We start from the raw sequence: 54,929 nt of genomic DNA on the forward strand, positions 1-54,929 counted from the left end.
TGTTTTGGTAGCTGTTTGGAGGATTGAAAGGCTCGGATTGGTGTAAGAACTTAGAAAAATATTTTTTGAAAAATAGAACACCATCCACGCGTGCGCGCACCTAACGCGTATGCGCACCTGAGCATTTTTCGACCACCCACGCGGACGCGCACTGTACGCGTACGCGTGGATGCAAAATTTCACCTCCAGCCAAAAAACCCGAGAGTTAGGCCTACACTGTGCGAACATTGGGCCTAGGGCACAAGTCTATGCACGCGTGTGCGCACCTGGTGCGTACGCGCACATGATTTTAAATTGGCAATGCACGCGCACGCACACTGTGCGCGCGCGCGTCGATTGCACAATCTGCACTCTCGGTACTTTTACCCGAGAGTTGTGCCAGACTTGGGCCGACATTATGCCTCCGGCCTAACTCGATGCACGCGTGCGCGCACCTGGCGCGTACGCGTCCTTCAACCAATATGCACATCGACGCGTAAGCACGCATGACGCGCACGCGTCGGTAAAAAAAAAAGAGTTTTTTTCTCATCTTCCATTTTCTTTTGCTTATCACATTCGCATACTTCTACTCTTCCCATTTTCATTTAGTTTTTGTAGCATGTTTTCGTTTTTTTTAGTCGTTTTAATAATGGTGTTGCATCTTCCTACTCAATTGTTGAGGATTCATTGCATTACTTTGGTGCTTCTTGACTTGTTTCATATTGTTGGGTGATGTTTCTCTTCAAATCAATGCTCAATATTTTATGCACTTATGTTCTTTGTGCATTGATATGACCTTCTATTGTCTTTCATGGCCCACTCTCTCTTGTTCGAACTTGATGCTCATCATGCTCTTCATGCTTTGACCTTACTCTTGCATTAAGTTTCATTGATATGCCATTTTCTCTTATTGTTTCCTCCTCTACATGTTGTAGCTACCATGTAGTGTGAGAACCATACCTTTATTTGGCATTAGCCCCCGCCTATGTTCTAATTGCTTTGATGTCTTTGTTATAGGCTTAATTTTCTTTCTTTTTCTCTCCTTCTAGGTTGGCCACCAAGAAGGAAAGGAATGAGAAAGCTTCTAAATGGAGCAACAAACAAGTTCATCCGCACAACCCTTTGAAGAAACTCATCAATTGTAGCAACCCGTCCACCTTGCTCTTCTTTGCATGCACCGAGGACGGTGCAATATTCAAGTGTGGGGAGGTCGTCCGACCGATCTCCATGGGTAACAATTTCCTTTTTCAACATCAATGTTAGCTAGCTATTGCATTGCATGATAGGTTGCATGTTAGTTAGAATTTATACATATTTTTACCACTTCTTTCTTATTAGGACTACTTGGTTAGGGTGATGATTTCCTTTCCAAGAAACTGTTTTAGGGCACCCTACCAATTTGAAAAAGAAAATTTGTGGAACTTGCTTGAAAGAATTTATTTTGGAACATGATTTTTAAGCTAAGAACACAAGCAAGTGAGATTTGAGCCTAATAGTGTGGTTACATCTTATAACCACTTATTTTTCCTTCTTGTGTGTATTATTCTCTTCCTATGATTGTGATCTTTGCTTTGTTTGAGTCTATATGTCCATTATTCTTTGTATTCATGCATTTATATGATTGAGGCCATCATTTCATTAGCTCACTTACCCAAATAGCCTTACCTTTTATCTTCCTTTGTTAGCCAAATTTGAACCTATGATTAACCCACTTTGTTCTTAATTTAGCACATTACAAGCCTTAAAGCGAAAAACAATAAAAGTCCTTATTTGGATCTTTGATTGGCTTAGGCTAGTGAGTGTGAGTGTCATCCAAGAGTGGGAAGACTTTGGGACATTGGTTGGGATAAAAGGGTGTTTGTGTTTTGTATTTTTATATTGGGGAATTGGGTACATGCTCATGTATTGATTAAATGTATAGACCTTATGCATTGATGTTCTTGTATATAGTTTGAAAAAAAAAGAAATAAAAGTTAAAAAAAGAAAAAAAAAAGAAAAAGAAAAAGAAAAGAAAAGAAAATGTATATAGAAAAAGAAAGAAAAAGAAAAGCAATAAAGGGGACAAAATGCCCCAAAGTGAAGCTCAAACAATAAAGAATCAATGCATATGGAATGTGAATCAAAAAGGAAATGCATGAGTATGTGAAAAAGTGAGGAATGGGTAGTTAGTTTAGTACTTAATTGTATAGGTCATTATATAGGTTAGGTGGGAAAGTTCAAGCTAATCAAAGAACCAAATCCTAGTCCACTAGCCATATATGACCCTACCTTGACCCTAGCCCCATTACAACCTAAAGGAAAGACCTCATGATAATTGTATGCATGCATGAAATAATTGTTGATTGTTAGATGAAAAACAAATCTTGGAAAGCATGGTTAGGGGAGAATTGAGAGAATCAACCCCAAACACCGAGCGACTAGAGTGCAAACACTCCCGGTGAGGGTTCGATGCTCAATTCCTTGATTCCCGGCTTTCATGAGCGTTCTTCTTGCAAGTCTACTTGAACTTCATTTCATACTTAAATTGGTAGGATTCATGAATCGTCATATGACCTTAGCCCTACCCGTTTATACATGCTCTTGGAGGATTGATTTATTTTTAACCAAGTAGGTAAAACCATTTTGCATTTAGTTGCATATAGTTTAGGTTGCATATAGCTCATTTACATAGAATAGATGTTGATGCCCTTTGCTTTCTCTTGGCTTAAGCATGAGGACATGCTTGGTTTAAGTGTGGGGAGGTTGACAAACCCCAATTTGACGGTTTATCTTGTATTGAATTTAGGGGATTTTATCACCTTTTTCCCACATTTACCCAATGAATTAGCATGGTTTTGTATATTCTCCTTTAATTGTGCTTAAGAGTGAAAACATGCTTTTTAGGTCTTAAAATAGCTAAATTTAATTCACCTTGATTCTATTAGATGCCTTGATATGTTTGTTAAGTGATTTCAGATTTAGGAGGCAAATATTGGATCAAGGGAATGAAGAAAAAGCATGTAAAGTTGGAGAACTCATGAAGAAATGAAAGAACCGGAAAGCTGTCAAGCCGACCTCTTCGCACTTAATTGACCATAACTTGAGCTACAGAGGTCCAAATGATACGGTTCCAGTTGGGTTGGAAAGCTAACATCCGGGGCTTCGAAATGATATAAATTTTGCCATATGTTGCTTCGCGTTCAGGGGCGCGCACGCGCACTTTGCGCGCGCGCGCCGATTCTGTCCGTAGCCCACTTTAATGAAATCGTCCCCAGCGGTTTTAGGAGCCTTGTGGGTCCAATCCAACTCATTTCTGATGCTATTTAAGTCAAGTATTGAAGGGGAATCAGGGGACTTTAGATACTTTTGATCATTAGCTTAGTTTTAGGAGTTAGAGTTAGTTTTAGAGAGAGAAGCTCTCACTTCTCTCTAGGATTAGGAATTAGGGTTAGATTAGGATCTCATAGTTCTAGGTTTAATTCAAGTCTCCTTCTACTTCTACCTTCAATTGATGATTGCTACACTTTGGTTCTTCTTTCTATCCCTATCCTCTTGTTGTAATTTCTCCTATTTTGTTTCTAGGTTTTGTAATTGAGATATTCTTGTTTTTTTGTTTTCTTTTAATAATGCAATTTGAGATAATTCATGTGATTGTGATGTTGTTGATTGTTGTTTTGTTAATTCTTTGTAATTGTTGGTTGTTGATTCCTTTTATTCTTACAAATAAAAATGCTTTCTTTCATTACCCTCCAAGTGTTTGATGAAATGCTTGAGAGGATGTTAGAGTAGGATTTTATGTTCTTGGCTTGAGAAGGTAACTTAGGATTTCTTGAGTCACTAGTGTCCAATTGATTGCTAGTTGATAGCCATTAACTCTAGCCTTCATTAATCCAATTAGTGGAAAGCTAGGAGTTATGGACTAGGATTGATATAACTCACTTGACTTTCCTTTGTTAATTGATTTAAGGATGACTAAGTGGGATTAATCCTTGCAACTACCATACTTGTGGCTAGTGATAATGATGAAGACCCTTGACAACCAAATCTTGCCAAGACCATTTTGTTAATAAAGTTTTCTTACCATTTACTATTCATTTTTCTCATCTAAAACCCCAAAATAACTCACAACCAATAACAAGACACTTTATTGTAAATCCTAGGGAGAACGACCCGAGGTTTAAATACTTCGGTTTATAGATTTTAGGGGTTTGTACTTGTGACAAACAAATTTTTGTATGAGAGGATTATTGTTGGTTTAGAGACTATACTTCGACGAGATTTCATTTGTAAAATTCTAAACCGTCAAAAATCCAATCATCAAGCATCAGAGTGGAAACTTTGCTTCTGACTTCTCTATCTTGACCGAAAGCCATAAATTAGTAACCACAAGAGTCTTCCAATGGTCAACCAATTTCGAGCCATTGAGACGCTACTTGGTCCCCAAGAATCACTTGTGACCGTAGATGCACAGCAGATTAGGACAGAAAATAACTTTCCTTTGTATGCCATTTTCGGGCTTGTAGAGAGTTGAGAAGAAGAGAAGAGGATCTAATGCATGCAAGAGGAAATGGGTTACCTTTAACCTAAGCTTGATTTGGTTTGAACTTGGTGATTTGACAACTGCCTTTTAAGCTTTATCTTTCTCTTTCTTGCTTCTTTGACAATTAGCTTAGTGAAAAAGCTCTCTCTCTTTCTCTATCTCACTTTTTTGAGTCTCTGACCAAGGTGCAGAAGTGAACGTTGCTTTTGGTAAGGCAAAAGAGAGGGATTTGCTTGCTGAATTCGACTCGGGCTTGGATCGGGTAGTGATTTGCTTAGCCCGTTTGATTCGTTAGCTTTGTTTCCTTTTGGACTTTTTTTATTTCATTAACCCATCAGCTTGATGACATGTTTTTCTATGCTTTTTTATACAAGAAATTGATGATTTGTGCTCAAATATTGCATTCTTTTGTGATTAATTGGTATATTTCTTTGACCTTTTAATTTTATAAATCTTGTAGGAAATAAAAAGAAAAAGAAGCAAAGAAGCACAAAATAAGCTAAAAAGGATAAAAAAGAGCTTTGGGGCACACTTTGAAGTTGGAGCACACTTTGGAGCCTTAGGCCACGCTTTTAAAAGCGTGGCCCATGACCAAATCAAGGGAAGAGAAGCGTGACCCAAGGGAAGAAAAGCATGGCTGAATTCAAGGAACAAGAGCACAAAGCTCTTGCCAAGAGCCTAGAGCTCTTGTGGAGAGCTTTACTTCAAAAAAATCAAAGGCCAAGCTCTTGCCAAGAGCTTCACCAAGTGCTACAAGGAAGAAGGGAGCAAGGCAAACTCAAAGCAAGGCTCTTGCCAAAAGCTTTCTCCAAGAGCTTTTTCGGGCTTCTTCAAAGAAAAATCAAGGGAAAAAGAGCTCAATAATGCACTCACCAAGGCTTGAACCCAAGACCAAGGGGGACGGGGGCAGCGCTACCTCACAAGAAAAACAAGCCAAAATTGGCTTGTTTTTCACTCCATGGGATTCGAACCAAGGACATCCAAGGAGCAAAGCCTTAGGCACCACTTTGTTGCCAAGAAGAAAAGCCAGCTCCTGCACTTCCCAAGGATCGAACCGGGCACCTTAAGGAAGGAAGACATTGGGCGCTACTCTTGTGCCAAGGAAAATGACCAGCAAGTGCTCCACCCAAGGATCGAACCATGGACCTCAAGGGACAAGCAAAGCTCTTGCCAAGAGCTTAGAGCTCTTGCAAAGAGCTTTATCACAATGAAGAAGCGTGCAACACATTGGAAGGCCAAGATCACCAAAGCTCTTGCCCAAAGCTCTTGCCAAGAGCCGAGCTTTGCCCTGGGAGAAACACCCATGGTCCAAATTCAACCAAAAAATCCAATTTAATTCAATTCTTCACCAAATTAAAAAGCCAACCGGATCCACTCTTTCTCAAACTCAAATCATGCAAAGCCCAATCAACATGAATCAAAGGCACAAGAAATAATTAGGTTAGGAATTTATTTTTAATTGTAATTTGTTTAGAATTTCATTTTTCATTTTCATTTTCATTTTGTGAAAAGCCTATAAAAAGGCATCTGCTTCATTTCAAAAAAAGGAGGCTAGCTCCACTAGGGAGTATTAGGAGTAGGAGTAAAGAGCTCTCTCTCTTTTAGTTTTCCTTTTCTAAGTTTTGAATTCTGGATCAAGAATTGAAGGAATTCTGTTTCACTTGATTTGAAATTCTTTTTTGCTCTTCTTCTGCATAATTGAGAATTGGATTTACATTTCACTTGCTGTTTGATTTACTTCTCTTCTGCAATTTGTTTTCTACTTTGATCAAGGAAGGAATTGAGATCTAGACTTATTTTCTAGTCTCTTTGATCCCCTGATATCTTCACTTGTCATTTTAGATTTCATAATTGAATTGAGTTTTCTTGATTATTTACATTTCTACTACAATTTTCTTCTCTGCAATTTTTACTTTCTGTTGTATTGCTTTCAATTTACATTTCCTGCACATTTACATTCTACACTTTACCTTTGAGCTTGCTGTAAATCTGAATTTACTTTTTCTTGCCTTGGATCTATTGCTTTCTTTAAATTTCCTGCACCCAATCCCCTCTATATTTGATGCAATTTACATTTCTTGTCATTTAAGATTCTGTCAATTTACTTTTCTTGCTCTTTAAGTTTTATGCCCATTTATATTCTGCATCTTTAAATTCACTGCAATTTCTTTTCTGTTGGCTATATTTCACACAATTCACTCAATGTTAGCTTGACTAAACTAATCACCCACTAAAGTTGCTTGATCCATCAATCCCTGTGGGATCGACCTCACTCTTGTGAGTTATTACTACTTGATGCGACCCGGTGCACTTGCCGGTTAGATTTGTGTGTTTGGAATTCGTTTTCCACAAAAACACCATCACAGCCTTGTTTTATTTTTCATTCCATTTGGGCTATAATTCAGATTTTGGCCTGCAACAATAAATAATTAGTAATATGCTCTTATAATTAATCAACACTAATTATTTATTTTGCCCAAAAATAATATTTGTCATCACTAATTAATTTAGTTAATTTCTTAACTCAACATCTTAATTGGCAACTTACCTTTCCTGTGGCACATGTCAAACACCTTCCTCTTCTCAAGTCGGATCACTCCCCTTTATGTCTCAACCTTGTTGTGCGTCAGATCTGAATAGAGGGAGAAGGCCATTTAGGTTTCTTGCAGCTTGGATTTCGCATCCTGATTTCAATAATCTGATTCATCAATCTTGGCGTATGGAGAGTTCTTGGTCAGAAGGCCTGGCAAATTTCAAGAACTCCCTGAAGAACTGGAACTATAATATTTTTGGTGACATTTGAAAACGTAAAAGTAGAATTCATCGGAGACTTTAGGGAATCACAAATAGCTTAAGGCAGGGCAGCAACTCTTTCCTTAAGGATCTTCAAGTGCAACTTTGGAAGGAATACGAGGAAGTGTTGACACAAGAAGAAATTCTTTGGTACCAGAAATCAAGATGCAAATGGGTCGAGTTTGGTGATAGGAATACCAGGTACTTTCATGGTTCAACTATGGTGAGGAGACGGAAAAATAAAATCCACTCTTTGCAGGACTCTGGAGGTAATCTAGTTACTGATAAAAATGTACTCGAAAGTATGGCTCTCTCTTTCTACTCAGACCTCTATACAGACTCTCTACATGTTGTTCCTTTTTTTCTTAATAATGCTTTTCCCTGTTTAAGTATGGTTGACCGCAACATAATAGGGGGAAGTATCTCTGTTCAGGAGATAAAAGAGGTCGTTTTTGCTATGGGGAGTTTCAAAGCTCCTGGAAGAGATGGATTACAAGCAGTTTTCTATCAAAATCAGTGGGATAGAATTGGGACTGATTTTTGCAACCTTATTCAATGCATCTGCGCAGAACCTCAGAGAATTTATGAGATTAACGAGACTCTTATCACCCTTATTCCTAAAGTGGAACTTATCACAAGCTTCAAGCAGATGAGACCGATAAGTTTGTGTAACGTCTCATATAAAGTTGTTACTAAAGTGTTAGTGAATCGTATTAGAAATCTTATGGAAAAGCTGGTGGAGCCTACGCAATGCAGTTTTGTTCCTGGTAGGCATAGCTCGGATAATATTAATATTGCTCAGAAAGTCATACATTCCATGAGAACTAAGAAAGGACCGAAAGGTTGGATGGCTATTAAAATTGATTTAGAAAAGGCATATGATAGAGTGAAGTGGAGTTTTGTGCAAGAGACTTTTGAAGATATTGGGTTCCCTGATCAGGTTACCAACCTTATCATGGCATGCATTTCTACAGCTAGGATGCGAGTCTTGTGGAACGGGGAGGAGTTGGATGAATTTAAGCCGTCCAGAGGCATCCGTCAAGGAGACCCTATCTCACCATACATTTTCGTTTTGTTCATTGAGCGTCTCTCACAGCTTATCAGTGTTGCAGTTGACCATGGCTTCTAGAAACCTATCAAACTGAATAGAAATGGTCCTAGTCTTTCTCATTTGTGCGGACGATCTTATTCTTTTTGCTGACATCATCAAGAGACGTCTCAAGGCATTTTGTGACAGTTCTGGGCAAAAAGTTAATAATGAGAAGACTCGGGTCTATTTGTCCAAAAATGTGGGTAACCAAGTCAGAACTGAAATCAGTGAAACCCTCTAGTTTGCAAGGATGGATAACCTTGGGAAGTACCTAAGAGTTCCTCTTTTGCATTTCAAAGTATCTAAGCACACTTATGACGATATTATCAACAAGTTTAACTCCAGACTCAACTCTTAGAAAGCTTCTTCCTTGTCGTTAGCTGGGAGAACAACTCTGGTGAAATCTGTCCTTTCTTCTATTCCTCTTTATACTATGCAAACTGCACTGTTACCTGTGTCTACTTGTAATGCCATTGACCGTAAATGCAGGAGCTTTCTTTGGGGTGATACAGAATAATCAAAGAAAATTCATCTCATAGACTAGCGCAGAGTCTGCCTTCCCAAAAAAGCGGGTGAACTTGGCATTAGGCATGCAAGTTTGATGAACCATGCATTTCTGATGAAAGCTGGATGGGGCCTGGTGGAGAAGAGAAACTCCTTATGAGCTAGAGTGCTTCGTTCTAAGTATAAAGCCGGGAACGATATTATTCCTATCATGGATAGAAAACCAAAGAGCTCTAACATTTGGAAGGGAGTTTGTAAGGCATGGCCCGATATCTCGCAAAACCATATTTGGAGGATAGGAGATGGCACTGAGATCATTTTTTGGAAGCATAATTGGGTCCCTAATTTGGGCAAGCTGGAAAAATATGTTACACAGGTAAATAACTCTCCTTTAGATACATCTAGCTCTCTTATGAATTTTCTTGATGTTTCAGGAAACTGGGATGTGAACAAGCTAAATGGTTGGCTTCCAGAAGATGTTGTAAAGAAGATTTTGGCCATCTCCCCGCCTTCCCCTTGGAAAATGCCAGACCAAGTGGCATGTAACCTGTCATCGGATGGTTCTTTCAACCTCAAACTATCATACCAAGCCCTTTGTACTAATCAGCCTCCTCTCAATGACATATTCGATCTTGTTTGGTGTTGGAGAGGACCCAAACCTATCAGGTATTTCCTGTGGTTAGTTGCTAATAATGCAATCCTAACTAATGCGGAGAGACAGCGTCGTCACTTATCAAACTCCCCCCTCTATCCAAGATGTAGTAATCACAGTGAAACTACACTTTATGTACTAAGAGATTGTGCTTTTGCGTCTAGCATCTAGGATGCCCTTTTACCCCCAATGTGGAAACAAGGTTTCTTTAATTCAAGCCTGCATGATTGGATTAAAGCTAACCTCTCCGCACACAGCAACTGGCAATGCATTTTTGGTGTTGCTACCTCCTCAATCTGGTTCTTCCGCAACAAGCTAATTTTTTAAGGTAAAGACAGTCCTGCACCTTCAGTCCTAGCTTAAATTCGAACCCGAAGTGATGAATTCAGCCGGTTCACAAGAAATATGACTCATTTAAGCACCTATAGTGCTAAGCATGATCGTCCAATATGCTGGACTCCCCCTAGCGAAGCTGTTGTGAAACTGAATGTTGATGGCTCTCTTTTTGCGCATATAAATAATGCGGCGTGTGGTGGAATTGTTAGGAACCATCTTGGAGGCTTTGTGAAAGGCTTCTCTTGTAACCTTGGAAGTTGCTCAATTATGCATGCTGAGCTTTGGGGTATAATCCATGGTCTTAATATTGCCTCTAATCTTACTCAATCTATTGTTATCGTGGAATCTGATTCGGCTGCTGCTCTAAAATTTATCTCTCATGGATGTCCTGCGGGCCACCCGTGCTCTTCCCTTGTTGAAGAGATTAAGCTCCATGCCAATCGAATCCCTCAAGTGTATTGGAGTCATGTTCTCAGGGAAGCAAACTTTGCTACTAATCATTTAGCAAAGAAAGGACAACACCTCCCTTTTGGATTGCATACTTTTGATTCGGCCCTGCTGAGATTACACACATTTTTATCACTGATATAGCTGCTATTTTCCTCTTTAGAGGACTGATCTAATTGTTTTTCTTTGTTCTGTTTGGGGTCTTTGAACCTCCCTCTCTCACAAAAAAAAATTTAAGTAATTTTATTTATTTCATTATTTGTATTTATCTTAATTCTTAAATCAAATAAGACACTGAGACATAATTTAATCTTATACACTTTATACCAAACTCAATACAGAGACTTAATTTAGTTTATGTCTCTGAATTTTCGTCTCTCAATCTCAATCTCTCTTCTAAATACAGGCAAAAAATTCTCATAATTTTTAAAATATTATGAATGCTGGAAGAAAATGTAATATAAATCATAACCATAATAAGTATCAGAAAAAAATATAACCATAACTCTTTAGAATCTTTCAATATCTATTAAGAATTTATTATTCTTCAAAATATTATAAATACTTGAAGAAAATGTAATATAAATCATAACCATAATAAATATCAGAAAAGAAAATCATAATATTCTTTTAAAATTCATTTATTTGATACTACTTTGCATAATAAAAGAACTTCACCCTAATTCTACCAATAATATACCTCCCTGTCCTATAACCTTTTAAATTAAGAGGAATTCTCCACATACAAGCGTTTTTCTATACAAATCATACAAGTCATTTATTTCTTCTTCTTTTTCTTTCTTCATGCCTCATCTTCTTCTTCTTCTTCTTCTTCTTCTTCTTCTTCTTCTTCTTCTTCTTCTTCTTCTTCTTCTTCTTCGTTTTTGAAGTGTTTCATCTTCATCGTCGTATTTCTCCTCGTTCTTCTTTTGATTTTGTAACATTATGTATTTTTTTCTTCTTTGTTTGATTTTTTCCTCCCAAAAAGAATTATGAGAATATGAAATAAGAAAATGAAAAAGAAGAAGCAGCAAAAGATGAGGAGGAGAAAGAGGAAGAGTTCTGAATTATGCATAAGGTGTACTTCAACGAATTTTTGATGTATTTCTGTAATCGTTTGGGTGTATTTCTGTAATCGTTTGGGTGTATTTCTGTAATCGTTTGGGTGTATTTTTGAAGTTCCATTATCTTCAAAACGATTTCAAAGCTTGATTTTAGAAACCATGAAAATAAAAAAAAACGAAGCAAGAATACCAGTGATAAACGCAGATAAAACAACGAATGAAAAGGCAAAGAGAGAACGCACGAAGAAGATCGAACAAATTTGGCAAGAAACTCGTTTTCATGGAGGAAGAAGAAGAGTAGGAGAAGAAGAAGGAGAAGAAGAAGGAAGAGGAGGAGGAGAAGGAGGAATGCGAAGCACGCCATGAAAATCGTATATAGGTCAGCGTACTTTCTGTTAAGTTTCTCCCAACTTGTATGATTTGTAAACCAAATGACTTGTATGTGTAGCACTCCTCTTAAATTAATGTTTTTTTATTAACTTATATATACACACACCGAAAATATATGAAAGATATATCTATACCTCGATCTCATTTCGCTCCAAATATAAATTCACCTCCATTAAAATTTGTCTTTGCACGGGTTGAATAATTATCCGTCACAATTGAGTTGGATAGGCTAAATATCTGAAGATATAAATTGTCCGTCATCTCTACTTGTTTTTAAAATAAAAACAAAAAATTTAAAAATATATGAAGTGTTTCATGCTAAATTCATTTAAACGAAACTTAAAATTGACCTTTTTAAAATCAATATCTTTTTTTATTGTAATGATAAAAAGATAGAATTTCAATCCTAATCATCAGAGTTGTTTTATGTTGATTCAATATAGATATACTGTTTGATGCATTCTCATGGTTGTTTAGTATATCAATCAATAAAACCATTGCAATCAAATTGTCACCATGATGCACTACTTGTCACTTTGATAGCGCTATGACTTAAGAAAATCAACCAAAAATTCTTCCATTTTTCATTAACAATGATGGTAAAAAAGGAGGCCTAGACAATATTTTAAGAAAAGTAATTTTCAGACATCTAAAAGAAGAAAAGAAATCTCTATCAAAAATTAACAGAATAGTTAATTTTAGTTTAACACACTCACATACGCTAACACGCACAAACTCAATATAACTGTGGTATAACATATAATTTAAGAGTGTTTACGGAACGGGTTGATTTGGGTTTGAAAAAACAAATAAAAATCGAACCAAATAAAAAGAAAAGGAGTGTTGAATTGGTTTACGAAAATAGATGAAATCAATTTTTATCTTTCACATTATATTAAATCAATTCCTATGAAAACTTATAATTTTGATAGGATTTAAATAAATAAAGGAAGCAAATCCCAAGAAATCTGAAAAACAAAAATTAATTTTTGATATTTAAAGTAACGTAATATTTGATCTTATCATTAGATTTTTTTTAAACAAAATTACAAACACACTGGATAAATTTGACTTTGAAGTTATTTTAAAACTTAAAAAATTACATTTTTAATAAAAGATGAAAGCAATTCCCGCTAAATGCTAGCAAATTTATCCGGTCCGAAGTTCCAAACAGAATGTTTTATATACAAATTAAATCAACTCCGATCTAAATCTTTTTTGAACACAAAGTTTAGAATCAAAACAAGAAAAAGATAAAGAACTCTGCCACAATACAATTCAGAAAACATGAACACAAACAAATCAACCCATTGTTCTGACCATAAATTTGTTTCTTCTATCAGCAACAACAAGAAAATAATCTCGATGCAACCCACTAAAGAAGTAGCTTCCACTGCTGCAAATCTCAACATGTTGAACCATCAACAACAATTCTTGAGGGGTTTGCCACTACCACAAATTCCAGTGCAATTCCAACAACAAACAAACATTCTTCCAATCTATCAATCCGGAGTTTGTGCAAAAAAGATGCAAGAATTTGTCCATTGCCAGCAGCGCCGGCCGGCCGACAACAACATTATCTTCTGGAAGAGATTTGTGGCCGAGTTTTTCGCTCCGAATGGTAAGAAGAGCTTCTGTTTCTCCTTGTATCCAAGAACAAAAACCAGAGCCAATTTTTCCCTTGGTGGTATGAAAAAATGTGATATATGCAAGAAGAATCCTGTTAATGGCTATGAAGTGTGTTTTGATGTTCTTCCAAGGCTTTTAATGGTGAAATATGAGAGTGGACTATTGGAAGAGAAGCTTTTTACCGACATTCCCCGCGAATTCAGAGACCCTTCTGGCTACATTGTTCTGGTCTGCAAGAAAGCAAGAAGAGAAAGCTTGTTCCACAAGTTTCGCGTCGTCCACGAAGGTTCCATTCGAATAGTCTTCTCCCCTTACATCAAGATATGTTCTTGGGAATTCTGCGTGACGCGCCACGAAGTGTTCATTAGCAGAAGGCATTTGGTTCCTAATGTGAATCAAATTGGCGATGCCATATCAAAGTTCCGGGATTTCGCAGCCAATAATAATGACAACAATAATGTTGCTGCTGAGGAGTTTCAAGAAAGTAGCAGTAAGTTGGTTGCAGTAACACAAGAATTGGCTAAGAAATTGGAAGTTCCAATGCTTGATGATTATTCGGGGTTTGCTAAGAGCTATGTTAGGTGCCTTCAATTATCAGAAGTTGGGAACTCTATGAAAGACATGATTGATTTCAGCATACGGAATAAGATTGGACCTATTGAGAGCTTGGCCAAATTCCCAAAGAAATTTAGAATTGGTGATCATGGTGAAGATCAATTGCAGCAACAACAGCAGCATCAAAACGGGAATCATGATTTGAATAATGGTGGTAGGAACAATGGAAACACACCTGGTATGCAAATTGGTTCTTCTAGTTGAGTTTTATATTAGTTATGATGAAGTTGCTTATAAATTTTTAATGCTTATTAATGTTAGCACATTGACATTGAATAAATAGAAAAGAACTTAAGTTGTTAACAGTTAACACCTGCATAGAGAAGCTCAACACCAACTTGAATACCTTGGAACTCGAGTCGCGAGTTACAAATCAAAATACATCAGTTCTTCTCAGATAAATAAACTTAACTATATTTTAAAGCATAAATTAGCACCACATAAGATCAAAAAAATAGATAAAAAAAAAAGGGAAAGAAAATTCACCATCTTTTGCATACAAAGCAAGTTGTGTTTAGATTGACAACTGAATAAAAGTGGGTGAAAAAAAAAGCAAGAAAATAGGCGCAAAGTATGATAAATGCACTTCAATCATGTCTTTCCTGCCGGAAGAGAGAGAGAGCCTTGAATTATTTACAAGTGCTACACACACCTCATGATCATTGAAAACACTTTTCTGTTCTTTTTTCTTTAGCCTCTTCTCTATTCAGAAAATAATTCACACATTCATGGGGTCATTTGCTGCTCCACCAAAAGCAGCAACACTGAAGCAGCAAACAAGTACAAAAGCAAGCATTAGTATGGTGAATATTTTTAAACCTACCCATATATGTATCATAATATTCCATCTAGACTTGACTTCTTTAAAGTGTACAGGTTGGTAATAAAGGGTAGCATACACATTGGAATTTGTTAGTCAAGGTTGTTCAACACTATCTCATTTAACCAACGATGCAATAAGGACAGGGGACAAGACACGGCACGCAGACATACGGGTTTTAAAATCTTATAAAAGACGGATACACGATATATACATATAAAAATATAAAGTATTTTTTAGATAAATTACAATGATATTTTAATATTTAATTGATATTAAAATATAAAATATTTTTTTAATTGCTTTTAATATCTTCTTTTAATTAAATAAAGTATTTAAAATCTTTTGTTTTAATAAATAATATGTATTTTTCTAAACTCATTTCAAGAGTACATGTTAAGAATAAAATTGGACACACTGACATGTAATGGTATTTAGGTGTATCCAAGTGTGTCCGGAGAAGAATTTTTATTTTTTATTAAGAGCAGACGAATGTCGATAAGTGTCGTGTCCGAAATGTGTCTGACACGCGGGCACGGCAACTCTGTCTGTGACTCATAACATTTAACCAATTTGTGCACTCTAGAAGAGGTTAATCCATTGCAGGCATACCTGTGCTTTGTCATTGCTAGGTTGGTTCTTGATAAAGTGTGGTCTTTGGTTAGGTGTGCCTGGCGTAACTCCAGCTCCGCCCTGTCTCTCCTCTCTCACTTGGTTGAAAATGTGAGTGTAGCCATCAGCTGATGCAGGGTTACTAACATCCCACTCGCCGAACTTTGGAACAGCTGCTCCTTTGTCAGGCTGCCGCATCATAATGCTAGAAGTCAGAAAATTTTGTGAAGCAAACATTGCATAAAAGCTCTGATCAATCATTGATGATTTGATGTAATCTCAAAAATAGTGTGTGTAAATATGCCATGTGGAACACCATGACCCCTCATACCCCATTCAATGGTATGAGTTAGCACGATGTCCCATTTTTTATGTGTAAAGATAACACAAATTGTGTAATATATATGAAAGCTTTTAAGTTTCATGCCATGCATGGTGACCAAGAGAGAATAGGACTAAAAAAACCAACAGTCTCATCGCCCCGATTAGCTGGTCTTAACCGGGATCTTCCTGGTGTTCCATGGCTGCTATCATAGGAATTCTTTCCTTCCCATGATGGACTATCCTTTCCAGGGGCTCTGGCTTGACGATGAAGGGGAGAACGTTCGATGCTGTACTCAGAACCAGTACTTTGTCTAGAAGGTCTTCTTCGGTTATCGGCAGAACCTACTCCCTGGCTTGCTTGACGAGCAGGAGAGTCAACAAAAGGCTTAGCATCACTGTCTTCCTTGCTCTTCTGTAACTCATGTGTGGATGTCTTAGATCCCTTTCCAGATGGATGCTCTGAATCAGTTCCGGGTATGGCCGGAGGTAGCTGATCAGATGATGAATTATAAAATGATAAATCTGAATTCTCCTCAGGGTCATTCGGATTTATCATCTTCGTGCCAGTTCGATCTTTCCGAGCCTTGTCAAAATAAGCTGTATATGGAACATTTTCTCCACTTTCCCAATTGCCAAATTTTGGTACATGCGATCGTTGCTATCAAATTCAGACATCAAAAAGAAGTATGTCAAGTACAGTTTCATTGAATAAACCAAGGATATGACTTATGGGTTTGGTATCTAGATGAATTAGAGTTATCAAATGTGGAAAATAATAGCAGAGGGCCACTGTGGATTGTCTTTTGAGAAAAGTAATTATTTTTTTATTTTTTGAAAAAAATATTTAATAGACAAAAGCTATTTTACGTTTGTATAGACATTTTCAAAAAAGCTTTTTAAGTATAAAAACGTCTTTTGCTTCTGTTTTTTTTTTTTTAAACAAGGTATTGTTAGCTTTTAGAAAAAGTAAATAATTTGTTTTTTTAATAAAAATAAATTTTTTAAAAAGATGTATCCAAATAGGTTTAAATTGAATAAAAATACTTTATTTATGAAAAAAGGAGTATTTCTTTCACTCAAAAAAGCCAATCCTACCCAACACTTAAATTCTCTTTCCATTTTCATGGCAACAAAGATGATATTTTGATATTTCAGGAGTCAAATCAAATTAAAACTAGACTTAATAATTCAACATGAGGGTAGTTTATAGAGAACACAAAGATCATACAGATTGGAAGAATTTACACTGTATTTGTCCCCATTTGACTAACTGATGACAATCTTATATTCTTAGTCTCTTAGTAACAAGTAAAAGTAAATAGAGCCAGTATTAGACTGTGCATATAAATGTGGTTTTCAATTTCAATCTACAATGATTTCATCCAAAGATGCTCTGATATTAGTTTAATAGTTTATGTTAAGAAACAATAGTGAGATCATTGAGAACTTTAACCTCGAAAGTTCACTAAGTACTGAAAGCTAATACTCTTAATTACAATTGGAGAGCTTTTCCCCAATAATTACAAGGATCACAAGTCATGCTAAACTGTTGTAAATTGTAGATCGTGTTTGTAAGGCAGATCATTTGAATATTTGTTCTTATTAATTGTTTGGCTATGATTCTACGACTTTTCTTGGTTTCTCTCTACCTTTGACTATTGGGATACTTTAATTGATCCACTTTTCTTACCAGTTCTTCTATAAGCATTCTCAATTTCCTTGCATGACCGAAATACCAAAGGCAATAATCTAGCATCTTGTCAACAAGAGGTGCTACACCAACTTTCTTTCTGATGGATTCATTCCTAATCCTATCATAGCAAGCATATCCACTTACCAAGGTGACATTCTTATTCCTACAATATAATCCAATTATATTATCCAACATCTTACATTTTTACATGGTTGTCTACTTAAATAACATTGTAGCATGCATGAAAAAGTTGTTATCAACTGCAATTTTTATGAATGGTTGGCCCAATATTCTAAACATTTCTTTCCAATTCATCCTCAGAGATACCTTGATCAAATTTCAACAAGAATAATAATTCTAAGCCTAACACAGCTTTGAGGTGAGAAACATGCATGGAGCAACAATGAGATGATCACAGATTGAACAATTAAAGCAATCCTTTTATCTAACATTCTCAAATACAACTCCCTTCTGCACACTGCTTAGGAAATCAGAAACCTCACTGCACTTGTGTGTGCAACATTGATAACTCTTTGTATTGTATCATCAAACATTTCGAGTCATTCAATTTGATCATCTTTATTCTCACTCATGTGCTCTTGTGACTCCATGAAATGGCTGCATCAGTATGATGCTTTTAACAACAATAAATATGTCCTCAAAGGTTTTAAATTCTTAATTTCTTATAAGCTAAATAATGATGGCTGTAGCTGTTTACCACATAGTCCCTCATATCAGAACAAATAAGATGAATGTTTATGCACTTTACCACATGCAACCTTACAAATCAACAACCCGATTTTACTTGCACAAAATGATTATTTCAAACCTAAAATAAATAATTTTCTCTCTTTCTATTAAACCTAAGCCAGGAAGTTGAGTGCTTCTTTTTTACTCATGGAATTTTAATTCTCTTAACAAGTCTAATGATTAGTATTTCGGGTGAACATTTCAGCTGATCAAAGTTATTGTTAAAGCATAAGAACAAACACCACCGAGTCCGAGTGTGTTGCTCAGCTTGCGGGAGGTTTTGCTAGCTTAACCAGAAGCTTTTGGTTCAAGTCCAATGGGTATGCGACCGGCTATGCTCTAACTCGGAAGGGAAAGCTTTGCTTCCTAAGTGGTCCTACCAGGCTAGAGCAGAACTCCCTCCAAACTAAGGATAACTTGTTTCGACCAAACTCATGGATAGAACCCTACTAGCTGCTTGTTCTCTCTTATCTTTGACAGATCCAAATATCCAATTTAGTAATTTACTACACATAAAAGTATAACATTTCCTTGATTAATTAGGTACATGATCCATATCTTTGAAAATTTTGAATTTTAAGAAATATATATCCACCCACACAAGGCTACAAGCTAAATTCTCAAAGCAGCATGATTCATGGAACTAGCTACAAAGAAAAACCAAGAAACTCTGCATGATAAGAATCTTATTGAATTGCTTCAAATTTCTAAGAAGCAGAACGAAAACCTGAAGCTGCTAATAGTTGATTTGGCTGCAGATGAAACGAATTGACCAAGAAAATCTTGTCTGGTCAACCATATCAAAGTCTAGAAGATGAACAGTCACAGAAACACAAACCAGGAGAACAAGAAGAAGAACCTCACCTTCCATAGCAATAACATAATGCAAGACATTGAATTTCCCTCTATTCAGTGACCAATTTGTACAATTTTCTCAGCAATCATAAACACATATAACATGACAAAAATTAAAAATAAAAATGAAAATATATTTACAAAAATAGGAGGAAAAAAACTTACTGCCATTTCTAACCAAGCTTGGAAAAGAATCCACAGAAAGTGCAGAGCAGAAGAGACACGTGGCGGCTGCCGGCGAAGGATCAGAGTCTGTGACGCTGTGAGAAAAAAGAGAGAGGAAGAGGATTATGAAGCGTTCGTTGATCGGAGCCACCGGAAATGCTCTGAAAATTAATATATGTTTTCTGCTTCCAACTTCTCTGTCTACTAAGTCATACATGATATGGCATTAATTAAATATTTTATTTAAATTAAAATTGACAAGAATTGAAGAAATAAGAAATTATTTCATGGAAGCCACCATTCATGTTTCTGTCACTTCCAACTTCCAACAATTCCAAGTCATATAATTGTTATTTGTTAGTACTTAATGTACACTCTCTTAAAACTTTTAGGTATTATTTTTGGAGTTTAATTTTGATGCAGGTAAAGTTTTTTTATATAATTGTATAATCACGTTATATAATTAAATGTAAATATAAAATTATTTTATATTTAATTAAAATTAAATTCTTATTTTCTTTAAATGTATTAAAAATAATTTAATGTTACTTTCATTTATAATGCAAGTAAAAATACTGTTGGAAAATATATATCTTGTTAAATCTTAAGTTTTTCAGCAATTTAATAAAGAAAAATCTGTTCATATATATATATATATATGGAAAATTTATTGTAAAGGACCATTAATAAAATTTAATTAATAAGAAGGATTGTTAATATCAAAATTATTAAAAAAGATTAATTTATATATTATTAAAAATAAAAATAAAAAAATAAAAATAAAAAAAAACAATATTATTCCGATAATCTATCTTTTCCTTTCTCTTGTTTTCTTTTTTCCATTTTCTTTGCTCATAGAAAAATCATGATTCTTAAACTCATTTTATCTCTATGCCCTAAAATTGACCTAGCTAATAAAAAAAATACTAATATTGACTAATTACTGCTAATTGTTGACTACTCTACAAAATAAAATAGTATGATGTTATAGATTCTTCGAAAACAAGCCAAGGGGTAATAGAGGGCAGAAATCAATTAGATTAACACCTATTATTGCATTTGATTCAAGGGTTAAGTCTTGAATAATTGAAGAAAGAAATCTCTCGAAATAAATTTCATAAGTTTTGAATGATTTATTTGATGTTTATTGTTGACTATTCTATATATGATAATAGTAAAATATTAGTATACTTTCAAATCTCAATCTCATATACTCTCAGTTCTTACATTTTGTAATTTGGCAGCAACAAATATCTCTGTGAGTTATAGATGAAGAATAAGAATTTGAGTACGATAGAAAATTAAAAAAAAATGTTTATAAAAAAAATAAAAGAAAACATAATTTAAAGATATATTCGATTATTTGTTTCTTCACAAAAAAAATTAATTTTTTTTAAATATTATAAAATTAATCTTTTTAAATAATTTTAATATTAAAAATCCTTTTTAATAATTAAATCTTTTTAACTCCTTTATAATGATTTTTTTATATACCTTTATAATAATTTTCTCTCTCTCTCTCTATATATATATATATATATATATATATATATATATATATATATATATATAAACACAATGATGATGTGGAGTGGTGATCATAATATGCGAAATATTTTCCTTTTCTAAATATTATTATTCTTTTATCTATTTTTCAAATGTATTCACAACAATAATTTCATGTATATTAATATTGTCATACGTAATATCTTTATTTTTATAGTAATATAAATAAAAAAATTTTATACTGATATGATATTCATACATTGAATTTAAAAGTTATTTGTTTAGTTATTATTATTAAAAATTTTAAAAATTTTATTTATAAATTATAAATTATTTGTTTAGGTGATTATTTTTTAAATTTTAAGTTATTTATTTACATTGTTTTACTTAAGTTGTTATTTTTCAAATTTTAAGTTATTTACTTAGGTTGTTAGCTTTTAAACTTTTTAAAATATTTTTTTTAAATTATTAGATACTTAGTTTTTAATATAAAAATAAAAATATTTTTTGCTGACGTAATGTTCATACATTGAGTTTGAAAATATTTTCTTAGATGGTTATTTTTTAAATTTTAAGTTATTTTTTAAATATTTACATAATTTATAAGGCTATTAATTTTTAAATTGTAATTAATTTTTTTATTTTTAACGACAAATAATATGATAGATATAATTTACGACAAAACTAAAAAAATTATTTTTAATTTCTATTTTTTATTAGATTAAAAGAGTTTTATATTTTAAAATAAGGGTTAAGTATGATTTTGGTCCCTAACGTAGGGGCTGAAAATTTCTTTCGTCCCTCGGCTTTTTTTCGCTCAAAAATGGTCCCCAAAGTTTCAGTTTGTTTTAAAACCGTCCTTCGGACCAAAATACCCCTATCCCTTCTTCTCCAAAATCATGCAAAGCACCAGCACCACCACAACCACCACCACCCACCACCCACCACCCACCACCCACCACCCACCACCACCATCATCATCATCATCATCATCAGAAGAACTCAGAACTACCACCATCCACCACCCACCACCCACCACCATCATCATCATCATCATCATCATCATCATCATAAGAACTCAGAACTACCACCACCACCACCACCCCCACCTACTGCCACTCCATCACCATCCATCACACCAACCAAAACTCAAAAAATCAACAGAATCATCATCATCATCATCAAACAAAAACCCAGAATCATCATCATCATCATCAAACAAAAACCCAGAATCATCATCATCATCAAGAACCCAGAATCAGCAACAACAATCCTCCAAAATCAAATTTCAACAACAACAATATTCCACAACAAATTACACAACAAATCCAAAAATTTCACAAAAAATCAAATTCACAGAATTCATAGAAGAAGAAGAAGAAGCGGCGGCGGTGCGGCGGTGGTGTCGGCGGGAAGAAGAAGAAGAAGAAGAAACGGGCGGCGGTGCGGCGGCAAGAAGAAGCGGCGGGCGGCGGGCAACGACTCAGCGGTGGTGTCGGCGGCAAGAAGAAGAAGAAGAAACGAACGGCGGTGCGGCGGCGGAAAGAAGAAGAAGAAGAAGAAGAAGAAGAAGAAGTGGCAGGCGGCGGTGCAGCGGCGGTGCGGCGGGCATGGCGTCCTCTTCTCTCCCCCCACCACCCTCCCCCCTCCCCCCTTTCTTTCTTTCTCGCCACCCCCCCTTTCCTTTCTTTCTCGGCCCCTATCCTGTACCCCCTTTCTTTCTTTTTTTTCTTTTTTTTTATTTATTTTATATTTATTTTATTTTATAATTTTTTTAATAAAGGGTAATTTGGTAATAAAAAAAATATAATTGGTAAAAATGACGATTTCAAAATAAACTGAAACTTTTGGGACCATTTTTGAACGAAAAAAAGTCGAGGGACGAAAGAAATTTTCAGCCCCTACATTAGGGACCAAAATCATACTTAACCCTTAAAATAATATTCAATTTCAATTTTTTTCATACCATTATTTTAAAAGAAGCGTAAAAAAAAGCTATTAATTAATTAATTAAATTTTAGATAAGATCAAGAGTGATATATAGTATATACAAAGAATTAGAATTTAAGATGTAGTTGTTAGGGAGTGAAATTCGTGCTTCTATAACAGATAAATGTGTCATTCTAGCTATTCGCGTCTTTTACTGGTGACATAAGATACATGTTTAATAATTGTCAAGATATTCTGACAATTTTATAAGAAATATATGGATATCCAAACCTCTTTATCACAATGACATGTAACCTGAATTAGCAAGAAATTGGTAGAATTAATATTTTAAGAAATTTAATGGTTAAAGACCGACTAGATATATCATGTATAATGTTTAAAATTAAGCTTGACATGATAATCTCCGATCTTAAGTAAGGAATTTCATTCGGAGTGTTAGATACATATATTGCTCATCATCTAACCTTATTTAAAAAAAAAAATTTCTTAAATTATTTATGTAGTTATATATTTATTAAAGCACATACATAAAATAGATAATTTATTTATAACATATTATTTTTTTGTCTTTTTATTATAAAAGATGTACATAGTAAAATTCCAAAAAGAAAGGTCTGCCACATACTCATATTATTTTGTGGTTGAATGGAGACCATAAGATAACAACCACAACATAAATTGATCGATTAATATTGTTAGAGTTGTCCGATTCTGTTCTGTACCCAAAATTGTTTAGAACTGTGTCTACATATATGATTTATGGACCATGTGGTAGAGAGTTTTCTCAAAATCTCCCTACATAAAAGATGAATATTACACCAAATATTATCATAAAATATTTAATAACACCATAGTTATCAATGATAGTGGATACCCATCATATAGAAGATAAGACACAAGAGTAGTTACTGAGAAAAAAGAAGTCCATATGGATAATAAGAATGTAGTTTCTTACAATGCATATCTACTGATGTCTTATCAAGTGCATGTTAATGTAGAGTGCTGCAATAAGTCAAATGCTATCAAATATTTGTTCAAGTACGTGAATAAAGGTCCAACTAAGATGACAGTTGAGGTTTTAAAGGAAGTTTTCAATGAAGAGGATGCTTAGATTATTATGAGATCAAACAATTTTATAATTGCGGGTATTTGTTTGCACGTGAGGCCATGTGAAAAACTTTGGCTTATGATATTTATCAAAGATAGCATTCAATGATGAGATTAACCTTTCATTTGCGTGAAAAGCAAAATATCATATTTAAAGACGATGACGATCTTGAGAAAATCAATGAATAAGAGAAAGAAAAAGGTACGATGTTCTTAGTATAGATATAAAAGCCAACAAAAAATTTGAAGCAGGTCAAACTTTAACGTATGCTGAGTTTCCAAATCAATTTGTTTATGATAGAAAAGAAAGGGAATGACATTTAAACAAGAGAAGGTATTTTATCAAGAGGTTAAACTATGTTCCACCGAATACAGATGAAATCTACTATATGAGAATTTTGTTAACTGTTTAAAAAAGTTGCATAACATATGAGTCTATTAGAACAGTTAATGAAATTACATATGCTAGCTTTCAAGATGCTTTCTACTCTATGGGACTATTGTGTGATTATAGAAAATTTATTGCCGCTATTAATGAGGTCTGGTAATCAATTTTGAGAAAACTGTTTGTGATGCTACTAATATTTAATGTTAGCAAATCAAATCATATTTGGAATGCAACTTGGGTATCATTGGCTGACAGGATACTATGTAAGAGGAGAAAAATATTGAAAAATCAAGGTATTTTACTATGTGGTAAATCATTATCACATGTAGAATTTTACTTGTCAAAATCAGTGTTCATTTATGGGCAACTTTACGTTGCTTTCTCAAAAATTAAGAGTCGCACTGACTTGAACGTTCTAATTCTAGATAAAGACACCAATCCAAAGTCATCAATAATAAATATCGTATTCAAAAAAGTTTTTAATAATATTTAGGTAAGAAAAATAGTATTTTTATTTTAGTAATATGTTATAATTTGCACTTTTGTCCAATTATTTGTCATAGATATAACTAATTTATCTATAACTATATTTTCAAACTTGAAATAAAATGTGTAATATGGAGCACAACATCATATATAGCAATTGTTTATCTAATGAGATTAGTAAAATACTAGATTATCGATGAACCTTTTTTAGTCTTTTCATATAAAGTTTAGTGCAAAATTGACATGCTACTAATACAGTTATATATATTCTTATTTTTTCAGGTCTCTTTTCTTATGATTTAAGAATATTATAGATTTCAAACTGTTTCCTTTGTATTTTACTTTAAATAAATATAAAATAATATATTCAATACACTTATTATATAATAACATGATAATATTATACTAAAGTTAAAAAATTTATAATTATAAAATATTATTTTTAATTTATCATATCAAATTTAATGGAAGTCTGTATATCGCACGAATTTAACACTAATTTACTATATATCTCACCACCTTCATTAGTAATATTTTAAAGAGTTAAGAACAAAACAACTTAAATTATTTTTTAAAATATTTGGGATACAAATAAGACGAAAAAATAATATAAATATATATATATATGCACTCAAATGTTTAAAATAAAAATAACTTAAAAATAGAGTTATTCATATCATAAGTAAGAATTTGAAAAATTAAAATTACGCTATTGCTTAAATGGGATGCCTGATTATGAAGTAAATATTATTTGAATTCGTATTTTTTATAAATATAAAATAAAAACATATGAGTGATTGAGTTTGGGCATTTGGCGTTGGAAGAAGTAAATTTAATTAGGTATGGGGTTAGTCACATTATAATGTTATGAAATGAAATGAAGTCTCTGAGCTGTGTATGATTGTATGGTTTGGATTTTGTGAGGCAGTGTGTGACCGTTTTTGTTTGTTGGGCATTTGCGCCAAGCAAGTTGGTGGAATCATTTACGTCGTCACGTTAATTATGTCATAATTAAAAAAATCATAAATAATAAATAAATAAACTTAAGGATTTCATAAGGACAGGATGTTAGAAAGCTTCAAAATTTACTGCATCAGCAAAAATAGACATTAATTTGTTTTCAATCAAATTTTTAATCATACGACTAAGAAAAAAAACAATAGAGTTTTGATCCGATTTGATTAAGGTAGACTAACTGAATTTTTATAAAAATTGAGTCCATACTTTATCATTTTTTTTTACTAAAGATAGTGAGACTCGAATCTGTAATCTTTTAGTTGATTATAAAGAGACTATGCTATTTAAACTCTAATTCATTAGCTTATATTTTATCATTTTACTAGTTGAGTTTTATGTATATATAACTTATTTAAACATCAAACATAAATTTTTGTAAATATAATATTTACACTTAATTAATCTTAGAATAATTCACTCACATAAATAATGTTATTATATTTTATCAGTAATGTTAGGAGAATAAAAAAAAGTCAAAATTTATCTTATTTAACATTCATTAAAAATAAATTATAGTTATTTTTTATTAATTTTTTTGTTACCAAATATTTTTATTTTTATATCTCAAACTCAGCAACAATCATAAAAATATAAAAAAAATTTTTAAAACAAACACTAAATATTTTGATTTATAAAAAGATGATCATTACATAGATATATATAGGCAAAATTTTTCAATAAAATAATAATTTTTTTAACAACTAATACTTAGTTGTATACATAAATAGCATAATAAAACTTGTATAATTTGCTTCAAATTGTTAGATTGCTCACCATCCATTGAGTTGTCTTTATTAATCTTCTTTTGACTTGTCAAACTTAGTGCCTTGCGCTAGAAACTTGTATTATTCATACAGTTTTCATAATTTTTTTTTGCATTCGTATAGTTTTTATAATCTTTTAAGTTATGTTGCAACTTGATTCCAATTTCAATTCAATTTGATTTCGAATTTTTTCGATATTTTAGTATATTATATTTGTACTATTCTTGAATGTTCTTGATTTAATTATCTAACATTGCCTTTCTTAAATCAAGCTTGCAGAATTAATTATTCCAAACATTTTCTTTAACTTAAAAAATAATTTGATCTTCAATAGTTTTAAAAAAATATCTACTACTTGTTCTTTAGTAGGACAATACTCGATTACAACTTCTTTTTCATTCACCAATTCTCTGATTTTATGAAATTGAATATCAATATGCTTCGATCTTCTATGAAATACTGGATTTTTGCAAAGTGTAATAGTTGACTTGTTATAAAAAAATATTATTATTGATGTATTTTGTTTCTCGTTTAATTCTTCAAGAATTCTTCTTAACCAAACTGCTTGGGTTGCATAACTTGCTCCTATTATATATTCTATTTCTGCTGCAGAGGGTGTTACTACTGGTTGTTTCTTTGATGATCATGAAATTGTACCAAACTAAGATGAAATACAAATTTCGAAGTACTTTTTCTTATTTCTATATCTTCAAACCAATCACTATCAGTATAACCGATAAGATTCACTTCATTAGTATTTTCATAATAAATACCATTATTTAAAGTACTTTTGATATATCAAAGAATTCGTTTTGCAGCTTGCAAATGGTCGGTAAAAGGATCCTCCATAAATCTGCTAAGCAAACTAATTTCAAACAGTCAAACACAATATCTGGTCTAGTTACAATTACGTACCTCAGACTTCTAATCAAGTTTTTGTAATATGTAGGATTTACTACTCTTCCTTTATCTTCTCTCAGCTACTTGAACTTCTCTTCGACCAGAGTAGGAATTAGTTTTGAATGCTCCATTTGAAATTTTTTTTAAATATCATTTGTATTTTTTTTTTTGAGAAATAAAAATTTCATCATCCTTCTGAAGAACATCAATGCCAATAAAATAAGACATTAAGCCCTAAGGGTGTGGATACCTCTCCCTAGCATGATGCTTTTGACGAGTGAGTGTGGGGGGTTTCGGCTATCATCCCTATCGTCAAAGGCAAAACCGTGAGGCCTTGTGTGCCAAAGCGGACAATATCGTTCTAGCGAGTGGTCTGGGCTGTTACAGATGGTATCAGAGCCAGGGCCTGGATCGATGTGCCAGCGAGGGCGCTGGACTCCCTTAGAGGGGTGGATTGTAAGGTCCCACATCGATTGGGGAGTGGAACGAAGCATGCCTTATAAGGGTGTGGATACCTCTTCCTAGCATGACGCATTTTGACGAGTGAGTGTGGGGGACTTTGACTATCATCCCTATCGTCAAAGACAAAACCGTGAGGCCTTGTGTGCTAAAGTAGACAATATCATGATAGCGGGTGGTCTGGGTGTAACCCCGGTTAAATTAGTAGATAATAGGTCAATAATTTAGCTTTTAATAAGGAAGATTAGAAACATGAATATTATATCAAATTAGGATAGAGCACATCAAAACGAGAATTTTGACACCAATTTCGAAGAAATCGGTTCAAGATTGGACCGAACAGACTAAACCGGTTGAACCGGGCCCAAATCGGGCCGTCAGTCCAACCGGACCAGCCTATTAAATGAACCCAGCCTTCTCATCCTCCCCATTTCAGCAATACACAGCGTTGAAGCAAACAGGGGAAGGAGAAGAGAAGTTCGCCGAAAACCTTACGGTAACTTCAACTCACCGTAACTTCCCGATCCGAGCTCTGATTGCCGCACCGTTTGCGGCCACACGTCCACGGCATCGAGCTCTACGTTTCTATCGGAATAATTTCTTTGGTAAGACATTAATCACTTCCAGCCATTCTTTTCCCCAATTTTTGAAATATTGGAGGGGATGTTGAATTTCTTTGATTTTTGATGTTTTAGGATCCAATTAGCTTGAGTAAAACGTTCACTCTTACTTATGTGAAGCTTTGGTAAGGTGAGGATACGATAATTTCATTTTAATTTCATTGAATTTGAGCTTTGAGTATTAAATTGGGTATATATGTGTTATAAATGTGTATTAGGTTGTGAATAAATAATTGGAGCTTGAAATTGTGGAAATTGGAACTTGGAGAAAGCTGAGCCTAGTGTTTAATGAATTCTGGAAGGGCTGTGTTTGTTTTGGAAGGGCTGTGTTTACTTTAATTAAAATTGCCTTGAACATTACGTGGGAATCGGCCAAAGTATGGCTTAGGTTTCTGTGAAAACTTAGGCTAAATGACCATAGGATAAGTTGAAATGCAGGTGTATATTTAATGTTTAGTAATGGGTTGATGAATATGCTTGGTTTGGTTTGGTGATTTGTTTGTAAGATGATATTGGTTGCTAGTTGGATCTTTGAAAGGATATGTGATTGAATTTTGATTATATGGCTATATTTTGGTTTGGTTGAGTGATGATCGATGAAAAGATATGGAGCTTGTTGAGGATTATTGTTGGCAATTTGGATTGGTGGTAATAGGTTTAAAAATAATTGGAATGGAAATTTTGAATGAAAAATGAGGTATTTTATGTTAAAAGCCTAGGATTTGTGAACTTTGATTTTTAGTTAAATTTTGGTTGTTGGATTTGAATATTGTATGAGTATAATTGTTGATCTGAGGTAGATTTATTGTGGTGATTGTTATGATGATGAGGAAGGGTATGTTGAATTGGAAAGAATACAGGTTTAGACCCGAAAAGGGTGGCGAAGTCCGAGTTTTAGAAGAGATGCTGCCGAAATTTTATAAAAATTATAGATTTTGTTTATATGATTATTTAAAAAGATTTAGATTCAAAGGTTATATGGTTTGATTTTGAGTTATTAAGAAAATGAGTATGTTTTAAGTTTGATTCATTTAGAAAAGAATGAATATGTGTTGAATTGGAACTATTGATGGATGGAATGGGAGGTGTGATAATGAAGGATAAGGATTGAATATGATTGATGTATAATGATGAACGAGATGCCATTGAGAATGATGTGGATGTTGATGAATTATAATTGAATTATTTATATGGCTTATGAATTTGAATGATCTGAGATACGAGATTCCCTGGATAAAGTACCGTGGCTTGCCACCACGTGTACCAGGTTGAAAACTCGATACTCTGTTGACCCTACGACGTAAGTGTGACCGGGCACTATATAAATTCTCGGGAATGTTACCCCCATTGAGCAATATTGATTATTTGAGAAAAAGCTATGCATAGACTCTTGGGGATGTACGTTGGGGGACAGTCTAAGTACAATTCAGACTTGTCGGGTTGGCTAGATAACTGACAGATGAGTCTCATCAGCCATATGACAGGCATGCATCATATGCATATTACTTGAACTACTTGCTTGTGTTTTAATTGGGTGTGCCTATATGTACTTGCCTTGTTAAATGCGTATCTGCTACCTGCAGTAATTGTAACCTTCTTGTGTTTGCCTTTATCTTTCTATTTGTCTGTGAAAATGCATGATGGAGTTGGAGGTATGGAGGAATGGTAGTATGGGACTTAGATTTAAGGTTAAGTTAAGTTATGTTTAAATATTCTTAGAAAACCACCTTTTATGGCTTCTGTTTAATACTTTAAGCTCTATAATCTGAGTGTCGGCGTTCTAGGATTGCCTCTGACATTTCCAGGACCTTATATCTTATGTGTGTGGCACCTTTATCATACTGAGAATCTCCGGTTCTCATTCCATACTATGTTGTCGTTTTTCAGATGCAGGTCAAGAGGTATCTCACTAGGCATCTGAACACCTGAAGCGAAGTGGTTGGGCTATTTTTTAGTGCAATGATATATATGTATATATGTACTTAGCTTTCTCTCTGCATAACTTACTCTTTTGATCTTCTTAGAGGATCTAATATATATATATATATATATATGTGTGTGTGTGTGTGTGTGTGTGTGTGTGTGTGTGTGTGTGTGTGTGTGTGTGTGTGTGTGTGTGTGTGTGTGTGTGTGTGTGTGTGTGTGTGTGTGTGTGTGTGTGTGTGTGTGTGTGTGTGCGTGCGTGCGTGCGTGCGTGCGTGCGTGCGTGCGTGCGTGCGTGCGTGCGTGCGTGCGTGCGTGCGTGCGTGCGTGCGTGCGTGCGTGCGTGCGTGCGTGCGTGCGTGCGTGCGTGCGTGCGTGCGTGCGTGCGTGCGTGCGTGCGTGCGTGCGTGCGTGCGTGCGTGCGTGCGTGCGTGCGTGCGTGCGTGCGTGCGTGCGTGCGTGCGTGCGTGCGTGCGTGCGTGCGTGTGTGTAAATATTCTCCGGCCAGCCTTAACTTCGCAGGCTGAGTTAGGAGTTTACTATTTGTATCTTTGGCTCTCTATTCCTACTTTTATTATTTTATGTTTGATAGTTATAGTCTTCTTCACACGCAAGTTATTACGTTTCTAGAGCGTTGCACTTTTTATTTTGTAATTTTGTCTTACCCTTTTTTTTAAGGATCCTAGTTTATTATATTCTTTCTGCTATTATATGTACACATCTTATTTTAGAGGTCGAAGCGCCTCACCACCTCTGTATTACATCTTAGGTGTAATGCTTTGTGTGGTAGGGTGTTACATTGGGCTGTTACAATATTTATCATTTCAAAGTGTTTTATCATAGCCTCCTTGAATTCTGCAATTATCTTTAAATTATTGCCAATAAAAATTAAACCATCAACATAAAGACACACGATCAAGATATCTCCAGGTTCAACAAACTTGATATAAAGAATATGCTCAAATGAACATCTTTTAAAACCCTTCTAACTAAAATAAGAATCAATCTCTTGTACTGCGCTTTTGGTGCTTGTTTTAACCCGAACAAAGCTTTCTTCAACTTGTAAACTTTAGTTTCTTCTTCAAGAACTTCATATCCTGCAAGTTTCTCAACGTACATTTATTCTTCTAAAGTACCATTTAGAATTGCTGAAGAGTGAAATAATCATCGAATGGTATCTAATCTAGCAACAGGAGTAAATACTTCAAAGTAATCGATACTTGGATTTTGTTTGTATCCTTTTGTAACTAATCTTGCCTTGAAACGGTCAACTTCACCGCTGGGTTTGTACTTAGTTTTATAAACCCACTTTACCCCAATCGGCTTCTTATCTGCTGGTAAATCTGTTAGCTCTTATGTGTCATTCTTCTCAATGGCATGAATCTTTTCATCTATTGCTTTCTTCCAATTATTGTCTTTAGAGGCTTTTTCAAAATTCAATGGCTCACAATAATAAAATAAAGCAAAATCTATTATTTCTTCATCGAACGGGTCGTTGTCATGCCAATTTCATAATCTGCTAATCTAGCAAGTAGTCTTCGCTCTCTTTGCGATCTTCTAGATGATTCTGGCTATTCAGTTGTGTCAGGTTGCCTTTCTTCTATTTCATCACACATATTTGAAATTATAATCAGTTGTTTTTCTGTCTTTATGTTCCAATCCCATATGCCTTTCTCGCCAATATCACGTCTCTCCTAATGATCACCTTCTTTGATTCTGGATATACAATTTGTATGCTTTTGAATATGTGTTATAGCTAATTAAAATATACTTTTCGCCTTTGTCATCTAACTTCTTCCTTAACTAGTCTGGTACATGGGTATAAGTAATACACCCAAAGACTCTGAAATGATGAATGAAAGGCCGCTTTCCAATCCAAGCTTCCTCTGGAGTTTTATCTTGAACACTCTTCATTGGACACTTATTTAAAATATGAATTGCTGTTGCGACAGTTTTTGCCCGAAATTCTTTAAGCATTTGTTTTGACTTGAGCATGCATTTGACCATATCCATGATGGTTCTATTCCTTTTTTTAGCAACTCCATTTTGTTGAGGAATATACCTGATTATTAGTTGGCATTGAATTTTAAGTTGCTTACAGTAATCTGAACACGCAAGATATTCTGTCCCTTTGTTTATTATGAGAATTTTGATTTTACAGCCACTTTATTTTTCGAAAGATGCCTTGAATGTCTTAAAAATATCACATGTTTCTAATTTCTGCTTCAGAAAATATATCCATGTATATCTAATAAAATCAATAAAAATGATAAAGTACCTGCTACCACTGTTGTTGGAATTTCTATAAAACAAAGATCTGAATGCACAATTTCAAGTAATTTTCTAGCTCTCCATGATTTTCCTGTAGGGAATGGATCTCTGTACTTCTTTTCTAGTTGACAAATCTCACAAACACAATTAGAAATATGAACTCGTGGTAAACCAAAAATAAGTCTTTTTCTTGACAAGTAGTTTAGGTCAGAAAAATGAAAACACCCAAATTGCATATGCCACAACCAGCTATCATCAAGTATTACAGAACTCATGCAAGAGAGATTAACACGTTGAATTTTTAATGAAAATATTCTATTTGAAGTCATCTTTATCTATGAACCTTCCAGTGTTGTCAAATATAGTGCAATATCCATGATATATTATCATCTTATATCCCTTTTTAGATAACTGTCCCATATTCAGTAAATTGTAGTCAAGTTCAGGGGCATAAAAAATATCAGAATATAACGCAGAGAACCATCATTTAATCTAATTAGTATTCACCTTTTTTCTTCAATAGGGATCTTTGTACTATTACCAAACGTTAATAATAGTTTAACTGAATCATCTAGTGAAAAAAATTCTTTTCTACCAGACATATGATTACTGCAAGCATTATTCAAGTACTATTTTCATTTTTAGCACATGAATTACTTGTAAAAAATAAAGTTTGAGTATCCAGATTATCATTAGTATTCTGATGCTGATTTCTGCAACGTATACTTGATTATTATTCATCATTTTGAATTTACAATCTACTACTTTGTGTCCATACTTTCCACAATGAAAACAGTTGAAATTGGTTCGTTCTTGATAAAAATTGCCTCGACCTCAGTTCTTTGGTTATAATTGTCACGACCTCTACCTCTGAAACTTCCTCTACCTCTATTTTGAAAATTAAAACCATGACCTCGTTCTTTTTGTGTACGACTTAATTCTACAACATTGTTTAAATTCACCCGCCTTTTCAGGGCTTCCTCGGTTGATTTTTTTTACTTCTCTAGTATTTTACTAATGTGACTTTCCATAGTTCCTTGTAACTCGCAATCATCAGGGTATCCATATCGTGGGACTCTAGTATCATAGTCACCACATGGTCATACTTCATTGGCATGGTGCGAAGAATTTTTTTTACCACTTTGCTATCAGGCATATCTTCTTCATAGACTCTCATCTTATTAACAAGATCTGTAACACGAGTAAAATATTGCTCAACAGTTTGCTATACATCTCGTACCTTTCATATTCTCTTCTAAAAAACTATTGCTTTACTTTCTGAGCTTTGTCTATGCCTTTGTATGACAGCTTTAACGTGTTCCATGCTTCTTTTGCATTTTTGGCATTTGTTATTTTGCCAAATACTATATAATCTATTTCTTGATAAATTTGAGATAGCGCCAATTGATCTCTTCTGTTGGGCAGTATCTGCTTCTTCTTGCAAACCTAGTTCAATGAAATTTCACAAATTTTGGGCCTTCAAATGGATAGACAATAATTATAATCAAGTTTTCATCTAACTTGAAACCAGATCACACAATATTAAAAATATTTACCATACCAACTCTATGAATGAATAACTATGTGAGAACTATTCCACACCTCACAAACTCTCAAATACTAGATGCTGGATTAACTAGTTCTGAAACCAAATATAAGTATAATACTCACACTTAATTGGCATCAGAATCACTCATATATATAACACTATTATATTTTTTATCTCTCAAACTCACCAACAATCATAAGAATATAAGAGAGAATTTTTGAAACAAACACTAAACATTTTGATTCATAGAGACATGATCATTATATAAATATATATGTCTTTATATAGGCAAATTTTTTTAATAAAATCATAATTTTTTTAACAACTAATACTTAGTTGTATACATAGGTGGCACAATAAAACTTGTAAAATTTGCTTTAAATTGCATGTATATTCTAGATTGCTCACTAGCCTCACTATCCTATGAGTTGATTTTATTAATCTTTCTTTGATTTATTAAATTTGGTGCCTTGCACTAAAAATTTGCATTCACGTCATTTTCATAATTTTTTTTTTTGCATTCATATAATTTCTATAGTCTTTTAAGTTAAGTTACAATTTAGTTCTAATTCCAATTTAATTTGATTTCGAATTTTTTCAATGTTTTAATATGTTGTATTTATGCTATTCTTGAATATTTTTTATTTAATTATCTAACAATCTTCAACTTTTATTTGTTTCTCTTAAGATTAAAATAATTATAAAAAATATCAACATAACACTACTAGAAGCATTGATTGACATATATAAAATTTTAATAAACATAATATAAAATTAAATAATAAACATAAAATACTATAATACAAAACAAGAGAACTACAACTGAAAAAAAAAAAAAAGAATTGTACAACCATATTATATGGAATAGTTAAGGTGTTCATAGATCGGGTCGGATTAGGTCGGATTTAAATATATTTATATCCAACTCTAAAAAGACAACGAGTCTACTTTGATCTGACTCGAAAAAAACTAAGTTAATCCGGGTCAACTCAATAAAACATAAGTATATACAAATTTATAAATTTTATACATTGAAATAATAAAATTTTACTTTTAAAAAATAAATTCAACAAATTTTATATCATATTTATATCAAAATAAATAATTTTAAAATAAAAATAATATCGTAAATATAAAAAATATTAACTAAATTATAAAAATATAATATAATATTATTAATTAACTTAAATATATATTTTTTATTATAAAAAGTAATTTTGAATTGGATCGGGTGAGTTAAAACAAAATTTAAATTCAACTAAAAAATAACATTGGATAAAAAAAATAAATCCGACAAAATATATCTCGAATTTAGATCTGAATTCCAGACTGAGACGAATCTTAAACACCTCTAAAATTAGTCATGGCCTAATCAGAAAATAAAAATAAAAATAAAATAAAAGAAGACGACATAGTGAGGACAGTGGTCATGAGTGGCGGGCCTAGCAGGTAAATTAATTGAGGCGTTGGGAGTTTAGAACCTATAACTAGAAAAGGATATATTATATTGCGGGATGTGGCTGTTGTCGGTGTGTTAGTTGGTCCCTGCTCTTCCATTTCTTGTGTACAATCTTTTCTGCATTCACTTCCAACTCTGGTTCTTTTCTTTCATTGTTTTTTTTTTATAAGTATTATTTATATATTAAAATTAATCATTAATATATTTTTATATAAATATATATTATTTAATTTATTTTTAATATATATTTTATATTAATAATTAATTTTAATATTAATTTTAACATATAATAATTGATATATATATATATATATATATATATATATATATATATATATAAACTCTAGTATGAAGAGCGAAGACAAATGCACGTTAATAACTAAAGGTAATCTTTTGGGGAATTTACATCAATAAATAAAATAGCATCTAATTTTATATTAATATCTTAAAACCAAAATCGTTATATAAATGTCCTATTTTATTAATTATTTTATTAATTAAATCGAATTCAATTTACACTTATTCTATATAATTGATTCGATTTAGATAAATTATTAATAAATTGAATTAGATAGATTCGATTTATGAAAGAAGAGATTTTATAAGATAAATCGAAGCAAGTAATATTAATTTATTAAATTTGATACACCATAAGTAAATCAAAGTCATTGTTTTGATTTACTATATTTTGATACACGAATAAATAAATCAAAGTCTATTGATTCAATTTATATCTATATGAAGTTAATGCTAAATCGAATTTAATTAATTTGATAATACGAGTTTATAAAAAAATTACATTTTTATTATTTAATAGGTTCGTACCGAGAACATTATAAATTTATATAGTACTCATAATATCTTTTAAACAAATTTTAAATTTTATAAAATTATTTATAATAATTACAAAAAAGTTTAAAATAAAAAATATAAAATTTTATAAAAATATTTACATTTAAAATTATTATTAAAATTTTAATTATATTCATTACAAAATAAATAATTACAATAAAATTTTTAAAAATTATAATAATATATAAATACAAAATAAATAAAAAGAAAAAAAACATATTTTATAAGGATATAAATAATAAGGACTTATAAAGCCTTAAAGCTCATGATCCATTTTCCAAAATTAAAAAACAAATGCCAGCTACTTGGCACAGAAAAGAAATTTATAGATCTCTCGTCAATCTAAAATGAATGACTTATACCTAAAGTTTTTTTTTTTCGTGACAATATTCTGTAACTTGTATTTTATATTTTTAATATTTTAAAAAAAAATTTCACAAACTTTTTTTTTATTATACGTTACAGGTATAAGAGTTAAAAAGATAGAATAACACAAGTAAGATTATAAATAAAAAATTCAATAAAAATATTTTTTTTTATGAATATACGATGGGTACTTAATCATACAACAAAACAATTTAGTTACAAAGATTAATGGAGGAACTCAAACATAAATAATAGTATTAAACCTTTAATTAAGTTCTTAATTTTTTGTTGCAAAACTTTGAATTGTTGTAGAATTAAAGAAACAAAATTTAACATCGAAAAATTCAGTAGGTATAATTATTTTTTTTTGAAAACTAAAGATTAATGCAATTTTGAAAAAATAAATGATTACTTATGAGCTAAATACATCGCAATTGCAGCTAGTTAATTTTATAAGGAAGCAATTTGATTACAAAAGTTAACAAAAAAAATTCAGACAAAAATATACCCTTGATCGTTGTTCTTTTTTTGTTTTGTTCAACCTCCACCATTAGCCATGCCAATCACTCTTTAGGGTTGATCGTCGTTGTCACGCTTTGATGCGTCAATAATACTAACTATGAGATCCAATAACTTAATAAAATTATCGACAGAAGTCAAATCTAAGAATACTTTGAAAATATTTGTTGTCTTTTAATTAATATCGTGATAGTGGTGATTGAAAAACATGAATAGTTTATACTTTTGGTGGATGAAGTGTCGTTTGTTGAATTATTTAATTTTTTTTCAATTTTATCATCTTGTAGAATATTTTAAATGTGATTATTTGCTTATGAAAAAAAAATGATTAGTTGTGGTGGTTAATTCGAATGTTGAGATTAGTAGAGGAATATTTCTATAATTTATATTCTAGAATTTAAGATGTTTAGGAATTTGTTTAGTTTGAAAGAAAATTATGTGGGAAGAAAATTTTTGATAAAAGAACAATTTAGGAAATGAGCCAAAGAAAGTAGTCTCAACATTTTTAAGTTCTATGATTTGAATTAGTAGGGAGTGTTTATTTTATTTTGTTTATTTATTTATTTGAATATTGTTCATGTATTTGTGACAAGTTAAAAAAAGAACATATGAGCAACAATGAGATGCTGAATAGGAGAATGAAAGATGTTAAAGCCTTAAAGGAGAGCTAATAGTTATATATAAAAAAAATGTAAACAAAAATACAAGAATTGAAACTGAATAAAAAATACATTAACATTAAAATTAAAATTAAAATAAAAAATAAAAGAAATAAATTAAAATTTGAATATAAAAAGAATTACTCTACTTTTTACTTAATTTTTTGACGTAACAATAAAGGAATTTCTCAATCTAATATGTCAAGTCACCAAAAAAAAAAATTTAATATGTTCATGCCATAGTTTAAAAATTGAATCGAATGACTCTTCAACCTTTTATTCAGTTTTCCAATACAACAAAAAAGAGACTCACTCAACTTTATTTGTTCACATTATGATTTCATCACAAAACTAAAAGGGGAGTTTTCACACCTTTAATATTTGAATTACAACTACAATCATTTATAAAATATTTATAATCTCTTATTAAATTAAAATAAAAAATCCTAAACACATAACATCAAATCTAATTTAATAACTAGATAAATAAAATAAAAATACATCAAATTAAATTGAACATTCTAAAAATATGAATAATAACTTTTAAATAATTTTTAATATCTTTATATCACGAATATTTGAAACACGTATCAAATAGACTACTTACCTATCAAAATTTTTTTTTGATTCTCTATAAACAAAAAGATAATACAATAATTATCTGAAAAAATAAAAAAGATAAAAAGACAAAATAAAATTTTTTCGTCTTACGAAAACTCATGGATTATTAAAGATTCGAACACCTTAACATCTGCTAATTATCGCATATTTATTATCATAGTTAATCACCAATATTTATGATCTCTTTTTATTATACTACCAATCGTATTCCTCTCTACTATTAGTACTAATTTTCTATTGATGGAAGAGCTAAAAGGAGAAGGATGACGATACTGTCAAAAAAAAGTAGAACCGTGGCTAAAAGAAAAAGAAAGAGAGTGAAAACTACAAAATCTTTTGTTTTTAAATGAAGATTCAAATATGCTATCATAAGTAAATTAAAAAAGATATTTTTTAATTATTAAATTATTAATAAAAATATCCTCTAAAATTATTAACAATAAAAATGTTTTAAAAATACTTTTAAATTTATTAAAATATTAAAAAATATGATTTCTTTGGTAAATAAAGTGCGTATAAAATATATAATTAAAATTTAATTTTTAAATTTTTATGTTTTAAAAATATTTTTTATTACAATAATGTTTTACATCATGTAAAAAATACATCCAAGCTATCCAAGCAGTTTTGGCTAGACGCGTCTCTCCCACCCCAACTCATTTGTGATACACGCGCTCTAATATATTAACGTAAATCTTCTCTGCTGCAATCTAAACCTTCTGCTCAACGTAAAGCACTCCTAGTTCTTCTCTGCTCGCGTTTTTCTTCTTCGTTTTCTTAATCGATTTGTATTGCATTCAACGTAATAAGTTTCGTCGTTCTTCTTTACTCGCGTCCATCTTCTTCGTTTTCTTCTTCGATCCGCTTACGTTGCATTTATCTTTTTCCCATTCTTCTTCGTTTTCTTCTTTGATCTGCACATAGCATTTATCTTCTGAATAAAAAAATGAATGGACGCAGGTGTTCTGAATTGAATTGTATTGATAATCTCTAAATTGTAGACACAGGTGTTTTGAATTTGATTTTATATAATGGATAATGTTCCGTTCATTTAGTACTATACAATTGTTTTACCATAATAATGTGTTTGGTTCATTATGTAGAAAGCTGTTTGAATTTGAATTTATATAACAGATAATGTTCCGTTCATTTATTACTATACAATTGTTTCACCATAATAACGTGTTTGGTTCGTTATGCAGAAAACTGTTTGAATTTGAATTTATATAATAGATAATGTTCCGTTCATTTAGTACTATACAATTGTTTCACCATAATAACGTGTATGTTCCATTCATTTTGCAGATTAGGTGTGTTGTGGATGAACAAATTGTCCCAAAGGTCCGAATGACTTTCAAGACACTAGAAGAAGTTATAAAGTTCTACAAAAATTATTTCAAACTTGTCGGTTTTTCTACCAAAATAAGGAACACGATTAGGAAGGGAGACGGGATTAAGAATCAACTAATCGTATGCAGCAGAGAGGGGAGGTGGAAATCAAAGATATTTCCAACTCCGAAGACAAATTCCTCAGCCAGCATAAACTGTCAAGCCAGGATCTACGTACACATGTTGAAGGACATCAGTCTTTGGACAATTTCTAAAGTTGTTCTGAATCATTCACACTCCTGCTATCCAGATCGGACAGAGATGCTCAAACAACACAGGGAGCTAAGCATGTTCGTGCGTCGCACCATCGAAAGCAACGAGAAAGCCGGAATCAGATTGAACAAAACTTACCAATCATTCAGTTTTTATTAACATAAATTTCCATTCATGTATAAGCAAATTTCGATTCACTGAAGTTATAGGAAGGTTAACTTTTGATTAGTGTTAGTCTTTATTGAATATTCACTTTTTTGTGTGTTTGATATTAGCTTTCTGAAATTCTTTATTGAATAATCACTTTTTTATTTATTGAATAGTCAATTTATTCTGTTATGTCAAAGAGTTTAAATGTTTCTGAAACTAAATACTAATAGCAACATTTTTTTAAAATTATCTTTCTGCTATATTGATATATGCACTTTTTCGGTTCATCCAGTGTATTAATTTCGTTTTATTTGTGTTTTGGTGGCTCTTAATGTTTGATAAATATCCTGATTTCATTCATTGTGAACCTAGAACAAAACAATATCCAGACAGTTTCAACAAATATATACATTAACATCTCATACCAACAAGACAAGGACTAATCCATCTTGAATCAGATATATACATTAACATTAGATTTTTAATAACATTTACATTAATATTCACATATATACATTGAAAGAAGCAGTGTTTCCTTTTTTAAATAAGTTGAACAAAATAGTGTTAACTGCAACCAGTCAAATAAAGTATATCTTATTTACTATCTATATTCCCGGATGTGAATTTACAATAAGGGTTGGAGAGGGCAGCATATGACTTTGGGAGTCTTATTGCTTTAAATGTCCGAATCACTTGGTCTCTGATTTTGTTTAATTTGTACAACATAATATTTGGACCATATTTGAGTTTGAAGGCATCAATCTCTTCCTAAATTTCAATTGAAAGGAATTAGTTTATTTGAAAGAAAGCGGATAAATATATTTAATGTGTACATATGCTTACGTTATAGTGCGACTTCTACTTTTTTGTCACCATCATTTTTTTATTTTTGCTGTAAGCACAAAAAAAATTGGTCAATACTTCACTCAATACACCGATAAACACAAGCATGCATATTTCAATAAGGTGAATCAAAATAGCCAAATCCACTGAACCGAACACCATTTATGTTTTGAATAAAACGTGATAAACATTCAATCAGCAACAAAAGCATTTCTGCATGCAAAAGAACTCAATGAACACACTAACAATTAAGTGAATCAAAATACCCAACTCCACTGAACTGAACACCATTTATGTTCTGACTAAAATGTGATAAACAGTCAATCATAAAAAAAATATTTCTTTATGCAAAAAAACTCAACTGAACATACTAACAATCAAGTAAATCAAAATGGCCAACTGCACTAAACTGAACACCATTCATGTTTTGAATAAAATGTGATAAACATTCAACCATCAAGAAAAATATTTTTTCATACAAAAGGACTCAACTAAATACTCAACAATCAAATGAATGAAAATGACCAACTTCACTGAACAGAACACCATTCATGTTTTGAATAAAATGTAATAAACATTCAATCAGCAACAAAAATATTTCTGCCTGCAAAATAACTTAACTGAACACACTAACAATTAAGTAAATCAAAATGACCAACTCCACTGAACTGAATGAAAATAAGAACACATTTCCATTCCTATACCCTAATTATGCAAAAAAATTGATTCAAAATAAGTCAATCTACTAAACAAAGCAACTCAATCCAATAAATCTAAAATGCAATTAGGAGAAACGCGAGATTGCGAGATTTTTGAATAATAGTTTTTATCATACCTTTCGCAATCTCTGTTGTTGTTTTTGTTTGTTTTTTCTTCTTCCTTTCGAAATCTTCTCGCGATTCCTGAGTAGAAGTAGTTTCTGCAGAGAAAACGATCGAGTTTTGAGAAATTTTGAGAGAGATTCGAAGTTCTCCAGTAGCGGTTTCAAGGTCGAAGAAAGATCGATGTTTCATAGTGAAGGCGCAAACAAACATTAAATGTTTTCGGGGGTTTGGATGCATGTAATACACGCTCATTTAATGGAATTGGTTTTTTTTTTCTGTGTTGGGCTAGTTTGGATGAATTTGGATGGAAAATTATATGGATGTGTAATCCATTTGTTTTTATTATTGACAAAAAACTATGAAACTTTGAGAGATTTTGAGAGATTCGAAATTCTCCAATAGCAGTTTCAAGGTTGAAAAAGGAACACTGTTTCATAGTAAAAGTGCGAATGAATGTTAAATATTTTCGGGAGTTTGGGCACGTGTAATACGCGCTCATTTAATGGGATTGAATTTTTTTTTTTTGTGTTGGGTCAGTTTAAATGAATTTGGATAGAAAATTATATGGATGTGTAGTCCATCTATTTTTATTATTGACAAAAAACTATAAAAAAAAGTCATTAATATAAAATATTAAATTTTCAAAACAGTAATATCTCATTTTCTTAAATTATGATAGAAAACAAAACAACATCAAAATCCTCTATAATTTTTTTAGAATATATAACTTCTATAAGGTTATAAAATATTTTGAACTTTTAAAAAATTTAAAAATAATTTTAACTTTTCTTTTTAAATTTTAATGAAAATTCAAATGCGCTCTCATAAGTAAACTGAAATTTTTTGTTTTCAAATTACTAAGTCATTGACGAAAATATTCTCTAAAATTGTTAATGATAAAATAATCTAAAATATTTTAAAATTCTAAAAAAAATAAAGAATACTATTTTTATAAGTGGTAAATAAATTTTATATTTAGAAAATTTAAAATAAGGAGAAGAATAATGTATCACATTTCTAATTATTATTTCAAAACACGACATCCAAAATCATATTTCTAATTTGTTTCAGACTTCAGAGTATACATTTACCAATAGTTTTGAATTTTGAACAAATTTGAAAATAATTTCAATTCTTTTTTTGTATTTTAAATTCCATTATTTTATTTTATCCCAGACTGGTCTCTCTTTTGTTGTAAATTGTGTTATCCTTGTCTTGTAATGTACTTTACCTTTTGAGTGCGACACAGTGACTCACACGCCTCTTCCTACTTCTTAAGCGCTTCAACTTCATGATCTTCAAACAAAGCAAACCCTTTTTGCAACCCAATACACTCCTTAATCAGACAAGTGTTCATACATTACACTACTACACAACTAACTCACTGAACTCGCATGTGTTCCTTTCCTTCTTGTTTTCATTGGTTTGCATAAAGGGTACCTTTTAATGAAAGTATATGTGGTTGTTGGGGTAGTAGATTCCTTCCATTTCTCTGATTTCTTTGCAGTGGGGTTGGTGTGTTTATAGAGAAAAAGAAAGAGAATGATTCAGTTGTTGTATATGGTTCTGTTTGTGGAGTGTGTGATGGGGTTTCTTTTGTTAGTGAAAGTTGGGCCATTGAGGGAGCTTGTGATGAAGACAATTGAACAAGTGAAGATGGGGAAGGGTCCAGCTACAGTGAAGACAATTGCTGGGACAATGTCTGTTATTCTGATTTCAAGCCTCATGAGTATTGTTAAGATCCAGAATAAAGGTGCTAAGCTTGGTACCATGTCACCCATGGATCAAGTTCTCTGGAGGACTCATGTGCTTGAAGCTTCACTTATGGGTATGAACATTCTTGCTTCTTCTTCTTCTAGCTCATGTGATCCTATTTGTTTGTTTGTTTGTTTGTCTAAGACACATAGTTCTTAGGACTATGCTAAGTGTGCACAATAAATTAAATCACACATGTATTTATACACAAATACATTAGTAGCTGATTGTGGCGTACGTATAGCATTTTTGTAGTTGTTATCATAAGTGACTAGTTAACAAAGCTTTTTCCCACTAGGTGGGGTCGGCTACATAGATCAAAAGACGTCATTGAGTAGTGTCCATGCATTGGGGTGCGACGAAGTTTTATGTTGGCTGTCGTAGGCCTAACATAGCCCTATATGGAAAATGTTTGAATCAGAGAGAATAGGAAGCACAGGAAGCTCCTTTTGGAGTCGGCATTAAGTAATCTACATCGATATCAATACCTTAAAAAGAAAGGGCTTCCATGGTTAAAAATGGCTGTGTAGAAATTTGGCACATTTCTTTTGTGGTTGAATTTTAAGGAAATTAAACCAATTGCAGCTTATTTTGTTCCCTAGCTGAATGTGATTCCTATAAAACTCCACTCTGTGTATTGTAGTACTTCATAGATTGTGAGAGGATTTCCTTAAATTCAACTAGTTGGTTCTGTATTCAAACTTGGTTTAGTTTTTCTTTTTCTAAGATGTGATACTGAGAATTTAGGACTAAGGTAACTGAATAATTTCATAACTTGAAAAAGCTTGATGAATAATTGAAATATGATCAAGCCTCTTGCCTTAGGATCGAACTTGGTAAATGGAAAGTCGGATCTTCTGTTATGTTGGTGTGTGTTCATTCATTGATTATCGAAGTATACATCATATACTTCAAATTTTTATAAATTGTTGATGTTTTCTCTTCAATTTGTTTTGAATGTTCATGTAATTATACTGACACAAGTCACAATAGAATTGACAATAATAATTGTCTTTGTTAAGTACTAAGTGGTACTAAATCTGATGGAATAAGTAGTACTGTTATTTACAAGTTGAATGAGATGGTGACACAATGGTAGTAAAGAGTGGTGATTATTAATAGTGAAGGTATGCTCATGGTGATTATTGATGCGGGTGTGCTTCAACACAGTCGTTTTTATCGGTTTTGGACCTGGTGGATAAACTAGTGTGGTTAAAGGAGTGGGGAACATACCAATGTGGTGTGGCTCAGTTGGCAATGCAAGATGGGTACGTGGGAAGAGCTTCTGGGTTTGATCCCCACTAAACACACTCCCTTGAAGGATGAAGAGCCTTAATTGTGACTAAACCCTGAACCAGATTAGTTGGTCCCTACTCCCTAGTTAGACATGTAGATACCGGTTGTTACCATGTTGGGAGCATTAACTGCTGAATGCTTTCTCATAAAGCATATTGGATTCGAAATTTCAAAGTTGAATTGATAGTTCTTAAGTTGCTACTTTTGCGCGTAGATGTACCTTGTAGTTCCATGCTTCACTGAGAACTCATTTCCCTAAATGGAAGTACCGATTTGTAGGCATTGAGTAGAGCTCCTACTTCTTTTGTTGTGTAAATCTTATGAATATGTTTATGGTAAGAAATAGGATCAAATATTTGTGTATTAGTTGGGCAGGAAAAGAATAAGGAATTAGGTGTGTCTTCAGATGTACTAAAGTGTCTATAGGACTAGTAATGTTTCTGTTTGTTTCATGATCATTTTGATTAGCCATGATTCTTACTCAATCTTATCATCTATATTTTCATTCTAAGTTTGGCTACACGTATGTTCTTTTTCTTGCTGATCCTTTAATTACCAATTATAGTCCATCAATCTTCAGTTTATCACTATACATTCAAAAACTTCAGTCACTATCTGATTTCCTTCGGAGTTGTGTACAAAGCCGAAGTTATACTTTTCAATAGCCAGAAAGTTGCTTAGAACTGAATCCTTGATGAAATTCCCATTTTCATGGTTGGTTCTTTGATTTTCAACAGCATACAAAGTTTCATCTTTTAACCTTCGCCAAGTTATATATATATTGACATTTTGTTACAAAGCTGAATCTGCATGTATGCGATAATTCGATGTTGCAGGTTTTACATTGTTCCTTGGATTCATAATTGATCGTGTCCACCATTATATGCAAAAGCTTAATAAGTTACGGAGTAATGCAGGAGCTTCTAGAGAAGAACTAGAGAGCCTTCAGAAAGAAAACGTGCTGCTTAAGGAAAAGCAAGATAAAGCTTCCAAGGAGATAAAGCAGCTAAAGGAACAAATTTCAACTCTTTCGGAGAGTTTGAAGAAGACAAAGGCGGAGTCCGAAGAGAAGGACAAAAGAGTCGAAACTGCCGAAGCTCACGTTGAGTCGCTTCAAAAACAAGCCGCGGATCTACTACTCGAATACGACAGGCTCTTGGAAGACAACCAGAATCTTCAGGCTCAAGCATCACGACACAAGGTTTGACGAAAAAAGTAGAATTTCGTTGGCGAACCGAGTTTTTAGGAAAATATATCACTGTACCATCATTGATTTGGTTGTGAAATCACATATGATTCCTTTGTTTTAGATCATTGCTTAACAGTTGCCTCATTCTAATCTAGTGGTTTCTTTTTTTTTTTTTTCAATGGAAAAAAAGATTTTGGAGTTGGCAGTTTTGTAGCTCAGAATTATTGACGATACAAATGAAAATCTAGAGTAGAATCATAGAACAAGTTGGCTTATTTATTTTTTATTTATGCTTGGAGATGCATCTTGACATTCAAATTTTATGTAAAACCTAGTGCTTTAATGCAAATTTAAAATTTCCTATGTTTGTAAAAAGGCTTAATTAATTCAAAATGCTCCAATACACTATCATAATTCATGAGTTGAATAAAGATGGAACTATTAACAAGTTGACAATGAAGACAAAAGTTATGGCAAATCTACAGATAAATAAAGGAAATTCCAACCAAAAACATACAAATCTACTATTAATGAGTTGCAAACTTTGCATTTCCCTATTTGTTATTGAACAGATTTTTTTAGTAGCATTCATTTATATATCAATCTTGAAGAAACACATCTTTGGTAAGGTTTAGCTCCCTAGTGACATCTGCCATGTTCATTCTTTCATTCGGGGATTCAACTGAACAAGCAAGTCCAATTCTAATTAGAGAAAATACACACATGGTTAGCTTCTTTGTGTATTTTTCTTCTTTTCTAATTTGTTTTGGCAAAAGAGTTGAGTCCATAATCTCTAGAAGATTGTGTGATTATGCCATCTTCACATAGTTATGAAGATTGTTATCATCTTTAAACATTTCTTCCATTGGCCTCCTTCCAGTCACCATTTCCAATACTAGAATTCCAAAAGAATACACATCACCTTGCATTGACACCTCACAACTCATTCCATACTCTGTGAAAACAACATGCCAATTTCACATTTAAAAAGTGAAAACAATAAAATTATGTTTTTCGCTTTCACTTCCTCTTTTAGTTTTTCCTTCTCACAATTTTAAAAAAATGGAAAGAGAGAATAAAAATTTAAACTAAAAAAGTCCTTATAAGATTGGATGAAACAGATTATACCTGGAGGAGCATATCCAATAGTTCCCTTGAACACAGTTGTGGTAGATTGATTATGAGGATCACCATTAGTCACTGAGAGAAGCCTTGCTAATCCAAAATCAGTCACATGAGCAACCATGTCATCATCAAGAAGCACATTCTCTGGCTTTAGATCACAATGAACAACGGGTTGTTCACATCCATAGTGAAGATAATGTAATGCAGATGCCACATCGATAACAATATTTAGTCTTTGAGTAAGGTCTAATGTATATAGCCTATCTGTGATTTCAGCACTAGGATGCAACCACTTTTCTAAGCTTCCATTAGGCATGTACTCAAAACACTAATGCTTTAAATTCCTGGCCACTATAATCTATGCTCGAGCAACATGTTAAAATCTTCACCAGATTTCGATGCCTGATAAATTTTAGAGCATTACCTTCAGCAATGAAACTCTTGTGAGCTCCACTCATTTGAAGGTTTATCACCTTTATGGCGACAAACTTGTGTTCGGATTCAAGGAATCCTTTGTACACGGAACCAAAGCTACCAGATCCAATCAAGTTACTGGTAGAAAACCCCTGTGTTGAATGATGTAGGATTTGGTATGACACCATTGATAATTGATTTGTTGATGCTGTCAAAGATGATGTTCTTTTTTTCTTCTTGCTCAAGAAAACAACAATTGAAAGCAAAATAAGGCATACAACCACACAAATAACAATTATGGCTGGCTTCAAATTATGGTGATTGCTTCTTGCCATAACATTGGCAGGGCATGGTGCAAGATGTAACTGTAAGACACCTCCACAAAGCTTATTATTACCAACAATTGAAATTGCAGTTGCATCCTTGAATACACCCTCCAATGGTACCTTCCCTTCTAGCATATTGAAAGATACATTCAAATATGTTAGAAAAGAAAGCCTCTGCATATCTGTTGGAATTGATCCGGACAAGTTATTTCGCGAGAGATCCAAATGAGAAAGGCCTTTCAATGAAGCTATTGATGAAGGTATCATGCCACTGAAAGTATTATCATGTAAGTCTAAATATTCCATACGTGTGCACTTTCCAATAGTCATAGGAATCTGCCCAGATAGAGAGTTATTGGAGATATCCAAAGTTCCAAGGTTTCCAAGAGCTCCAACCTCAACAGGAAGAGTGCCATTCAGTGAATTATGAGATAAGTTCAGATTTGTGGACAAGGATGAAAGGCTAAAAACTTCCACTGGTATAGCACCACTAAAATTGTTTCCTGAAAAATCCCAAGTACAACAAGTTTTGCCAATTTCCAATACTTGGTGGAATTTTCCCATAAAACATATTTTTTGAAATGCTTATTTCAACCAGTTGAGTGAGGTTACCCAAAGAGATAGGTATCTCACCCATAAGGTTGTTTGCACTCAAACCCATAATTGCATTTTCTGAAACTTTCCAAAAGAATTTGGAATAAACACAGTAAAGTGGTTATATTCCAAATCCAAATCAATTAAATTTGTGTTATTGCATATAGTTTCAGGGATAGTTCCATGTATTTGATTAAAATCAAGACTTATTTCAGTGAGTTGAGCTGACAAATTCCCTATGGAGTTGGGTAAAACACCTCCGAAATTGTTGGAACTCAAAACCAAACTTTCCAATTCGGTACAATTAACCAAAGATGTTATATAATCCAAGTCTAGAGCTGAATTAATACCAAGATGGTTGTAGTTTAAATTTAGCCAATAAAGATCCTTCAGGTTTCCTAGATTTGGAACTTTTCCAACAAAACTGCAATAGCCAATATCAAAAAGTTGGAGTGAAGATGCATTTGAAATGGAAGTTGGGATTGGACCTGAAATTTGATTCCCTCCAATGCCAATCTCTTGCAGACTGATGAGGCTGGAGAACATGTTGGATGGAAGGGAGCCATGAAACTGGTTGTCTGCAGCATAGAAAATAGCGAGTGACGCATATTGTAAAGCGAAGAAGGAAGCTCCCCGGACAGTTTATTGGCACCAATGGCAAAACCTGATAAGCTTTTTAATTTTCCAATTTCTTCAGGTATCTTGCCTTCCAAGTAATTATAACCGATAGAAAGAATACTTAGAGAAGAGATATTCCATATGGAAGATGGAATTTCTCCAGAGTAGTTATTCTTGTTAAGACTCAACTTTTCAAGCTTCTTAAGAGTGCCAATCTCCATTGGTATTCGGCCGTAGAGATTGTTACTCGACATGTTTAGAAGCCTTAGCTCCGAGCAATTAGCCAAACTGACAGGAAACTCTCCTGTCAGTTTGTTATCCGGGAGGTAGAGTCGTTGTAATCTGAACAAACGACCTATCTCCCGAGGGATTTCTCCATAGAAGCTATTGCTCGCAAGGTTGAGAGTTCGCAAGAAAGAGAGATTTCCAATGTATGGAGATATTATGCCATGCAACTGACATAGTTGAAGGCTCAAGTGTTGCACTCTTTGATGCTTAATGCTGCATGTGATTCCATGCCAGTTGCAGAAGTGGCTTGAAGTATTCCATGAGCTTAAAACTCCATATGGATCATTGGATATTAACTCTTTAAACCGAAACAATGCTATAACATAGGTCTCATTTCCTAAAATGTTGGTGGCTAATGAAGCTTTAAGCCACACAAAGAATACATAAAAGAAAAGGAGTCCCATTGAAGGGAAAAGCATTGGATATTTTCTTTTGGTTTGCAAATTGAAAATTGTAATGCTGTTTTTTCCAGTGTGAGATTCTACAGCTGATCATATGCCACTTCTATTTATATTCGTCAAAAAATGTTACTTGTATACAAAAAATATCTATATTCTAACATGTATTTTACATAAATGACTGATTTAATGATTGATTTTGAAATATCCAAAGAAGAGAAACACAAAAGTTTTCATAATACAGAGATCAATCACCATTCATGATTAATTGATTCCTAATAAGTTTGGTCCATTGACTCAATCACTCAATGGGTAAACGCTTGAAGATTAATTGCAATTGCGATTTCTAACCTTATAACAACCACATTGTCCATGCCGTGCAAATTTAGCATGTTGACTAATAGTGATGTAATCAGTACATAAATGAAGATACCAATGCTTGAAAGGGCCAAGAACAATCTCTTGGGTATGAACAACAAGAAATGGAGAAGTTTAGTTTGAGAAGACTACTAACGAGATGGGTCAAAAATCAAAATACAGAAAAATTATTAGACTTTCAAAAGTACAATAATATTTCAGATTACGATATATGTTAGTTAGTAGTAAGTTTTATCTTAAAATCTCGTTCTATTATCAATTATGATGTCAGCATGATCCAACCATCCAAGTAGGGCTCGAGCGAGCTAATTTCTTTAAAATTTTAAATTCTAAAAGAAAAATAATAGAGGGATACCCGAGAGGAGAATAAGAGTGGAGATACAACAACAACAAAGCCTTGTCCCACTAAGTGGGGTCGGCTACATGAATCAAACGACGCCATTGTGCTCTGTCATGTATCATGTCTACAGAGAGACCGTTTACATGTAGATCTCGTTTGACCACCTCATGGATGGTCTTCTTAGGTCTTCCTCTGCCTTTCGCCCTTTGTCCATCTTCCATCTCATCCACCCTCCTGACTGGATGTTCTATCGGTCTTCTTCTCACATGTCCAAACCACCTGAGACGCGATTCAACCATCTTTTCCACAATGGGTGCTACTCCAACTCTCTCTCTTATGTCTTCATTCCTTATTTTATCCAATCGCGTATGACCACTCATCCATCTCAACATCTTCATCTCTGCCACACTCAACTTATGTTCGTGCTCCCCTTTAGCCGCCCAACACTCCGTACCATACAGCATAGCCGGTCTTATAACGGTGCGATAGAATTTACCTTTAAGTTTTAAAGGCACTTTTTTGTCGCATATAAAACCAGATGCACTCCGCCATTTTGACCAACCTGCTTGGATCCTATGATTTATATCCTGTTCAATCTCTCCATTATCCTGTATGATGCATCCAAGATACTTAAAACTTTTAACTTTTTGTAGGATGTTTTCTCCAATCTTCACCTCTATATTGGGGTTTTCCCTTCTCAGACTGAACTTACATTCCATATATTCCGTCTTGCTACGGTTTATGCGCAGACCATACACTTCTAGAGCTTCTCTCCATAACTCCAACTTCTTATTTAGGTCTTCCCTTGACTCTCCCATAAGGACGATATCATCGGCAAAAAGCATGCACCATGGCACAGGCTCTTGGATGTGCTCTGTGAGTACTTCCAAGACTAATGTGAAAAGGTATGGACTTAAGGATGATCCCTGGTGTAATCCTATACCAATAGGGAATTCTTCTGTCACACCACCTTGAGTCTTCACACTAGTTGTGCCCCCATCATACATGTCTTTAATTGCTCAAATATATGCGATCCTTACTCTCCTTTTTTCTAAAACCTTCCATAAGACCTCCCTTGGTATCCTATCATACGCTTTTTCCAAATCAATAAACACCATATGTAGATCCCTTTTATTACTACGATACCTCTCCATCATCCTTCTTAATAGGTATATCGCTTTAGTGGTAGATCTTCCTGGTATAAATCCAAATTGGTTCTCTGTTACTTGTGTCTTTTTTCTCAACCTCCGTTCTATCACCCTTTCCCATAACTTCATAGTATGACTCATAAGCTTAATCCCTCTATAGTTTCCGCAACTTTGTATATCCCCCTTATTCTTGTAGATAGGTACCAAGGTGCTCTTTCTCCACTCATTAGGCATCTTCTTTGACCTTAAAATCTCATTAAAAAGCTTGGTTAACCAGTTGATGCCTTTTTCTCCAAAACCCTTCCAAACCTCAATCGGGATATTATCAGGTCCTACTGCCCTGCCATTTTTCATCTGCTTTAGAGTCTCTTTTATCTCGAAATCTCGAATCCTTCGATAGTAGTTAAAATTTTGATCTTCTTCCCTTGTGCATAATCGACCAAGGCTCGGAAGAGTCTTCTGTCCCTCATTAAATAACTCGTAGAAGTAGCTCTTCCACCTTTCATTAATCTTCTCCTCTTGAGCCAACACCTCTCTGTCCTTATCCTTTATGCACTTAACCTGATCCAAATCTCTCGTTCTTCTTTCCCGGCTCTTTGCGATTCTATAAATACCTTTTTCTCCTTCTTTCGTGCCCAAAGACTGGTAGAGACCCTCATATGCTCTTGTTCTTGCTTCACTTACAGCCACTTTTGTCTCTTTCTTAGCCGCCTTATATTTTTCCCAGTTATCTGCATTGCGGCATAAAGACCACTCTTTAAAGCATTCCCTTTTTATCTTTATCTTTTCTTGTATACTCGCATTCCACCACCAGGACTCCTTGTCTCTTGGTCCTCTTCCTTTAGATTCACCAAAACTTTCTTTTGTTGTTCTTCTAATAACTTCTGCCATCTCCCTCCACATTTCTTCCGCGCTTCCATTCCCATCCCACTTTGCCTCTTCTCCTACCCGTCTTAGGAAGCTTCTTTGTTCCTCACCTTTCATCCTCCACCACCTCGTCCTTGGATTCTTCGTATGATGTCTTTTCCTCAACTTTTGCTCAATGCGAAAATCCATGACGAGCACCCTATGTTGTGTTGTCAAACTCTCTCCCGGGATAATTTTACAGTTAATGCAAAATTTCCGGTCGACTCTCCTCAACAAGAAGAAGTCGATTTGAGAGCTTGTCATGCCACTCTTATAGGTTATAAGATGTTCGTCTCTCTTTTTAAAACATGTATTTGCGATGAGAAGATCAAAGATTGAGGAAAAGTCCAAAATAGTTTTACCCTCGGCATTGATCACTCCAAAACCATGGCCTCCGTGAATACTCCCATATCCAGTCACTTCGCTCCCAACATGGCCATTTAAATCTCCTCCTAAGAAAATCTTATCTCCCAAAGGTATGTCCTGAACCAAACTCTCTTGATCCTCCCAAAACCTTATCTTGTGTTGTTCGTCCGAACCCACTTGCGGTGCATAGGCGCTAATCACATGGAAAACACCTCCCTCCACCCCAAGTTTGATAGAGATGATCCAATCTCCCACCCTCTTGACATCCGCTACGTCCTTCTTCCACTGCTTATCCACAATTATTCCAACCCCATTTCTATTCTTCACCTTTCCTGTATACCAAAGTTTGAAACCAGAAGTATCCAACTCCCTAGCCTTTGCACCAACCCATTTCGTTTCCTGTAGGCACATAATGTTAATTTTCCTCCTTGTCATGGTGTCCACCACCTCCATGGACTTTCCTGTTAGAGTGCCTATGTTCCATGTCCCAAATCTCAACCTTCTGTCGCTTCGACATTTACCTTTTACTTTGTGAACTAGCTTATTTACCCTCGTCCGTTCACGAAAACGCGAGAACCCTTGCTTATTTAACACTACATCCGGGCACCGATGCAGCAGCTCTTGCTTTGACACCGTACTCGAGCCATACGGCGCGTTGCTTCCGGGCAACGACCTAGCTTTAGCGCAATAATGATGTCATGGGGGTTCGGCTATATTTTTATGTTGGTTGCCGAAGACCTAACACAACCCTCCTCCTTTATCCGGGCTTGGGACCGGCTATGTACCGCAAGTGTAACATAGAGTGGAGATAGATGAAAAAAATCTCCAAGTCCAAGGAAGTGACTCTGTTTCACTTCATGTCTAATTAGAGAGGTTCCTATTTTGGATTTGGATCCTCTAAAGTTTGAATTTCACTTTAGAGAGTAAAGTGTGATCTCTCACCATTGATTTTATAGGTGGGACCAATAATAAATATGAAAGAGAAACTATTTAATGGTAGAAGATTACACTTTACTCTCTAAAGTGAAATTCAAACTTTAGAGGATCCAAATCCTCCTATTTTTACCTGCTTGCTTCCCTAAGTAAATAAATATTTTCTAAAATGATGGAAAGCTTTAACTTTCAAAAAATATGTTTTAATTTTATATTTTTTCTAATATCTTTACTTTTGGGTTTTTTAAATAAATAATTTAATTATTTTATTTACCGAAATATGTAATTTGTAGCGTATTTACCAATTTAAATCATATTGATTTGTCTCGTTTATACTGAAATTTGAAAAAAATACACATATCTCGTTTATAGTGTAAACGAGATAAATGAATGTGGTGTAAATTAGTAAATATGCTATAAATTACAAATTTCAATAAAAAAAATTAAATTATTTATTTTAAAAAATTTTCCTTTACTTTTATTTAAAAAATTTTAGAGTAAAATAATAATTAGACTTCTACAAATTTTAATTTTTGACTAATTAGTCCTTGAAAAAAAAAAAAAAAAACCAATTTGGTCCTCTATTAATTTAGTCCTCTACGATAGCAAATGGTAGACAGATTATATTCTTCTATTAATTCATCAAGTAAAACTTAACCGTATGTATCATTAATTACTCTGATGTGTCTATTTAAAAAAGATTGTTATGTATATAACAATTTTAAAGCAAAATATTACTTATTTTAGTAAGATTAGTGATAAATAAAAAACAGTCGATAAAGA

At 33.2% G+C, this 54,929-nt stretch overlaps 3 protein-coding genes and 1 pseudogene across 4 annotated transcripts; 2 read left to right on the forward strand and 2 right to left on the reverse strand.

Moving 5' to 3' along the window:
• Positions 1–13,139: 13,139 nt before the first annotated feature.
• Positions 13,140–14,222, forward strand: LOC130949142 (transcriptional corepressor SEUSS-like). The gene has a single exon (XM_057877950.1). The coding sequence runs from the start codon at positions 13,140–13,142 to the stop codon at positions 14,220–14,222; it is 1,083 nt and encodes a 360-aa protein (XP_057733933.1).
• A 116-nt stretch (positions 14,223–14,338) lies between these two features.
• LOC130951818 (RPM1-interacting protein 4-like) lies at positions 14,339–19,578 on the reverse strand. Of its 2 annotated transcripts, XM_057880555.1 has the most exons (5): positions 19,536–19,578; positions 19,238–19,332; positions 15,920–16,432; positions 15,451–15,639; positions 14,339–14,782 (listed from the first exon to the last, which is right to left on the reverse strand). In XM_057880555.1, the coding sequence occupies exons 1-5, from the start codon at positions 19,540–19,542 to the stop codon at positions 14,753–14,755; spliced, it is 834 nt and encodes a 277-aa protein (XP_057736538.1). In that variant the 5' UTR covers positions 19,543–19,578; the 3' UTR covers positions 14,339–14,752. The 2 variants fall into 2 exon arrangements, with proteins under 2 accessions (XP_057736538.1, XP_057736539.1); XM_057880556.1 differs by lacking the exon at positions 19,536–19,578 and having other exon boundaries at positions 19,238–19,493.
• A 23,752-nt stretch (positions 19,579–43,330) lies between these two features.
• LOC130951119 (uncharacterized) lies at positions 43,331–46,631 on the forward strand. The gene is made up of 2 exons (XM_057879735.1): positions 43,331–43,900; positions 45,960–46,631. The coding sequence occupies exons 1-2, from the start codon at positions 43,615–43,617 to the stop codon at positions 46,328–46,330; spliced, it is 657 nt and encodes a 218-aa protein (XP_057735718.1). The 5' UTR covers positions 43,331–43,614; the 3' UTR covers positions 46,331–46,631.
• A 276-nt stretch (positions 46,632–46,907) lies between these two features.
• LOC130949143 (probable LRR receptor-like serine/threonine-protein kinase At3g47570) lies at positions 46,908–50,081 on the reverse strand (annotated as a pseudogene).
• Between the last annotated feature and the right edge of the window lie 4,848 nt (positions 50,082–54,929).

Source organism: Arachis stenosperma, chromosome 9 (assembly GCF_014773155.1).
Source record: "Arachis stenosperma cultivar V10309 chromosome 9, arast.V10309.gnm1.PFL2, whole genome shotgun sequence".
In the NCBI taxonomy this organism is placed as follows: Eukaryota; Viridiplantae; Streptophyta; class Magnoliopsida; order Fabales; family Fabaceae; genus Arachis; species Arachis stenosperma.

Excerpts from the sequence above, each read along its gene's own strand:
- LOC130949142 (XM_057877950.1), top strand. The coding sequence starts at position 13,140 with ATGCAACCCACTAAAGAAGTAGCTTCCACTGCTGCAAATCTCAACATG.
- LOC130951818 (XM_057880555.1), bottom strand. Across the intron at positions 16,433-19,237 it reads AAGCTTGGTTAGAAATGGCA|CAACGATCGCATGTACCAAA; the intron begins GTAAGTTTTTTT and ends TGAATTTGATAG. Across the intron at positions 15,640-15,919 it reads CTAATCGGGGCGATGAGACT|CCTGACAAAGGAGCAGCTGT; the intron begins GTTGGTTTTTTT and ends ATGATGCGGCAG.
- LOC130951119 (XM_057879735.1), top strand. The coding sequence starts at position 43,615 with ATGATTCAGTTGTTGTATATGGTTCTGTTTGTGGAGTGTGTGATGGGG. Across the intron at positions 43,901-45,959 it reads GCTTGAAGCTTCACTTATGG|GTTTTACATTGTTCCTTGGA; the intron begins GTATGAACATTC and ends TCGATGTTGCAG.